This window comes from Eschscholzia californica, unplaced genomic scaffold (genome assembly GCF_041429995.1).
Source record: "Eschscholzia californica isolate CP2 unplaced genomic scaffold, dmEscCali1.0.p SCAF_5, whole genome shotgun sequence".
NCBI classification, from domain to species: Eukaryota; Viridiplantae; Streptophyta; class Magnoliopsida; order Ranunculales; family Papaveraceae; genus Eschscholzia; species Eschscholzia californica.
The window spans coordinates 18,095,992-18,168,080 of record NW_028238472.1 but is presented as its reverse complement, the minus strand read 5'-3'; the positions used below and the strand labels follow the sequence as shown (position 1 = coordinate 18,168,080).

Below are 72,089 nucleotides of genomic sequence, written 5' to 3'. Positions count from 1 at the left end.
TGACATATCATTTGATAGTTCGTACTTAATTTGATAACCGATTCTTAGTGACTTTTGATCGGTTATACTTAGTTTGACGTACTATGCTTAGGATTGTCATACTTTGATCATTGTCAGCTCATTTGATATTATGTTATTAGTTTGATAGTCGATGCTTAGTAACTTTTGATCGACTATGCTTGGTTTGACATATTATGTTTATGATTGTCAATGTGGGTGAAGTTAACTAACGTGTATGTCAATATATAATTAGTACTAGTCACTATCAATTTTGTGGATCGAAGTACCCTTCTCACTCGATTCCTACTCGATCTTCTTCCGATTCACTCTCACCTCTCACTTTTAGGTTAGTTCGTTTTATTTGTTTATTTATTATAAACCAATCAAAAACTCAATTATCATCTTTCCATTTTTAGTCTTAGTTAGTCAGTGACACCTAGACCGGTGGGCTAGACTCTTTCGGTATTCGAATTACCTCCCTATCCTTGAGGATCGATCCCGGTCTTACCGGGTTATTACTTGACGCCCGTATACTTGCGGGTGGAGACCTTTTAGGGTAACCTTTTAGGCTCATCATGAACCTGATCCGGTTCACCGGATCTAGAGAGAGGAGGGATTTTGGGAAAAAAAAATTTAGAGAGAGAAAGAGGAGAGAGGGGAAAAAATAAAATAAAAAATTTATGTTTGAAGGTCGCCAGTCGGCGACTTTCACCGGTGTAGACGATGAGGTGGCGAGAAGGTTAGGTGGCAGAGAGAGGTGATGAGATGGAGGTGAGAGAAATGATGACTAGTTGACGGTGTTATAACGGAATCTGAAAAGGAGCCATCTGGGTATTTTTAATAAAGTAGGGGGCTAGGCAGGAAACTGGTCACAAAGTTGGGAGCTATTTGGGAAATAACCCTTTTTTTAGAGAGAGTGACTTTATTTTTTCATGTTTCAAATGTCGTCGGCCGGAAAATTGGTCGGTCGACGACCTTCGACGATGAAGACGATGTGGTGGCGAGAAGATGAGGTGGTAGAGAGAGGTGATGAGATGGAGGAGAGAGAGGTGATGACTAGCTTACGGAGTTATAACGGTAACTCAAAAAGGGGGTCATCTGGGTATTTTTGATAAAGTAAGGGGCTAGGCAGGAAGCTGGTCACAAAGTTGGTGGTTGGAAAATAACTCTAAAAAATATCATAGTGCAAATGACAGTCTGCAGTATGAAAATAAATTTTGTGGATATATAAGATAGAATCAGTCATTGAATTACCATGATAGCTATATATAGACACACATTGATTTGCAGGTGTTGTACCCATTTCTAATCAAATCCTCGACATTACTTCATTACCCATTTCTCTTTTCCAGTTACACTGACTGGGTGATTAATCAGATTCATATTGAGGCTATGGTATCTCAATGTGAAAATCGCGTGAATTCCGTCAATTCAATGGAATTGCAGAATCAAATCACTTCTTTGGATAGACTCCATCATGTTCAAGAGGTAACTGAAAACATCTGAAACAACAATTCTCTTAAAGTTAACGTTATAACATCATGAGTATTCATCATTATGGAGATTTCATCATTGTGGAGATAATTGTTTTGATTTTGTAGAAGACTTATAGGGTTTTGGAGCTTCCTGGAGTAGTAATGGAAGAGTTGTCAAACTCCTCTGGTCCTAGAGTTGAGATTATTAACAGTCACTACCATGTGCTTATGCAGTCAATCAAGGTTTATTTCTTGAGTAACTTATTTGTACCGATTTGTTATTCCGTAAAACTTAGTTTAATTTTGAAGTCTAAATCATTATCTTCTGACGAGGTTACATGGAAATTATGATGCCGGACAATGGAGATAAGAGAAGGGAACACAAGGTAGAACAAAAAGGCTCACCACTCTAAGGGAAACCGAATAGATACAGGGCCGAATAAGCTCACCACTCTAAGGAAAACTCCGAAGAGATACAGGGCTAGAAATAAGTCGTAGACTTCAAATAAACTTTTTCTTAATTAGAATCTGATGATCCTAGACAGACTTCAACTTACAATTTATAGAGTTGGGACATATCTTCCAACCTCCATTCTAGAATAGACTATGTAGAAAACAACAAGATGCATGAATTAGCATTTATGCTCCTTAAGGACTGTGCTGACTCTTCGTATGGAATTTTGAATAACTTCTTCTAGAAAATTCGGATTCACGAACCGTTTGACACATCAGAAAATAGAGATTCTCCTGAATCTGACGCTTTTGCTGCGCTCAAACTCGTCTCTGAGTTTTGTTCGTCATGGTAAGGAGAGAGATCAGTGACATTAAAGGTAGGCGACACTCCATAGTTTTCTGGTAGTTCTATCTTATATGCATTCTCGCCAATACGTTGTAATACTTTGAATTGTCCATCAGCTCTAGGCTTTAGTTTTCCATGTTTTCCTCGAAGAAATCTCTCTTTCCGAAGATGAATCCAGACCAGATCTCCTTCTTTGAACTGAACAGGTTTGCGAAATTTGTTGGCACGAGCTTGATATTTCTCATTTTTCTTCATTATTTGATCTCTAATCTGCTCATGCAACTTTTTAATACTCTTAGCTCGCTCATCGGCATCGCTACTGAATTGTTGAGTAGATGGACGGGGAGCTAGATCTACGGGACTAAGCGGATTTTGCCCATAAACTATCTCAAATGGACTACTTCCAGTAGTTTGACTAGTGGATCGATTGTAAGCAAACTCTGCTTGAGGCAATGTGAGATCCCATTGTCGGATGTTGCTGCCAATGAAACTTTTTAATAAATTTCCCAAGCTTCGATTAATAACTTCTACTTGCCCATTTGTTTGAGGATGGTACGAAGTGCTGAATTCGAGGATGGTCCCCATTTTACGCCATAGCGTTCGCCAAAAATGACTTACAAACTTAACATCTCGATCGGAAGTGATAGTCCTTGGAATCCCATGGAGTTTCACAATCTCTTGAAAGTAAAGATCAGCTACATGAGAGGCGTCCAACGTCTTATTACATGGTACAAAATGCGCCATTTTAGAAAACCGATCAACAACCACCATCACAGAATCTTTATTCCTTTGAGTTCTAGGCAGCCCTAAAACAAAGTCAATACTCACATGTTCCCATGGTGTTGTTGGGACAGGTAAAGGAGTATACATTCCAGTATTTTGTGAGCGAGTCTTGGCAATGTGACAAGTTTTACACCTTTCAATATGTCGGCTTACATCTCTTTCCATCCTTGGCCAATAAAATTTCTCTTGGATAATAGCATAAGTCTTGTCTCTCCCAAAATGACCAGCTAAACCCCCACCATGAGATTCAGAAATGATGGTCTCCCTCAGGGAACCTTGAGGAATACACAACTGATTGTTTTTGAAAAGATAGCCTTCTTGGAGTACAAAATGGTGATAAGGACCCTTCAAGCATTCTTCCCAAATTGAGCCAAAGTAAGGATCATCTTTGTATGATTCTTTAAGAACTTCAAATCCAAGTGTCTTGACTTGCATAACAGAAATCAAGGCATGCCTTCGACTTAACGCATCTGCCACTTGATTTTGCTTCCCTGATTTGTGGCGTATATGAAAAGTGAATGACTGCAGAAATTCAACCCACTTGGCATGTCTAGTATGAAGTTTTTGCTGCCCATTAATGTACTTTAAAGCTTCATGATTCGAATACAGAAGAAACTCCTTATATAAAAGATAATGACTCCAATGTTCTAAGGCTCTAACAATGGCATAAAATTCTTTATCATAAGTGGAATACTTCCTTCGGGTAAGATTCAATTTTTCGCTAAAAAAGGCAATGGGTTTACCTCCTTGGCTAAGAACAGCTCCAATTCCCACATTTGAAGCATCACAATCTACTTCAAACACCCTTTCAAAATCTGGTAAGGCCAGAATAGGAGCCTCCGTGATCTTCTTCTTGATAAGATCAAGACTCTTTTGCGCCTCCACGGTCCATTGGAATAACCCCTTTTTTTGTACATTCAGTGATATGAGCAATGATGGTGCTGAAACCTTTAATGAAGCGCCGATAAAATGATGCCAGACCGTGAAAACTTCGTGCATCATGGACTGATTTTGGTACTGGCCAGGTTGTGATTGCATCGATCTTGTTTGGATCCATCTTTAAGCCTTCTCCTGACACAACAAAACCTAAAAACACAAGACTGTTCGTAAAGAAGTGACACTTCTTTAAATTGGCATATAATTTCTGTTGTCGAAGGGTTGTGAAAACTTCACGAAGATGCTCTAAATGCTGGTTCTCATCTCTGTTGTACACCAAGATGTCGTCAAAAATAGACAACAACGAATTGCCCAATATAAGGTTTAAAAATATAATTCATGAGGCGCATAAATGTAGAAGGAGCATTAGAAAGTCCGAAAGGCATAACCATCCATTCGTAAAGTCCATCTCTTGTTTTAAAAGCCGTCTTCCATTCGTCTCCTTCCCTCATACGAATTTGATGATATCCGCTTCGAAGGTCAATTTTAGAAAAGATATTAGCACCATGGAGCTGGTCAAGAAGATCATCTATACGCGGGATTGGAAACCTGTATTTGATTGTGATCTTGTTGACTGCCCGACTATCGATACACATACGCCAAGAGCCATCTTTTTTTGGAACAAGGAGTGCAGGAACTACACAAGGACTCATGCTTTCCCTTATCAACCCTTTTGTCATCAGCTCCTCCACTTGTCGTTGCAACTCTTCATGCTCTTTTGGGTTCATCCTATAGGCTGCTTTGTTTGGAATCATAGCTCCGGGAACGAAATCGATACAATGTTGAATATTTCTCATAGGTGGTAGACCTGCTGGGATTTCTTCAGGAATAATATCATCAAATTCTTTAAGTAATGGCTGCAACATAACAGGCATCTTGAGTACCCGCTCTTCATTTTTTTCCAACACAACTAAGGCATAGGTTTCATTTGCTTCTTCTATTGTTTTCTCCATTCCATACCTTGTAAGTAAATTACTTCCTTCCCCTTGTAAAGGTTTAGGCAGAGTAACATCTTTCGTCGGACCCAAAACAATTTTCTTCCCGTCCTTCACAAATGTGTAAGTATTTTTGAAGCCATCATGCATAACTTTTCTGTCATATTGCCAAGGTCTTCCAAGAAGTAAATGACAAGCATCCATAGGAATAACATCGCACCAGATTTCATCTTTATAATTGGAACCAACAGAAAATTGCACGAGACATTTCTTTGTTACCTTAACCAGATTACCTTTTTGCAGCCATGAAAGTTTATAAGGTTGAGGGTGCTCAAGTGTCTCAAGCTTCAACTTTTCTACCATCTTCAAAGCTACCATGTTTTCACAACTTCCTCCATCGATAATTACACTGCAAACCTTACCATGAGAAGTGCATCGCGTATGAAAAATATTACTCCGAAGCCACGCATCGTCATCAGTGTGGATTGTACTAAGGATGCGAAGGACAATTAGAGATTCTCCTTGATCGGCATACGTTATCTCAGTCTCGTCTTCTTGAGTCTCCTCTAACAGACCCTCTGATTCTCCTTCATAATTTTCTTCAAAGAGAGAAACGATCCTTCGATTCGAACAGTCGGAAGCAATGTGACCAAACCCTTGACATTTAAAACACTTGCGAGAAGTTGAAATAGTAGACGTGCTTCGAGTGGGATGGGTATTAGTTTCCGGTTTTGAGTCCTCCTTTGCGGAAATTGTTTTTGTGGTTGGCAGCTTAGCATTGACGTTGTTACCCTTGTTAGAACTTTCCTTCGACCACGACTTAAAACTACTTCCACTTCCTCGTGCCTCTTTTAATTGTTTTTCCACCTTTATCGAGAGCTTGAAAACATCATTGTAAGTCCAATACGGCTGCAGCTGAACCATATTGCGAATTTCAGTTCGGAGACCACCAAGGTAACGTGCAATGGTTTGTTCCTCTAGTTCAACAATGTCACAAAGCATTAAAAGATGATCAAATTCAGCAGTATACTCTTCTACGGATAACCCTTTTTGTTGTAAGCTGTGAAATTTCATGAAGGTATCTTGGCGATAATTTTCTGGTAGGAATTTCTTCTTGAGCTCTTTCTTCATCTTTTCCCAGGTAACAATACGACTCTTTCCTTCACGAATACGCTGATTCTTTAAGTGTTCCCACCATATAGAAGCATGTTTTTTGAGCTTTATTGCAACAAGCTTCACCTTCCGATCATCGGGTACCTCCTTGTAGTCGAAAATCCTTTCTACCGTGTGTAACCAGTCTGAAAATTCTTCAGCGTTAATCTTCCCTTCAAATTCTGGAATATCCACCTTGACATCATATTCACGCGGAAGATAATGCCTTGGAGCACGCCGTTGGGGACTTCTTGAATCACTAGAAGCACGACCATGATTACCAGCAAATGGATTTGTTTCCTCTTCTTGACTAGAACTATCGCTTTCCGAATTACGATCAGCATCACGTTCTTCACGTTCTCGAGTCTCATATTGCAACAATTGTTGCTGAACTTGTCTTCTCAAGTCGTCCATCTCAACATCACGAATGTTTCTTTCACGAACCGGGGTGGTACGACCAGTTGGTCTTCTTTGATTACCACGACCAGCCATGATTAAAACCTTGGCTCTGATACCAAATCTGATGCCGGGCAATGGAGATAAGAGAAGGGAACACAAGCTAGAACAAAAAGGCTCACCACTCTAAGGGAAACCGAAGAGATACAGGGCCGAATAAGCTCACCACTCTAAGGAAAACTCCGAAGAGATACAGGGCTAGAAATAAGTCGTAGACTTCAAATAAACTTTTTCTTAATTAGAATCTGATGATCCTAGACAGACTTCAACTTACAATTTATAGAGTTGGGACATATCTTCCAACCTCCATTCTAGAATAGACTATGTAGAAAACAACAAGATGCACATGAATTAGCATTTATGCTCCTTAAGGACTGTGCTGATTCTTCGTATGGAATTTTGAATAACTTCTTCTAGAAAATTCGGATCCACGAATCGTTTGACACATCAGAAAATAGAGATTCTCCTGGATCAAATTATATAAAGCCCAAATGTTATATAAGTGTTTGTGTCGAATGACGTGGCAACATACTGAATGCAAACGTCTTAGGCTTAGGATTTTGAGTACATTTAGCTCAGACAATTCAGATTTTGAGTACATTTAGCTAAGACAATTCAGATTTTGGATCATTTCTTACGTTGTCCCATTTCCTTTGTTAAACCATAACATAAGTCTCATAAGAATTTCTCTTAATCTCTCTAAACTCTCAAGTTTGAAGCCATGCTGTGACATTGCACCTATCTTAGGAATACGGCTAAGCACAAAGTTGTTGCATATAAGTAAATATTGTACAGCGTAAACATTTGTAAGTATTGCTTCCATGGAAGATGGGTACTCATGCATCAATCTAATGTATGATTTGTACAACTATAGGATCATTTAGTGTGGAAATTGAAATGTTTAATCAATTTATAGTTGAGTCCCTTTTCTATCAAATTCCTAAGCAAGAAAAAGAAAAGGAGCACCCATTGCCTAGGGTCGCTCGGGTTGCTAACCAACTAAACGACTAATTGAAAAATATATGTGGTTGCCTAGGCGATCATCTAGCTCGCGTCGATGACATAGCTTATAAGTAGCGCGAACCGTGTTTTGGATGGAGAATTGTGATGCAGGGGCACCCGGCGTGGAGACTATTTCCATGACCGGACCCGGTCATGGACCAACCGGCCAGAGAGAGTAGATTTAGGAAGTCCTTATTTTAGTATGATTAGTAGATAATTTAGGTTTAGGAAATTATGCTATTTTAATATTTCCAATAATTGGAAAGGTCCAGATTTGAGTCTAGTTATTTAGGCAGTTGCAGTATTTTAATTATTTAGGAAGTCTAATTCAAGTCTATCTAGGAAAGTCCAGAATCCTATAAAAGGATATCTAGTGTGTCTATTATTCTCAGATTGAGAGAAAAACCCCATTGAAGTTTTAATAAAGTTGAGTATTTAGAGTTATTTGATCTTTATTTTCATTGTTTTTATTTAGTTATTCATCTCTTTTAATTCCGCTGCGTTTCTACATCAAGTGGTATCTAGAGCCATAAATTTTTTTTTTCTCTTTCTTCATCACTTTTATCATCATGGTTAATACTACTATCTCTACTACACCAACTAAGGAGAAAACACCAACCTTTTCCTCTGAATGGGACAACATTAAAGAAGGTCTATCTGCAGGTAAAAAGTTGGAAGAAGGTTTCAATGAGTACAAGAAGGAAACAACAGAAAAATTCGATAAAATCGATCAACGATTCGATCAACTCAATGACTCCATCAACATCATCTCCAAACAACTCGAATGTATGTGTAAAAACCAAACCCCACCTCCCACCACTATCACACCTCAACAACCCTCACAACTACCGACTACCACCACACCACCCGATTTCCACCTCTCGGTTTTCCTCCCGAGCCCACGACACCACTATTCGGTCACACCATTAGCAACCCCCCTCCGGTTATCACACCACCCTTCATCACCTCCTATTCACAAAACACACCTTTTCAAACACCTACGTACCCCTCCTATACCCACACGTCAACACCACCATCGTTCTCCTTCCCCGAGCCAACTACAACACCACATTGACCACCACACGAAAGCCACTTCTCGACCGACCACCACCTCCTCACCAACCCCCAAACCAACAACCGAAACATCACCAACCAAGCCCAACCAATCGCCCCTTTAGGAACCATTACAACCTACCAAGACCCCCGTCGTCTTTACCCGTATACCCGATATCCTTCAATCCCTACCAACCAAACCGAAACCCACTCACCATACCAACTCCATCACACCCACCACAACCTCGATATCGAAACACGATACACCCCCACGGTTCATGATCCAGTTACACCACCTCTACAACACCGCCGTCCACATGAAACCGAGACGACCATCAACCTCCCTCTCCAACCCGACAACACCACAAACCCACGTCACCGAGACCAACTCCACCCATTAAACCGAAACCGAGAACACAACTTCACCCATTACCATACCCGAGACCCTACCACTCCTATCAACCGTCCAATCAACCTACCACAACGACCCCCCTTGGTTGTCCAAACCACTCAAACCGAACGTGAACACCACACTCCACCAACCGACACCGAATGTCCAAACCCAAGTTCATCGTACCGTATTCGAATGGAAGTACCATCATATGATGGTTCGATAAATATTGAAGATTTCTTGGATTACGTCTCTAGACTCGAGATTTTTTTTGATGTTATGCAAGTTGAAGGTCCTGAACAGGTACGTTGCGTAACTGGTTATTAATCTAAAACTGCTCTTACTTGGTGGAAACAGGAATCTGAAAATCGTCGTTTAATACACCTACCTCCTATTTCTTCTTGGTTAGAATTGAAACCATTAATGTTCTCCCGTTTCCTCCCTCCGGATTATGAGAACCAATTATGTGTTGATTATTTACGTTGCCGCCAAGGAAGACGTTCTGTTGAGGAATATGCTTCGGAATTTCAAAGACTAATTACAAGACTTAATCTCCCAGATTCAGAGTCAATGAAGGTAGAAAAATTCAAGGACGGACTTCGGAATGATATTAAAGACTTGGTTAATTTAAGAGCTTTTAATTCGGTTTCTGAATGTATTAGTGTAGCTCGGTCTTTTGAATCAGATTCACGTTCCATTTTCCGAGGACACAGTACGAGAAGTCAAGCAGTTCGAACTCTACCGGATGAATTAGATCAATCCAAACAGGCGGAGGACGGTACTAAATCACTAGCAGATAATCCTTATAAAAAACCTCCACCAGTTAAGTGTTATCGTTGTTTTGAAACAGGCCACTATTCTAATGCTTGCCCCTCTCGCGGTAAAGCAAATATTGTAGAAAAGAAATCAGATTCAGATTCAGATGAAGATCAATTGGAACGAATTAACACTATTCCAGACAACGGTGATCGGGTTATGTTACTCACTCGGAGAGTTCTTTTCACACCTTTCAAGAGGAATTTATCTCAACGAAAGAATTTGTTCGTTACACGGGGAACAGTACTGAATAAAGTGTGTACTATTGTGATTGACAATGGTTGTGTAGAGAATTTAATTTCTACAAAGCTGGTCAATTTCTTGGGTATTCCTACAATGATTAAATCAAACCCATATAAAACCGCTTGTATTCAGTCGGGTACTACTACACGGGTTGATCACATGTGTCCTATTAATCTTTCTATTGGTTCTTCTTATTTGTCTACAGTTAATTGTGATGTCACCGATATGGATTTATGCCACATCATATTAGGACGACCATGGCAATCTGCAGTTGATGCCACTTACCGTTGTCGTTTGAATGTTTATGAATTTCCATGGAAGAAGAAGATCGTGACGTTATTGCCAATTGAAGATGGATCGGAGGAACTACATTCTCTTCACAAACGGTTCGGGACGAACCTCTTGAGGGAAGGGGATGCTGATGCAGGGGCACCCGGCGTGGAGACTATTTCCATGACCGGACATATGAAATATTTAAATTTCGTAATGAAGTAAGTTGTTTAGGCATTTTATGGTATATCATTCTCGTAGTAATAATACTCCTACATATTGACATATGAAATATACAATACTAGTTAATAAACTATTGGGCCCAACATAAACAAATTGCGTCCTCTTACTCCCCCCATCTTGATGGGCCTTGGTCGTGGTGGGTCAACTCAGACTGGGGTGGTATCCCCACCATAACCAGTCTTCACTTGAGGACCCATGGGTGCTACCATCCTACTGGTGGTTCACGACCCACAGTCCAACTGATTGACCATACTTTCACCACTTGGTGTGCTCATTGGATCTAATCCTCCTATTTTACCACTAACAATAAGTTGTCCCTATGACCATGCCAGTATCTCCCACAAGTCCAACCTAACTTGGTTGGCTTAGGGTAACCATCAATTCCCATGTTGGTCCCCCCTAATGGATCTAGCTACTGATGGACCATTACAGACTGATATTCTATAGGAATCATAAAAATTTAGAATCAAAATTTTAATAATGGTGTGTTTGAACGAAAAAATCATTACAAAATGGTATTCCCTAAGAATCATAAATGATTCAGAATCAAAATTCTAAGGAATCCCCGAATCCTTCTTCAACATCTCTTTCTAAACTAATAAACCTTGAGGTTATTTATCGTATGAGATTTACCCCCAAATCGAAACATCAACCTGAAGTTAGCACTCTAATCAATGAATAGGAGAAGCTTCGACAACCTCTTACTACTGTAGTAGAAAAAGATCCTAACCTCATTAATCAACCTCAGACTCCATCCACTATTCTTCAAATTAGTGTTAAAGGAGAAGAAATTGTGCAAGTTGATTTTATGAAAATTGAATATGTAATTGATAATTTTCCAAATCGGTTTTACTTTGATAGTTTGTTAGTTTGTTTAATGTTAAACCTCAAAGTGATTTTACTTCAATAATGCCCACTAAGGCTCGTGAGAGCTATTATTGTGTAACTCTTGATCTCACAAATTAAATTTGAATCCTTCTCTAGAGCCGCCACCAATACTTCCTTCGCCACAATTATTTTCTCTAGAGTTCAAGAGGAGATGAATCCAAAAGATTTTTGCCGAATGCCTGGTTTCCTAAACCCATGAAGTCTGACAAACTTGCATTTGATACATCGAAAACCTTGATAAAACGTTTTACAAAGTCGGTTAAAACTAAAAAAACTAGCGATCGAAAACTCTCGAGCATATAAAACTGCTAAATTTTATTGAGCGAGTTTGAAGGTGGCCAAAATATAGACAATCAAATATAAATTAAAATATCAATATAAAATAAACATAATATATTTATTTATATTGAAATAATACACACACACACACACATATATATATATATATATTATTTAAACATGCAATGGTTAAACTCTTTATATTTTTATTTTCTAACTTTCATTCTTTAATTTTCTTGTTTTTTAGGTAGTCATAAATTTTTTTTAGTTTCATCAACTTAAGTAGTATTTTGAGACTTAGCTGTAAATTTTAGTTCCCAAATACTACCTCTGTCTATCATTAATACAAATATGAATATAATTATAAATTTTTATATCAAATTTCGTCAAAATTTATATCTGATTTAGCTTAAAATAAGTTTAAGAATGTGTTGCTTTTGTTTTAGATTACTAAATCGAACGTTAAAATAAAAATTTATTTAGGCCATAAATAAAGAAATAATTAATTAAATAATAAAAAATACTGAAATGAGTAAATTGTTAAAAATAATACATTTATGTAAAAGTTATTTTTATAAATTTTATAAATATATATTGTTTGCCTTAATATATATGTTATATGTTATATTTATTTATGTTATTCTTTTTTGTTTTTCTTTTCTATATACTTTAACTATATTTTGGATATACGGAGTATATTTTATTTTAGTATGCAATGATTAGATTCATTTATATATTAATTCTCTTAATTTTTATTTTTTTAACTTTCTTGTTTTTAAGTAACAGTAAAATATTTATAAATATTTTCAATATTATCAACTTTAAATAATATTTTTAGTGCCGTGAATAATAAATTTAGGTGTTTACACTTGTATAAAAAGTTTAAGTTGTGAAATATCCTAATGGTAGTTCTTTCACTTCCAGTATACAATGTGGATGACGATAATTTTAGAATCTAATACTGGAGCATATACTGTTCTCGTCCTCTTAGGCATGCGGTGGACTCCTATTTTCCCGGCATAATCTCTTTTTCTTATCTACGCTTAACTATTCATTTCATATTTTTTTTTTCTCGATTTAGAAGACTTATAAATTCTTTTTTCTTATTTTTATTTATAGATGGTTGTGTGTCTTATAACTTTAGCTATTTACTTATACCGGGCTAATTGAATTCTTAAAAAGATTGACCCGTAATGATTTCAGTGTAGGTAGTTTTTATTAAAATAATATTTTTGACGAAAATATTGTCTGAAGTCATATTTTATTTATAACATTATCTTTATAAAATAGATAAAAATAACTCATATATATTGTTTGAAGTCATATTCTATTAGTAGCAATTATTTTTTTACGAAAATCTTGCTTTTAACATCATGAAGCGGTATATTCATTCTTATCTCTCTTGTTTTTAAGTTATTTTTTAAGCAATTAGTTCCTATCGACTTAAATAGTATTTTGAGAGAGTATCCTTTAGTTTGTTAATTACTAGCACATCTATCAATTTTTATAAATATAAATATAAATATATATACATAAGTATTAAACATATTAATATTTATATAAGTAATTTTTATAAATATAAATATTTATAATCTAAATATTCATATAAATTATTGTTATATAAATATATATAAGAAGTAACATTAATATAACTTTTTGTCAAAATTTATATTTTAATTAGTTTAATAAGTTTAAAACTGTGTTTGCTTTTGTTTTGGATGAGTGACTCGAATGTTGAACACAAATTTATTTAATACAGAAATAAGGAAAATGTTAAATGAAATTATTGTCATATACTGTTAATTTTTTATATTGTAAATAAATTAATCTAATCCCTTTGATATAACCTTCAGTCTACCTCTCTAATGCCTAAAAACCACTGAATATATTGTTGTGGCAACCCAACAAAAATAGTTGGAATGTTTAAATAATTTCAACTACCGAACAAAATACTAAAATGAATAAATTGATAAAAATAATATAAAAGATTTAAAGAGAAAATCGGAATTCGCTATACATCGGGACGAATAGGGCCCCGTACCCTATGTTATTTGTCAGGGATAAGGGGTTACAAAGAAAATTGGTCATTTATAGGAGGAGCATTTTAATGAGTTGGTAATCTTTAGGAGGCCATAATGACATTGACAATATGATACCACGAGGGCACTGTAACGAGGCCATAATGTAGTTTCGAAAAATTGAAAAAAAACCAAACCTAGAGTTATGAAGAAGATGAAAGAGGAAGAGGTGAAGATGAAAAGAGGGACAAAGAAAGAGAGAACTAGAGAGAAATCGAGAGAAAATTAGGGAGAGATGAAGATGAAAATTACGGTAGTGATAGAAGTGATAGATTTTACAGAGAGAGAAGATAAACTGAAGAAGAAGATGAAACAATGGTTATGAGGAAGATGAAAGAAGAGTGAGGCTTTTGATCGATCAAGGGAATTTTTCTTGATTTGACCAATTTTGGTCAAACTAGAGAAGGAAGAGTGTCTTTTTATGGAAGGACCATTCTAACCAAAATGAGAAATTTTGAGGGCGCTTTTAGAAGAGCGGTCTTTTAACAAAAATGGGACTCCTATAAAATCTCCCTTTTGACAACCTAGTGTGCTCACCCTTAAGATGATAACCACCAATTCTCAATGTTGGCCCACCTAGTAGATGTAGATTTCCTTGGAAAGACTGATATTCCATAGAAATCATGAATAGTTTAGAATCAAAATTTTAAAGAGAGAAATTCATGAATTCTTATATTTTTGTTTAGGGGAAGTTGGAGGAGAAAACATGGTTTGTCCATAAAAAGCGCACTTGAACTGGTCGACCAAATTAGTTGTTGAATCCACCTAATAAAAAGCTATTTGTTTTCTTCTTCACCACTACCGAACCACAACCACAACCACCACCGTCACCACGATACAAGGCACTAATAATCTTTGCTATCACCTTTCTCCATCCTCTTTCTTTGTTTCTTCCCTTTGTTGAGACCCTCAATAAGGTTCCAGGTAACCCCCCTTGTCGATATGTTTTCTCGAACACGGAGAGAGTAGCAGACGGTGAAGGTGGTGCCGGTGAAGATCAGAGATGTGATGCCTGTCATCTTCTTCTTTTTTCTATATACTAGGGTATATCCCGCGCCCTAGGACACTGACACTTGTATCAATCAAATGTTACGAAATTTATTGTTATATTTTATTGAGAGAATGATTTTTATTAATTATTATTTTTTGTATTATTTTTTTGTTTCTTTTATCTTAAATTAGTCATTATTTTATTGAGAGAGAAAGATTTTAATTTCTATTTTTAACCCTTAAAATTTATTTTGTTTCTTTTTTTCTTAAATTAGTTATTTTATATCTAAGAAGGAAACGATTATTGTTTTTTAAATAGGTAACTTTATTTTATTCCTAGGGTATATCCCGTGCCCTAGGGCACGAAGAGAGATTTTAATTAGTTATTATTTTATTGAGAGAGATAGATTTTTATTAGTTATTATGTTTTTGTATTATTTTTTTGTTTATTTTCTCTTAAATTAGTTATTATTTTATTGAGAGAGAGAGAGAGATTTTTATTTCTTTTTTTAACCCTTGAAATTTATTTTGTTTCTTTTTTCTTACATTAGAATTTTTATTTCTAAGAAGGATAAGATTATTGTTTTTTAAATAGGTAACTTTATTTCTACGAAGGACTATATTTTAAATTTTGAGAAGGGCTTCCAGACAATATCCCTTATTAAAAAATGATGTTTGTCCCAGTCATCGTTTTCCCTTCTGTTTTATATAATAGATGATGAAATTCATGGGACGCCATGTAAATTTAGAAAGAAATTAATTAATGTTTTAAATAATTAATTAAATCGATTGGACCGTGGCGACTGCCCAACGTTCGGAAGAGTGTCGAGGGATTGATCACTGATGTATAGAGAGACATGATATAGATAGGAAGAGCCGAAGAGGGAGGGAGAGATCATTTATGTGGCCTCAACATTAGGGCCCATTTGTTTAGATTGTGGAAATCATTGTTTGGACCCACTGATTTAGATTGCGAGATTTAACATGGGGGCGTCACGGTTGTAAGCTTTATAGCGGAGAGAGATTTTGTTTCTTTGTGGGTTGGGCTCATTCACTTAGGAAACGAGAGTAATTTTTTTTTTTTTCTGATGGTGACCCCTTATATGTGATGGCCTAAAGTGAGGCTTTGGTCGTTTTGAGCCAGGACTGGCCCTGTTTGGTCACTTTATTTTTCTTACTCTCTTAGGTATCAACACTACCAACAAAATATCATCTTTTTTGTGGATTTGGGTATGAACAACTTCGACTCCATTGTTGATATAAATCATCACTCCAACAAACCAATCAAAAGCAATAAAGTCAATAAGAAACGCAAGTTCTTGCTTCTGCCATGAGAGTTATTTATGTCAAAGTTACTAGTTTTTCCGGAGAGAAAAAGTGGAAATATTCAGAGTTTTGGTGTTCATCGTTATGATATTATTAGTGACCATAAAAACTAGGGTTTGATGTTCTTCATTGCGGATATTTAAGGTTGATGCTCTCCGTTGGTTCTTTTTTTGGGTTTTTGGGTTGGATCTGGTCACATTTGTAAACCGCATTCGCGAATTTCGCGAACTCCAGCTTGCGAGCTTTTACAAACCCAAGTTGCAAGATTTGTGAACCAATTTGCATCTCATAACCTAGTTTGCGAGATTCGCAAACGTAGTTTGCAAAATAAACCTGCAAAATTTGCAATCCAGCTTGTAAATTTATAAACCAGTTGGATTAGAAAGATAATAAAAAGTCCTTTCTAAATATATAAGGTTTTAACAAAATTCGACATCAACTGGAAAAGTTATATATACTTAAAATGGTTGAACATCTTTGATTTAGAGTTTAACCAATTATATTTTTCAAATTTTTCTTGGTGCATCCAACTTTTTTTGGCTGAAACCGGGACAACTAAATTTCAATTTTTACTTGTGCCTTGTTATTGGGTTCATTCCCACAGCCCATAAATACAAACACACTTTTGATATCATATACCCTTTTTTCTTTGGGGGTTTTCAAGTTATGAGTGACATCTGACCAAATCCACTTAAAAATTGTTTACCATCCATTTTCATTTGTAATGTAGTTTTTATTGTCTGCTTTACTAATAAAAACGTGGAATCCTTCTCTCATTTTAGTATAATGTTGTTTTTGTTATTTTACATTTTCATTTTTGTCTTTTAGATTGTCATAGAATATTAATTTATTTTCATTTATATATTTGTGTTATTTTGATTTCATATATGATCTTGTGATGTTTTTGACAGAATTGTGGATGCTCTATAATATGGGTGCTCCTTATTCCTAGCATCTAGACATTGCACAAATAATAACTAATATATAGCCAATAGGCTTGCGTAAATGATCTGATCGCAAACTACGCCGACCCAACCAGGCCATAATATATAAAGCCAAATAGACACATTGAGAAAAGTATATTGCCTTATTGCGTCTCGTAAACGACCGGAACACACACTGGTCCAGCCCAACCAGGCCTGTGGACTTGGAATATAACACATCCGAACCACAGGCTGAGCCGAGGCCGAGCTCAGGTTGTCCGACCCAATTACACCACTAACTATCCCTCATCACTTGCCCTTTCTTACCACATCCTCTCGTGTTTGCACTTTTTAATGTAACATTCCCAAAATCATGTAAAAAATTTCATTGGAAACTCTGTATACCAACATCCTCTCCATTATTACTTTCTTCAACCGGATATTCAGGCCAAGCATTCTTTAGTGGGCAGTAACTTTTTCAATCTTTTTTAACATTATTATCCAAAAGGAGTAATAGAGGATGAGGAGTAGGAAACCCCATGTTGTCTGTCTCTATTGTGTCTGATTTAGTGTACCAATAAGTTGGAAACCCCATGATCCCCACCATGTACTTTTGCCCTTATTGTTCCCTCCTTGTTTTCTTTGGTTCTTTTCTTTTTCATGAATTGGACTCTGTCAGAGTTAGTAATTCTTTCATCTTGTGACCTAATTTACCAATTCTAGTATTATCCCATTGTAATGCTTTTTGCTTTTTCTGTTATCTTGTAAACCTAGTTGTCACTACCAAACTTATGTAAAGAATCATATGAAGCTATCTAGGATATTTAGACCAATAGATTTGAAATTTTTGTGAATAATGTGACACATAAATCCAACAGACGAAGTCGAAATATGGTAGGAAGTTAACTTAACATCATACTCTTTTCTAGAAAAATATGATTAATCTAAAACAATTCATTTAAATAACGCAAGTGCAACAAACACATCACAAATTCGACGTCAAGCTTGAGTTTTTGTTTGATCATTGAAGTTTTGTTCAGTGGTTAGCACTAGGGCTCTCAATAAATTAAGACGAAACATCACCCGGAAAAGAAAAATTAAGTCAATCGTGTGCATATGGGCTAGTATGTTCCTAGAGGAGGAGGATATCCAGACTCTATCAACTTATAAAGGTCCGGCTTCGAATGACCAAGGTCGACCCTGAAGTGGCATGCGAAATTGGGGCCTCGTGCGTAAAACATAAAGTATATTTATTTGAATATAGTATAATTCTTTTGTTAAATTTATAAATAGATTATTTCCCAAATGGCCCCCAACTTTGTGACCCGCTTCCTGCCTAGCCCCCTACTTTGTCAAAAATACCCAGATGGCTCCCTTTTTGAGATTCATTTATAACACCGTTAACCAGTCATCATTTCTCTCTCCTCCATCTCATAACCTCTCTCTGCCACCTCATCTTCTCGCCACTTCATCATCTTTTCCGGCTAAGGTCGCCGACCGGCCAATTTACCGGTCGGCGATCTTCAAGGTCTGTCTGACCTCCGGCGAAGGGAAACCCCCTTCCCCGGAGTTTAGAGAGAGAGGGGAGAGATGAAATAAAAAAAAATTAGAGAGAGAGAAAGGAGAGATAATATTTTTTTTTAATCTTTGATAGTCGCCAGTCGGAAAATTGGCCGGTCGGCGACCTTCGCCGGAGAAGATGAGGTGGAGAGAGGTTTTGAGATGGAGGAGAGAGAAATGATGACTGGTTAACGGTGCTTTAACGGAATCTCAAAAAGGGGGTCATCTGGTTATTTTTGACAAAACAGGGGGCTAGGCAGGAAGCTGGTCACAAAGTTGGGGGCCATTTGAAAAATAACCTTATAAATAGAGGGCTCTAATCGAGAGGGAAAGACAACCCCCGTTTTCATCTAAGTTTTAGGATTAGAAAATTTTCCACTTTAGGAGTTAGCTATGCTCAAACATTATAATGTCTAGATCTTTCTTTAGTTTAACAAAATAAAAGAATCATAATTTACTTATAAACTAAGTAAAAGATTTGCAACTGTGCACTATTAGTTCATGTTAATTAAATATATATCATTTGCAAATTAAATACAAAAAATATCACAAAGTTTAAAATGGTAGTTAACGCTCCTTGATATAAGTTCACTAAATGAAATAGGCCCGCGCTTAAAGGGAAAGCTAAATAGTTTCCGGGGTGTGAAATTTTAAAAGGAATGTGCGAAATTTTGAAAAGTTTCCGGGGAAACATATTTTATGGGGAATATAGTTCAAAATAAAAAACCCTCCACCTCACCTCCCTCCACCTCACCTCTCTCTCTCCACCTCACCTCTCTCTCTCCACCTCACCTCTCTCTCTCCACCTCACCTCTCTCTCTCTTCTCCGACTAGGTCGCCGGCTGGAAGATTTTTCGGCCAGCGACCATGAAAAAGAAAAAAAAAAATTCCACTCTCTCTCTCTAGAAATTCTGGCGAAGGGAAACGGGTTTCCCTTCGCCGGAGTTCCGGTTTGTTGAAGAACAGACCGGAACTGGTCTGTTCTTCAACAGACCAGATCTGGCATGTTAAAGAACAGACCGGAAATCCGACGAAGGGAAACCCCTTCGCCGGAGTTTCTAGAGAGAGAGAGTGAGTGAAAATTTTTTTTTTTCATGGTCGCCGGCCGAAAAATTTTCCGACTGTTTACCTAGTCGGAGAAGAGAGAGAGAAGATGAGGTGGAGAGAGAGAGAGAGAGTGAGGTGAGGTAGAGGGTTTTTTATTTTTATTTCTCTCTAACAACTTCCAAATTAAAATTGTCAAACAAAATTGACTAATTTTTTACTCAGTCTTCACACCTCGAAAACTATTTTGCTTTTTCCAAAGCGCTGGCCAATGAAATATGTTTAAAATAAATAAATTTATATGATATAAATAAAATTTCGGAGAAGAACTAGCAAAAATGTTATCTTCATAAAAAGCTAATAAAATGATGTGAACTTGGACATGTTGGCAACAAAAGAAAAGGTACAGACGGGGTACTTGAGCAAGGTTAGTTTGGGCATATGCCGACCATCAAATCACTTCGTTGTTCTCATTACCTAAGATTTGTGGATCTAAAAACTATATTAATTGCACTTTTGGGCCCTGGAACAACTTTGGGCGGCAAGAGGCTACTTTAGTCGTTTTTTACCAGGGGCAGACTTGCAAATGGCAATAGTTATTTATTCATTAAGTAGATGGCGTAACCAAACAACTTGATTTGCATTTGATATGCAATTATATATTCACCTTCTGCAACTAAGAGTGCTACTATCTATGATAACTAATATTGGTCATTAGTTGACCAAGTTAATAACACAAGAAAAGGTCAAGAATCCAACAGATCAGACCATGTCAAGCCACTAAGGAGGTGAATCCGAAAGAACTTTGCAAGTCAAGTCCAAAACTAGGTGGTCAACACGATTGTCCTAGACGCCTAAGTGTTGTTTTGACTTTAAATATATTCAGGTTTGACCTAGATTTTGGAGAAATGAAGGAGGTATGCGGAAGTAGAGATGATACCTTAATCCCGAAACATTGGAGGTACAAGCGTGCCAAACACTTTCCCAACCTAGACCCGCATCGAACCCAAGATACGAGACAGAAAATATCTCAAGAATCTAAGTGACTTGGCACACAAGAGTTCCTCGAGAGGAAACTTTTCCTACGAAGTCTACAAGATTGCAGTACGATCTATTGAAAAAGGAATATCCGCAAACAAGGAAACTAATCTCACCACAACTATCAAATAGTAGTTTCGTTATAAGCCAGTGGATCTTCTCCTCCTCATCTGAGCCACTCATCACAGTCGGCTAAACGAGCCTATATAAACCAACATCTCTCTAAACTAGGCAAATAATCAATCGAAGGTTCAAACTCTAACTTCGGGATTTTAATTCAATTCTTTAACTGCAAGAACCCTATACTGACTTAAGCGCCAGTGAGGTTTTCGAACCCCTTTAAGGGTTTGCCCCACAAATACAAAAGGTAGTTCGAAGTTCAGAGGCATTTCTTTTTCCTGAATGATATCCTAAAGCCATTTTTAGACATCATCAGTTACCATCCCAACATTGCCTTAATTTAGTTGGAGTTTAAAAGTGTGTTACAACTTTGTCAACAAAAAAAAAGTTCGTTACAACTATTCATTTCAAAATGTTTTAGGATATCAGCAACATATTTTTTATATGATACAAAAATTTCTTCCCTTATTTGCAAAACTTCAAAACCTAAATTGTAAGACATAACCCAAAATATTTCATTTCAAATTTGTTAGTCATTGTCTCCTTGAGTTCTACAAATATTTGCATCTCCCTGTGAAATCAATAAGTCTAGGGAGGCCGTCAATTGGGACTCCCTAGGAACCGTCCAACCATATTGGACAAAAAGACAAAGATGAATTCAGTTTCTCTCTCTAGAACTTTTTTTTGTCTTTTTGTCCAATATGGTTGGACAGATCCGTAGGGAGTCCCATTTGACGGGCTCCCTAGACTTATTGCTGTGAAATTATCAGCATACTAACATACAATAAAAATATTTTCATGAGAATTAAATATTTGATATATACAGTAGGTTCGTAGGGACATTTTTCAAAGCTAAAAGAAGTATCAATACGAGTGTACCATATCCTTGGCTTTTGTTTTAATCCATAAAGAGTCTTTTCATTAATACCTTGCTTCCGAACCTCTTTTCACATAACAAGTAGGTTGATCAATGTAGACTTTTTCCTCAAGTATACAAATCAGAACTTTTTACATCCATTAAATGTAAAAGTTTCAATCTGTCCACCTAACAATCGGATGATGTAAGAAAGTGCCTTTTTCAAAAATCGTCCTTCAACCTTCGAGTTACTATTCCTCTGCCTTGCCAATGAGGAGATAAGGGGGTGTACCTTCAAAGATACTTCGATGCTCGAGTTAATTCAGTGTTGTAGGTTCAAAGTCAAAATAATCGAAGCGTAAGGACCCTATCTCTTTTCAGGACAAACATGTGTCATTTATATAGGCTTGAATGGAGGTGGTAAACCACTGGCTTAGAAGAGGTCATGTGGCATGCTCGTTAATAGAATCTTTTGATCATAAAGGATGCGATCGTATCATGATAAGGCAAGTTGATCTTTGACATTTTCACCTTTCCCTTCGCATTTAATTTTCAGATACTGAGTTGTAGTTTGATTAGTTACCTCTACTTGCTCATTGGCTTGGGGATGACCTATGCTAGAAAATATTGCTTTTACCTGGAACTCTCCCGTAAAGTTTTGTACCTCGTGGTTATCGAATTAGGTTCTGGTCCATCACCAGAATTCCCGAAACTCTGAATCTGCAGAAGATGTTCTACCAAATGAAAGATAGGAGCAAGGAATGAAATTTTGCTAAGTTTCACCAAAATTCGCGAAATATTTCCTAAATTTAGATTATTTTAGCAAAATCAAACTTACAGTTATTTCCTGCACCATTAGGGAAATTTTGATCGAAACTATTGGAAATTTCGACCGACATAATGGAAGTATAGCAAAAAAATCTGGATAAATTAAAACTAAAAACACATCTCTTCCTTCTTCTTTCTCATCTTTGTTTTCTTCTTCATTTCTCACATATATCTCTTGATTTCTATGTTATGCTTATAATATTTTAATCTATTTGTATGATTTACCCCTGACTTAACTGCCTATATTAATATTATCCTAGTAGCACCCCTGATATAACTATGTAATTAACAATGCCTTCTCGAGCTAATAGAGTTTGTTAACTATTAACTATGAGTAGTAAGAATTTTATCTTTTGGATGTTATTGTCAAAAAGTTATTTAACTTACCGACGAACATAACGGTGTAATTGTTAATAATCCCTCAAACTAATAGATAATGCTAATATGTTATATACATCAGTTTTATGCTTCATTGTGGTTTAATATTCTGGTTTTATACAGTTCCATTACATTTATATAATTTCCATTGATTTGTAAATTTTCATGGATTTGTAAATTTCCATGGATTTGTAAATTTCCACACTAACCCAAATATTTATACGTACGAAATATTTGAATTCCGTGACTTACCTAAATTTTCAACGAAACCAAAATTTTATTCTAGGGATAGGATGTATTTTGCCTATGTGTTCTGCAGAGCTATTACTTCCACCCTTTTGGTTAAGTAGTCTCCCAACTAGCAAAGATAATTCCTCTCCTAGGGTCTTCATTAAAGGTCCCACAAGATCTATCCCCCACTAGGCGAAAGGGCATATGCTCAAATCGATGTCAGTGCATTGACATGTCATTTAGGCATGTTCAAATGTACCAAACAAAGTGCGTAGTACTTCACAAATTCGTTAGATTATCTTGGACCATTAATATCCTGCCATATCTAGTTTTTTGCCTAACACTCTGACCCAACGTGGTTTCCACAGGAACCTTCATGTATTTCTTTCATAATGTAATCATACTTGTTCTCAGCCTGACATCTTTGTAGATGCATAGGATCTTCGATAGAGTACGTCATCAATCAGGGTACAAAAGTCAATCTTCCTCAGTAGTTTGCGAGTTCCGTGGGCGTCACTTGGCTCACGAATTTTCAGGTATTTAATGAAGGGAGTTAACCATCCATTCTTTATCTTTAAGTGTGTATAGAGCACCTCATCTGCTTTCTCGATGTTTCTTTGAGACAATGATCTAAATGACACTCTCGTTAGGGTTGCTTGGTTTTCCACCATTTTTGGACAAACCATCTGCTACCACATTTTATGTTTGAGGTATTCAGCTGATCGTTAATTTATTAAATGTGGGATAAGAGCTCTTACTATTCTAAGTATTTTATGAAGTTGACTAGTTTGGCATTGTGGTGCTCCAAATTTTGATTCACTACAAGTTAGGAATCACTGAAGACTTGGACCTCTGTCATTTCCATTCGTAGGGCCAACTGGTGCCCTGCTATGAGATCTTAGTACTTGGGTTCATTGTTTGTAATGATGAACACAAATTGCAGAGTCTAGTATAAATGGTATTCTTTAGGGGATAACATCAAGGCTCCAACTTCCTAGGAAGTTAGCTCGAAGCACTGTCTACGTACAAATTCATTCAATCCCGAGGCCTTCTGTCGTGTTGACCGCATACTCTGAGATGAAGTATGTTAAGGCTTTTTATTTGATGCCTCCTCTCTGTACGAACTCAATATCCAACTATCAAAATCAACTAACCGTTTGAGTAGTCTTCCCGCTATGTGTAGCTTTCGTAGCACATTTTTCGAGGGTTAATCTGTATGTGCATGATTGGAATACGGTCTCAGCTTTCTTATCAAAATTAGTGCATAGATAAGATTTTCGAGCATGGCTTGAGCTCTATCCCAGAAAGCACTTCGCTCACGAAGTAAACGGGGTACATTAATCCCTCAAGCCACTTGATCAAGACCGAGGAGACGACATCCATGGAGGCAGATAGGTATAGTATCAGAATATCTGTTTAAGATGGACTCAACAGTAGTGGCAGAGCCATTAAGTTTGTTTTCAAATTTTATAAGGCATATTTCGCTTCTTCTATCCATTCGAATATCTGAATCTTTCTCAGGATCTTAAAGAATGGAACTACTTTATTTCCCATTTTACTCAAGAATCAGGACAAAGAGGCGAGTCTGCAGGTAAGTCTCTATACTTTTCTCTTTGTTGTGGGGCACATCTATTGGGGTTTAGCTTCATGTTATATGTTTGGAGTCTATCGAACGCCATTTGTCCGGTTCGGGATAGGGTATGCCAAAATCATGTTTTTGACAATCTTCTCGCCCATGTAGCGTTCCACCATTTTCTAATCTTTTCTTGCAAAATCTCATTTAACTAGCCTCTGATTGGTTGGTTCGGCATTCTTCAAGTCAAACGGCATCTGCTGCAATATTGTCCCCTGTTCATTCTGAAAGTTGTGTGCCCATGTCTGCGATGTCTATGAAGCTCAGTAGAGCACGTCTAGACGTCAAACCTACTAGTTGATCTATCGAAGGTAGAGGAAACTATCTTTAGAGAAAGCTCTTTTGAGGTCGGTGTAGCCCACCCACACATTCTCCAGGTATCATTCTTCTTTGGAACCAACACTATATTGGCCAACCAATCGAGGTAGAAGGTCTCTTTAGTCACTCTTGTGGCCATAAGCTTCCCTACATGTTCAGCGATCTCTACATGTTTTTTTGGGGCAAAATTTTACTTCTTCTGTTTGACTGCTAATGCTTTGGCTTCAGATTTAATCTATAGGAATCACAAAAGAGTTTATGTCTGGTACCTCCTCATGAACTCTGTCATCTCTTACTTCTCTATTTTTGTCAGTATTTCCAACATAAGTGACCTTTGCTTTTGAGCTCGCGATCTTTACTGACAGCGTCATGTCTTCTGAGACGGCTCCCTCTATTGCCTGTTATGCTTTGACTTCCACTAGCTCTGCATTAGGTTTACCTATTTCTTCATCTATAACAAGGAAACCTGTTTCATCCACTGTCATCATCTTCTTGCGTTTACAGGGAGTGAGGCTTCAATATCAAGCTCTACTATTACCTTTGTCGACCACTTTGCGCTTGTGAATCTTTTTGTAACCTCCGATACTTAAGTCGGCATATTGACATCCCACCCATTTTTTCGTAGACAAGTTATTTCTTGATCTTCAAAAATAGTGATAGTGAGTTTGAATATTGTGAATGTTTGAAGATTCTTGGATTCGTGTACACATGTGTGGGGGTTGCTTCAGTGATTCCTCTTCCTCCAGCACCAAAGTGATTATCACCGAAAGTGGTTTCCCGGAAATCGTTCTTGAAAATTCGAGTTACTATTCATTTGTGTTGCCTATAAGGAGATGAGGTGGGGTTAGCTGAAAAGACACTCGGACGTTTAATTAAGTTCAATTTTGCAGGTTGAAAGTCAGAATAATCAAACTGCAGGGATTTGATCCCTTTCAAAGCAAACATGTGTCGTTTAGATAAGTTCGCTTGGCAGCAGTAAATCACCAGCTTAAAGGAGACCATGTGGCAAGGCCCTTAATAAAAGCTTTCTAATTGAAGTGGATACGTCTGTATATCGTGATGAAGCAAGTGGATATTCTGCATTATCTAGCTTCCCGTGTAACCGACATTTCCCTTGGATAGACCAGACCTCGAGTTGCCGAGCATATTTTCGCAGACCTCCCATGTTAGAGTCTAGGTTACAGAGCTTGACTCAAATCCATCATTACATTGATTATTTATATCTTTATAAAGCTCAAGAGGTCTAGGAACCTCGTGTCGACCTCCCATGTTTAGTCCAGGTCACACTCATGCATATTTAAGGATCCATAATATGTTAGTCCAGGTCAATTAGTTGAGTTATGTGATTGGTCAAGGCTAACTAATATTTGGCTTAACACCATCTCGTTTGTATTTAGTTTTAGTAACTGTTATGACAAAAAAGGTTTGCTATGACCGAAAACAAGTAATCTAAGAAAAGCAATAGGAAATAAAGAACAATCACACAAAATACAACAGATTTACATAGTTCAGTTGGTGAGACCTACTCCATGGCGACAACGACGCGATGATTTCCATTATGATAAGCAAACAAGTTACACAAGAGATTCGTGAGAATTAGACACAGATATCTCCTAGGGTTTAGTTTATATAGGCACTAAAACCCTAATCCCACCGCCTCTCTTTCTAAATCTGAAATACGCATGGGTACGCTAACACTAATAACCGACATAAGCCTAGCTCCGCATTCCAGCTCTGTCTCGAAGTCCAGCTCTGCCTCAAAGCCCTGCTTCGCGTACCAGCCCTGTCTTAGTAATCAAATCCGCTAACGGGTCCAAATTTCCGCACTGAGACCTTTGGTCTCGGCAGGCAATCACCATTGCCTAGTAAGGGGTTGGCGGGTTGAAACCAGATTAGATATCAAACCCATATTCAATACGCTTTCAACAGTAGTTCATTTCACCTGTATGGATTTCTTTATTGTAGAAAAAGAAATTTACTTCCCGTGTATGATGTTCATATTAAATGAACTTATCATCCATAGCTGAAATTCGTCCCTCAGTGTATTGCTTCTTCAAAAGTAATAGAGTCACAATCTACAAAATAAAAGAAACACTTGCAAGATCTTTATCTGAATCATCATTGATCGATGATGTCAAAATTTGTCCATCAGGTATCGTTCAAGATCTTGATGTTGCTACGTAGAATTTCGATCTGCTTCTCATGAACTGGGGGGCAAAACTTGTAAGGAGCTCGGAACCCCCTCTGGCGCTCGAGAAAGGTCAGATTGTCCTTACATTTAAAATATTGGATATTGAGGGATCCGAGTTTAGGAACTGGACCTTTGATTGATCGTTGAGCCTGAGACTTAGCTTGTGATCGTGGTGTGAGCATCATACCTTCTTCGAGGCCAGTTCATTATCTTTTATAGTCTTCAGTTTATAGACAGTCTTGCTGAGGTGGTTGAGATCCACCGTGTTGGATTGAAACTATTCTTTTGTAGTTGTGTGATATTAAGATTTCTCTTTGGGTTTATTCCGTATTTTTATATAAGCAAGTTCCCTTATTCAAGGATACTTAGTATTTAGGAGTGTTTCTCAATCTTATTTATCTTATCATGGAAATTTCCTCCCAACGGGACTCTTGTATCTCAAGTTTAATAAATATTTAAGATCCTCGCCGACTGAAATCTTATGTAGAATTCGAGATTAAGTCGGTAAAGCAACAGGCACACTACTACCACCTATGGGCCCCACTTATGCGGACCTCCTTTGTCTTCTTTGAAATCTTAAGGCGGATGTATTTGAGTCAGAGCAGGGCTTAGGCGCCTCGGATATTCGTACTGACTCCCCACTTTTGTGCTTGAGCACCAGATCTCTTTCGAACTGAACCTCCCTGTTGACTTTATACGGGTTGGCTCGTTGAATTTTTGGTCTTTTTGACTTATAGGTCGTAGTCAAGTGATGATCATTTTTTGGATCATCAATCATTATTTGTAGTTACAATATAGTCACTAGAAATACACGAGTTTTGGTCATTTTAACGTAGTAATTAGTCCCTTATTCTTGTTCTCAGGTTTGCAAACACCTCTATTAATCATGTAATTTTAAATTGGGAGATTTTATAGGGCCCCCTCATTTTTGTTAAAGGGCCTCCCCTCAGTGATAATTTAGCAAGTAAAATGGTTCATGGGGAGGTCTTTTAACAAAATTGGGGCGGCCTTATAAAACTTCCCTTTTAAATTTTCCCTCGGAAAGTTATCCCACCAATAAAATTCCAACGCAAACTAGGCCAATAAGACAACAAATGTATAATCTAATGAGCCATCGGTTTTGACCCCAAATTTGTGACTTACAGGTCGTTTTTGCCCCCAATTGTGTTTGGGCTTCTGATTTGGCCACAATTTTATTGGATTTTCCAATTCTACCTGTATGGCATCTGTGTGACTACAATACTTTTTTATTAATACACATCATTTTTGTTTTTCTCCTCCACCTCATCTTCTCCTTCTCCAATCAAGGACGTCGATAGAAGGTCATCAGCGGACCGACCCACTACTGATGACCTTGAAATATTTTTTATTTCTTATTATTCTACCCATTCTTTCTCCTTATTTGGGGAACAACACCTTCACTCCCAACACTTTTTCTCCCTCTCTCTCCCGGTCTCTCTATATTTCAATAGGGCTCTCTCTGGTTGTTGATTCCCCTTAGCAAGGGGAGATTCTTCTTCTTTTCCAATTAACCATTTCCACATGGAAAAACCAATAAATGTTTGTGTTTATAAGTACATAAACTATCAAGGCTTCCAATAACACGACTAAACAAATTACGCTAAGATAATCTAGTCAACAAAAGCGTACTTGATCTGGGAATCATTTTTGCCCATAACTAACCCCCAAATCTTTTAAATAATTATGTTACAATAAGATCCACTCTCAAAATTGAAGCGACAAGGGAACAAAGACAAGAAACCAAGTACAACAATGGCAAATAAAAAAAAAAAATCAGGTACTATTTTCAAACTCGTGGTAACCAAAAAATGGTTGAAGTTAATAGTGTCCCAATTTTCATTAATGAAGTTCAGCGCAGTTGTGCTGAAATCTCGGTATCTATTTGAAAGGGTTCCATTGCGATACCAAGTCACTGTTGTTTCTTCTTCATTTTTTGCATTTATGCGCAGGTTTTGACGTTTGACCCTCGTAAAGTAGACATAAGTAAGGTAAGTAGAAAGTTGCGTAAGGACAAAAGCAAATACAAATTGATAAAAGAAAACTAAAGAAACTCATCTTCTTCCAAAATGTCCAGTAATTAATTCTTCTTCTTGGATCTTTAGTATACATCCAGGCACAAAAGAAATTAACTTGCTTTACTACAAAAGTAGAGTAATCTAGGTAATTGGATGACGTGTTGAACACAAAAGAAAGGCTCTTCAAATTGACCGATATATAATTGCACATGTATGGTTTTAGAGTTTGTATTTGATTTATAAGATATCTTGCATGTGAGTAACAAATCCGTCCGGACTGATTTAGATATCACTCTAGATATCTAAATCATAATTGGATGGCTAGCGTACTAATAGGCTCCAAGTTAACACTCTAGATATCACAATCATAATTGAGATTCAAAAGTGCATCTTTCCCATGTATGGGACAAGACGAGATGGATTGGATTGATAGGTGATAGAAAAAAAGGACTTAAATTTTTAGTCTATGATCTAAAATATGGGTCTTAATAGCACTATAAGTGCATCTACTTCGCAATGTGGAGGTCTCAGATTTGTTTCCACGGAAGTTTTAATCCAAAAATATTGAACTTGGGTATAAATAAAATAATTTATGTGGTCTTTAGGCTATTTAATTCGTCAGCTTTTAGGCCATTTAATTTCGTCAGACTTTATGCCTGTAGTAATTCGGCAGTTATCGTGCTTATCACATTGTATCGATGTATCAATGCCTTTGTATGACCGTTATAGTCAATATTAAAAAAAAAACACTATAAGTTCAATGTTAACACAAAATCCTTAAAAAATTAAAATTGTGGGATTCACCAATTGCACTGTGCCGTTATCTTGTTGGGTAAAGCAAAACGTAAATAACCTTATGTCTTGTCATATTTTATTTCATGCAATTTAGTTTATGTTGTGCAAAAAAAAAAACTTGCTCCTACACATATGTGCATCTTCTAGACAAGCTAAGTGAAACGTTAGAAAAAAAAAAAACTAGGATTCAAACAACAAACTTATTACCTATTTTTCATAAAGTTTGGATTTAATTTAAACTTATTGTACTTTTTAGTTTGCACTTATTGCGCACCGACCCTTTTCTATAGGAGCTCATTTGAATTAAATTCAAAAGAATTCATTTTTTTATCTTTTAAATTCAGACAACAGTAGGGAAAAAAACGAAAGTATTTGTTAAGAAAAAAAGTATTTGTTAAGAAAAAAACGAAAGTATTTGTTAAGAAAAAAGAGAAGTCAACACGGGAGGACTTGACTTTTATACCTCGTCATTAGAAGAGCTTATTTGATTTTTTTTTTTTTTTTTGTTGAAAGATTATTTGAATTATTTCATAAAGATTAGATTTAATATTGAAGTGAAGTTTGGTGCATGTGGAGTGGAACTATAAAGTTTGGATGACATATGCAATATTAGTACTTTTTTCTTTGGAACAATAACTAAATACGTCTAGTTATCAATTTACAGTCTTTCTCTTACAATCTCGTAACACCTCTATCTTGACTCATAAATACCCATTAATATCAGTCTTGCATGTGGATTTTATTTCCTCTTTTGGTGATTAGCATTGCATCATTAGAGCACGAGCTTAGAGCTCATCAAATGGTGGTTTTTTTCATCCCTATCATGGTAACGGATGAACTTACCGTAGGTTCACACATCTCTTCGATACCAACTGAATATAACTTCAACCTTCGATCTCATCCTACCACCTTCTATTACTGCACCCAAAAATCTTTCAACTCCTGGAATCAAATTAGGTTTAGTTGGATCCATCGATTAACCTTGTGGCTCATGAGTTCATACCGATTATCCTATAAGAGATTTAGTATAAGTATTAACTTACCTTTCGACCCCGGTCGGCACTCTACTTTGTATATTAATCTCCATCTTCGTCGTGCAGTTTATGCTACCTATGTTCCAACTCACTTTTTGTTGAGTACATGTGTATTTGGTGGTCTTATAGATTTAACTCTGAATCCAAGTTCTGTAACATGTTCACTTCCACCCCTTTACGCAATTTTATTGCGATCTTTTGCCGGATTAGCAGGATATTCATAGTCGGGCTATGACGGCGATCCCATTTTCCAGGTATCTGAATTGTTTCTACATTGTAGAATTCGATCGGATATGGTCTCTGTATATGGAGAATACTGGCGGGATAACCCGGAATCATCCTATGATTCCATCTTGCAGACACCCTCGTTTCATCTGGAAATTTTGGGTGTGTGTTTAATCCATCTTAAGTGTTACAAGAAGTTAGATACGAGCTTCATCTTTGTAGATACCAGACCGACTCTCAAGATTAAATATAGTATCTTACTTAAGAAGAGTTGCCTGCCTTGCAAGCTACAGAATGAAGACTGTTCTACAAACCGAAGTTATACTATGCACCTCTTCAGTTCTGATATTTTGTTGTATTACTTTAATTATTGTATTTGTGTTTTTCTTCTTAGTATATTGTAATAGACTCTTTAATGTTAATGTAATCCTTTCAACAAAAAAAAAAAACTAAATACGTCAAAATACATGGGAAGGAAAAGATGAAGATCAATCCTTTCCACAATAACTAAACCCTAACCTTCTCCCTAAAAACTTTCTTCTTCAACCGTCTTCAGATCTATAAATTTTCTTCGGCGAAGGGTCCTCCCTTCGCCGGAACCATTATCAGTTTTTGTATAGCCTCCTTTTCCTCTCTCTCTATCTCTCTCTCTTTTAGTTTAAACTGTTCATGGTGGTGCGATGAGATCACGACTAGATCTGGAAGTGGGGGAGTGGATCAGATCTATTGTTTATCTCTGATTTTAGTCGTGGTGTTGGGTTTAGGTTGTATGGCGTGATCTGGTGGTATTTCGTGATGGTGGTGGGGGTTCAGTGGTGGTGTTTTGGTTGATGATGGTATGATGGTGGCAATGGAGAAGTGGTGGCGGCTGATTTTCTGTGGTGATGGTATGGTTGTGTTTTGTTATGGTTGTGTGGTGGTGGAGTGGTTCCTGTGGTGGTGGAGTGGTTCCTGTGGTGGTGGTTTGGGGGTGTTTAAGGGCGGTGGTTTTAGTGGTGGTGTGGAGGTTGTGTGGTGGTGGTAAAAAAAGGGTTGTGGTTATGGGTGGTGATGGTGTTGGTGGTGGTGGTGGTGGTGGTTTGGTGTGTTTTGTATGGTGGGTGTGGTGGCTGAATGACTTATCGCAGTGTCGACGGTTTTCTATGGTGGCGGCGGTTTTCTTGGTAATGGTGGCAGTTTTCCGGCGTAGGTGAAAGATTTTTCGATGACGAAGGCGGTTATCCGGTGACGGCGACAATTTTCCGGTGACAGCGGCGGTGGTTCTTTTCGTTTTTTTCTGTTATTTTGTCGACCTTTAGGGTCATTTCATCCATGATCTTTAGGGTCATTTCATCCGTGATCTTTAGGGTCATTTCATCCGTGATCTTTAGGATCCTTTCATTCTCGGCCTTTAGGGTCTTGTATTGTGTCGGTGTCTAGTCCCATTTCTTTTTCTTCATGAGGCACTTTGCATTTAAATGTATGTAAGTCTCATGAAGTTTTCAGAGGAGAGAAATAAGAATGTATTATCATCCATGTAAATTTTGTGATATTATCACTTATGAATCGAATTGGTTCCCTTGGTAAAAAAAAAAAAATACGTCAAAATAATATTAAAAATGAGTAGAAAAGCACAAAATATTTGATAATTATTATTCAGGTAAAAAAAACGTACAAAGTCTAAAATACATTTTTGTCATTTTGTGTAACTAATTTTTAATTTTTTTTTTGTTTAAACTTTAAATGTACATAGCTTTTTCTTGAGATGTCGGATTTCTATGACATTCATATATTTAGAAAAGGATTTATTTTATTACCTTTCTAACAAGATCCACATTGAATACCTTTTTTTATAAAAAAAAAATACAAACAAAACGATGTTTTTTTCGCAAACTGGGTTTGAAATAATTTTTGTGCAAACTAAGTTTGAATTTCTTCTGCAAACTGAATTTGCAATATTTCTTCTGCAAACTCAGTGGCAGTGTTAATTCCGCAAACTCAGTTTGCAATGTTACTTCCGCAAACTCAGCTGCAATGTTACTTCTGCAAACCCAGTTTGCAATATTTCTTCTGCAAACTGACTTTGCATTTGCAGAAATTTATATTTGCAAGTTGGAGCGCAGATTGCTTCAATTGTTAAGCTTTGTCTTTTCATCCCCTCTCTCTCTCTCTCTCTCTCCAGCCTTCTCTCTATGTTTCGGCAAACGGAACGAGGCCCTTCTCCAAAACTCGCGAAGGTCGTCTGGCATTGAGTCAAACAATTGATGAAAAGAACTATAATCCTCGGATTTCATATACCTATTGATCATTGCATGCCAAGAGGCTAGGTTCCATATGGCATCTCATCAAAAAGTTTACTAGTAATTTGGAGCATCCCACATTTTGAGTATCCAGAACAACAAGAACTAGTCAAATGACCTAATCAAACAATTTATTAAAAACAAAACCACATAACACTTGCATATTTTCTCAATGTATAGTACAAGACCAAAGATGAAGATAAAATCATCACAATCTAAGGGTTTTTGCTTTCAATTCTTAAACTTATAGAACCTCCATTCCTTTACACATAATCTAGTCATGGAAACAGATAAGATTAGCTCAGTCTTGCTAATTTCGGTTGTAATGGCTCTTGTGGTTGTAACACTAATGAGTCATTTTGCCAATGTTAGCACTCTCACTTCTTGGAGTGGACCACAAAGCGGTTTACAACATTGTGGATGTTTCAACAGTAACTACGATGGAAGAGTATATATATTTATTGAGTGTTAAGTTGGTTGATTCAATTTAATCATTGAACCAAATCGTCCATTTGTACATAGTAAGCACACCAAGAAAGAGAATCCTTATCAGACAATTCATCAAACAGTTTCTGGGCATGTTCAATTTTCCCACATTTCACATACTCGTTAATCAAAGAATTCCAAGAAACTAAACCCTTAATTCGAATTCGTTCCATGGATTTTTTTCCCTTTTTCAAGTGCAAATAATCTACCAAAACCTTTGATAACAAATTACACTTCCAATCTCAAAAAAAGAAAAAGCAAATTACACCTATCAAAAATGAATCAATAGATGTAGTTTTATAGAGAGAGAATGAGAACCTTTGGGATTGAACATAAACACCTGAATTCAAAACAAATTACACTTTCAATCTCCAAAAAAGAAAAACAAATTACACTTATCAAAAATGAATCTCAGTAGATGTAATTTTAGAGAGGGGGAATGGGAACTTTTGAGATTGACGATGAAGACGAGATCACCTTTACTACGATTAAAGTCAGTTGTATAAGTGATACGATCTGAGTAGAAAGCCATGAAATAGTCTGCTCGTGTAAACTAGGGTTTGGCTAGTTCACAATGAATTCTGATACACCATTATTACTACTAGTATTTATTATGAACTAGTAGTACTACTACGTACCCTCACCGTTTTTTAGGAGAAGATTTCAAAGAGGAGGAATCAAAAAAGAAATATCGAAGAAGAAGAAGAATGCAAACCCTTGAAAAATAAGAAAAAATCTGGATTTTTAAGAGAGAAAGAGGATTTTGATGTGTAAGGGTATTTTGGGAACCAAGAAAATATAAAATGACCTGATTGTTAATTTCTCATATTATTTTAATATTTTTGTATCACTTCTCATGATATTTTGGACAACTTTTAGTCAATTGAAAAAGGTAGTTGTTTTTTTTAGTTGTTATGAATAATTTATTGACTCAAACAACCATTTCCTATTTTTCTTTTGTTGCAAGGCAATTTTAGTACATGCCAACTAGGTTGAGTATGTAGAACAGGTCAAAAAGGGAAGGTTCATTTTATGCATATTGTACCTAGAGGGGGGGGGAGGGATTAGGTCAAATTCCCTCTCCAATTTTTTTTTTTAGGGTCTGTATGATACATGAGAAAACTATGTAAGAAAATCAGTTTTCTACCGTTTGGTTAAGCCTAAATAGTGGAAAATTGGATTTCTTGTGGGAAAACAAAGTCAGGAAAAGGTCTGATTTATTTTACCACAAAAAAGTGAGAAAGTGGTTTTCCCACCCTCTATCTCTTCCTTCCGTTGCTTCATCCGTCTCTCTCTTTCTCACTATTCATCTTCATCTTAACTAAAATTTCTTTTCTTTAAGTTCAACTCATCAACAAAAAAATAAAATAAAAAATAAAGAGTTTATTTTGTTCATCTCCAAGAAGATTTCTTGCTCTTAATGCTTTATTTCTTCATCACTATCTCTTCCTGTCTCTTTATAGTTTCGTGAGAGAGGACAATAAGGACTTAATTGCATCCCCAATTGGAGTTTATAGCATTAACAACAACTTGTTTCATGAAGCCAATTGTGTAAAGCATCAACAACAAGTTTAAAGCATCGACAACAATATAAAAACTCCCCATTGATTCTTGTAAATTGATTTGGTTGAAACGAAAATCGATTTTATGCATGCACACCTAATTGCAGGAAGGACTACGGAGAGAAGTTGATGGTGGTCGGATTTAGTTAGGTTGAAGCCAAAACCTATGTGATACATGAAGGATTAGGGGTGGGAATTCTGCATGTGGACCCGAACCCGTCCACGAGCACCCGAGCCCATTACCGAACATGGGCACCCGAGGCCCGTCTCGGGTGAAACCCACTCGGCTCGTTAGTTTTTAGAGGGCGAGATCGGATTCCAACCTCTGCCCGACCTCCCGCCCGTACCCGAACCCAATAGTATTACCCGAGTAGCCTGATATATTTAGGTGGGAGTTGGGTTTGCTGACCACCATCCTAATTCGCAAATCTGACCCACATTACTTTCATTATAATCTATGTGGGCCCACGTATGCAGGATTTGTGGCTCAAGTTGAAAGTTAGGCAAGTGTTTTTTATATAACTAAACCCCTAGATACTTTTGCCATGATCTGGCAATGTGGGACTAAAGCATTTCAAGTGAAAAAATTTCAAATGCTCCTAAGAATAGTCCCACACTGCTCCTTCGTAGTTGAGAAGTTAGTTTCCCCTGCCCATTACATTGTGTGCTGCTTGATGTACACAATGCACAACGAACTTCAGACTTTTTGCTACCTTACAAATTAGGGTTGCCCGAAGCTCGACAACCTGAAACCCGATTTGCCCGGCTAATTAAACGGGCATGGGTAGGGTGGGAATCAGGCGGGTTCAGTCGTGCTTGGACTCTTTCTTTCGCGGGCACGACGGATTGGGCTCGAGGGTTAAATGTCCGATCGGGCTATCGGGCCGGACAAATATGAGTATCTTTGTGCCGCGACCCGATTCTACCCGAGAGCCCGATCGGGCTTTAACGGGCTCAAGCAGACGAGTCGTGGACTTTTTGAAAAAAATAATAATAAAAAACCTAATTAAAAATATCAATAAATTAATCTGAATTTCATCCATCATTTACACTATCAATATAAAAAAAATTACATGGAATTTGATTTATATGATTCATCATCATCCATCATTTACACAATAAAGTATCAACATCAAAAAAGAAAAAACAAATTACATCATTTAACATAAAAAAAATAAAAAACAATATAAAAATTAGATCCTAAAGATTAGATATAGAGATATAAAGCTTCGGTTAAGAGCTATAAAGCTTCGGTTAGAAAATCACTAACCATTTTGATTATCAGAGAAGTCGAGAAGGGGCATTCTTTACAAATATTAGGGTCGAAAGAATGGAAGATGGCGAGTGGTCTGGTTTAGGAGTTTGGTAACTCTAATCCTCACTGTCTTAGGGTTTATAGAGGTCTAAAGAAAGGAAGATGGTGAGTGGTCTGGTTACTAAAGAACAGAAGATGGGTTTTGGAGTGGAGGACGATGGACGGTGGAGGCTGGAGGCAGTAGGGTTCTAAATAATGGAAGATGGGTTTTGGGGTTAATTTATAGAGAAGATATTTTGATCCAAGGCTGGTGATGCTCAGCCATTGGATCATATAATCTGGCTAATGGGTTTAGAGTTAATTAGACGGGCGGACGAGTTACGATCTTATCGGGCAGGCGGATCGGGTAGGTAATCGGGCGGGCGGTAGTGGTCGTATAATGGGCAGGCGTAGCGGGACTCGGGCGCCGGGTCGTCTCAGATCGGTTAGTTAGGGTTGGGATTTGGATTTCTGGACCGTTTTCCCGGCTTTAGTCATGGGTAGGCTCTATGCATTGGAATTTTGAAACTTACCCGCCCTATTCACCCGGCTACCATATTAGCTATCGAGGACGTATGCCCGACCCGCCCGAGCCCGAAGGAAGATTACCCGTGGCCGCCCATACCCGCCCGACTCCCACCCTAGGGAGGAGTATAGAGAGAAGTTAATGTTGGTAAAGCTAAAATCAATTTGAATCACGATTTCCTTCTACCATGACACTCGGTGAAATTGAGTGGTTAAAGTCCTTTCGGACACCGACCTTAAATCTATAATCTTCTAAAGGCGTGTGGTATTATTGCAACTGTCGCCCCTTTATAGGTAGAAAAAGGGTGCCTAAGAAATGTAGTCTGGTGTCTTCAGACCCTTATGTTTTCTCATGTCATTACAAACACCAAAAAATAAAGACAAACTAATGTGAAAATTTTAGTTTTCTTTCCCATAAAAAAAAGAATTTCCCACAAAAAAAAAGAAATAAAAAACTTCATCTATTTTTCTATAGTCAAAACTTCTTATGACGTTTTGGTAAATATCGTCGAAGAGTTATTTTCTGTTTTCAACCATCTCCCGTTAGGTTATTCTTGTTCTCCATTTTGTTTCTTTAGAATGAATCTTTGTAACCTTTTTTGCTCTAACTGATTTCTTTCTCTTTAATTGATCCCTTTATATCAAACTGGTCCATTTCTCTCTATGAAATTAAACTAACATCTCTTACAACTTTATTTACAGAAATTAAAATAGAATTCCGTAATCAAGTAAGTAACAGGATTTTACATTAAAAGATGCAACTGTGACCTCAGAATCCTAAGATACCAAAAAGAGGGATAAAGGAAAATCAAACACCAAGTTTAATCAGCAAGATGATTAAAATTTTTTTATCCAAGAGGAATTTTTCTAGGTTGTTTCAAACTTTAATTGATGAAATTGAAAGCGAGAGAGATAAAATTTCTAGCGAGAGAAAGTGCTAATGTTTAGGGTGAAATGATCTAATAGATTAATAGTTTTTTACTTTCTTATTCCAAATCTAGTACAGATAGACTGTAATGCCATAAGTCCAGTTTCCCCATCGACTGCCATGAAAACCAAGACATAGAGCCCTACGCTACAGAATCACAAAACTATAAATATGAAAGTCAATAAGAAATATGAAATAAAACTAACGATGAATAAAAATCATAATCTTTGGAGTATCCGGTTACATCAATTGATAAACAAAACTGAATCATAATACTAGTTTTTAGGGGGAAAAAACTCTAAATAACAACCTATCTAAAAAACAAAGCCTACGAACGAAATTCCGAGCTAACGCACTACGATCAAGCAGGTGACCGTTTCTAGTCTCTGTCACCTGAAAAATAGTACTCCCTCAGTCCCAAATTGATATGACCTAATTTCTATTTTGGGTTGTCCCATTTTAGTGTCATATTTCTAAAAATAAAGAAAGTAACTTTTCGCTCTTTCCAATAATACCCATTACTATATATTTAATGACAACTTTATTTAAAAGTAAGTTCAACTTTTTCATTGTAAATTAAAAAAGTTAATGAGGGTACAATTGGAAAAACCATTATATTTTTGAAAGTCAAACTCTAATTAATGGTGTTCTCTTAAAAAGTTGGGTTTTCAAAATAGGTCATTCATTTTGGGACTGAGGGAGTAGGTCGGGTCGAAACCCAGCTAGTAGGTTTCCAATCGCCTAAGGTCCCAATAGACCCAACCAATAACAAAACAAAGAATCGACTCGAAGATGACATAACTTAGTCAAATCATATCAACACATTTTCACCCAAAACACCAAATTCAACTTGTGATGCGGTTAAAGTGATTCATGCAATTCGATTTCTGTTTTTATGGGTTATACCTAATTTTAAGATCTACTCGATAGCCCCACCTGGCATCTGTGTTTTCATCGATTTGATCCTCACCAATAAACCATGTGACCCCTTGATCATCGGACATCATATATGAACAGGAAACGAGCAAACTCTAGTTGGTAAATTACTTCTCAAACTAGAAGTATGTGGTCCACAAGAATGAACTTGTTTTTTGCATCGATCACCTTGTCGAACCAACCACCGATTAGTAATGCATTACATCTGTCATTCCATATGAAAACTAAAGTCCATGGTCCAATGGGTTGTCCATTCTCACATCAACAAACCCGTGTCTTAGTTCAGTCCATTATCGGAGCTCAAGATCATGGTACATTAGGTTGTTTAGTATCTCATCAACAACTCATATTTGCATCGATCCACTCTCGAGCCAACCATTCTTTGTTCAGACTCAACTTTTCTTTCTTGGGTTAATGACCCAAAGCAACATAATACATGGCATACATTCAAGACATTGTTTCTATAATTGATAAACATGTCATCTCATACATTCAAACGATTCCGAGTAAATACATATAAGTCAGAATAACATTATATATTGCTATGGAGAATTTACATTCATATGTATTAGTGTATCAGTACCCATTCTACATAAATCATAGGGTTACTATATTGTTGTTTCAAATCGTTCATAATTAATCATATCATATGTTTATCATAACATAAACTGAGTCTAAATTGATGATAACCTAGACAACATTGGAAATGGGAAGCTATTTGTTGTTTCAACTATTCATAACTAGGTCTTAAATTTAATGAGACTATAAAAATCCGAGGGAAGAAGAAACTCTCTTGATTTGTAGCACAAAGAAGAAGAAATAAAGCCCTTAGCAAATCTCTTTGATGCTTCTTTTTATTCCCCACTTTCTCTCTAGATTTCTCAGACTCAAACTCTACGATGCAACAAGGGAAAGAGAAAAAAGAAAACAATAAGGTAGGGTTTGATTATTAAAATGTTTTATTTTTGCACCCCAAAGTGGGGGCATTACATAGATTAGGCGGGTTTCATCTTTAGTTACAATTTTAAGATGAACATAGGGTGTTTAAAAAACGACTCACTCAAAAAACAAGTCCTTTATTGCTTCTTAGGTTTGCAATTGGTTGCAGTGGGTTTCCATTTATGTGTAATGAGAATGTAACTCTGATTAACAATTTGGGTTTCCAACTGGTTGCAGTGGCTTTGCATTTATTAGTAATGAGAAGATAACTCTGATTAACGGTTTGTTGGGTTTGCAATTGGTTGCAGTGGGATGTATGCAATGAGATGCAATTGGTTTGCAGTAGGTATGCAATTGGTTTTTGGTGGGTTCCCAACGGTTTGCAATTGGTTTCAGTAGTTTGCATTACATCGGAGGCATAGTAGGCAGTTTTGTAAAATGTGTATGTTGCATTTTTGTCGTGGGTTTGTAATGGCTTGTAGTAGGTTCACAATTGGTGTAGTGGGTTGCATTGCATCAAGGGTATAATCGTGAATTTTGAAAAATATGTATGTGACTTTGGGTTTGCAACGGTTTGCAGTAAGTTTGCAATTGGTTCCATTGGGTGTGCAATGGTTTGGTTTTGCGTTGGGCTTGAAAAACATTTTAGAGTTAAATTTTTATAAGTATTTGGATTTTTGACAAACTTGAATTTTTAAAATTTAATGTTTAAAAGTATTTAGGTTTTCAACCAGAGAAAACTTTAGTTGTCAAAATTTCTTAATGTGCTTATTCTTATGTAGTTCAAAAGTTGTCTATTTTGTAAGAAATTATACAATTTTGGATTTTTGGCTTACACTATCCTTATAAGGTATGAAATAAATTAAAGTAAAACACGATTTTGTGATTTTTGACTCCCATAGTGATGATATACTATCAATGTCTTGTACCAAGTATTTATGAGTGAATATGAGTTTCATCAAACATGAACAATTTTTTGTGTCAATTTGTGGTAAAAGCAAAAAATTGACCAAAAAACACCTTCTCTACCTCTTCAGGGTTATTTTGTATATCGGTTACATATATGTTTAGGTGATACGAACGCGTCACACTCTTTAACATTTTTTGTAGTATAAGTGATAAATTAACTAAAATTTTAATTTAACTCAGTTATCTTTGACATAGTTAAAATCAAAATAACTCCGTTAAAATTAACTTGACTCCGTTATAACTAACTGAATATTGTTCCCTATATTAACGTCACTAGTTGAATATTTCATATTTTTGGATGCCCTCTTCAATCAAATTGTCATAAATTTATTCTCAACATTCGCAAATGCTTTCTTCAATATTTTATTCTCAATTTTTCAAAATTAATTTCTTCAACTTAGAGCATCTCTAGTGCAAAGCTCAAAAAAATCTCAATTAGTCCTATTTGTCAAGTTCCAATTCAAATTCTCATTCCTAGGTGGCAAAATAGAGATCTTGAATTTTTGTTTGTCTCCAATGCAAAACTCTGAACTTGTTTTCTTACTTATGTGGGATGTGGCATTGTTATTTTTGTAAAGTAATAATTAGTTATTATGGAAATATGTGAAGACTTGATTTCTATTGATCTAAATTCAAATATTGATGAGTTAGACAATTAGAGATATCTCAAGAGCACCCTCTAGAAATATAGTGTCTTCTTGAGATATCTCTATTCCACCCTCGACACATCATCTTTGATATCTTAGTTGAGTTTTACATTTGAGAAGATTTTTAAAGAAATGTTTCAAAAAAAAAAGATTTTTAAAGAAATATTCCAAAAATCCTACGTGACACTCCGAATTTCTAAGATTGAGTTTTGCATTCGAGATGCTTTTAGTAATTTTGATTATAAGGTGAGATCTTCATCGTTATATGCAATACACTTTTATCGTTTCTTAAGCAAGTCATCATCAAGATAAATCTGTTAATAGTCCATTTAGCCCTGTCAAGTGAGTAAAAATATTAAAAGTTGTATTCACATTGTAATCTTAAGAATTAACAACTTATGAAAATAAAAATGATGGAAACGACGAATTGCATATCAAAATTTGAGCAAATCAAAATCAACGATTTTCATGATCTCTCTTTCCTTCTTTTGATTGACTTTTCTCCGATAAATGAATGTGCTCATGAATGATTTGGCAAATTTTGGTCATTTTTCTCGCCTTACTTATCAACATCATTATAAAAATAAGCCTTATATTGATTTATTCATCCACGTCAACTATTTTAAATAAAGTTAACTAACCTGTAATATACTGTTAATTTACCTTGTAAATTTTAAAAAACTAAGTAGTAAAAGTATGTATTAAGTGTAATTATTTGTTTGTCATTATCGTGTAAGAATCATGTTCCATATGCACAATTAGAGCAAAAGTACTAAGAGTAGTTACTTCTCCCTAAATATTTGTTAGTGACGAAAATGTCATGTCGGTCTTACACGGTAAAACTTTAAGAAAAGAAGTATTTATGCAAAATCTCTATTATTTAGTAGTAAAGAATAATCAAAACAATAGTAAATTAGTCAAAAGTAGAAAATAAATTATTGAAGATAGAACTTGTGAATAATGATTTCTTAACAAATTGATCAAAGAGGACATCCAAAAATATAATAGATGTGCATTAACGACGTTAAAATGGATAACAATGTTAAGTTAACTTTAGTGGTGTTAAATTTTAACGAGGTAGAGTAATTCTAGCATGTCAAAGATAACTAAGTCAAATTAAGATTTTAGTTAGTTGTGATTAAAATTACAAAAATTATTAAAGTGTGATTCATTCGCATCACATGCAACATATCTGTGACACATGTAAGTAACTAGGTATGGCCCGTGCCTCCAGCACGACGAAATCCATTAAACATGTAATCCAGATGAATTTGCGTGACGGTAGAATATATTTTGATGGTCTATTTTCATGAATTTTAGTTGGCAACTAAACTTTAATTAACTTAGAACGTACATAAACTTCTTTTTAGAAAGTAAAAGTATGGTCTTAACAAATTTTTCAAATTTGTCTGATTAAATTTGTCAAAATTGAAGAACTTATGGAGCGATATGGCGAGAGGTAAATTAAAGTAAGAGAGATTAAAATGATGATTAAGTTCAAAGACAACAGTCGAATCATTACAAATTAGATAGATATAGAAATGCATCTAGTTCGATTAAACAAAAAATAAAAGAAAATTTATCTGAAATACAAAAGTCTAAGGGAGAAAAGACTATAAAATTATTCATGTAAATATAACATCACACAATAAACAAGAATTAACTTCAAAAATTCTTGTTACCACTTTATAAATTATTTGTTATTGGAGGAGTAGAGGAGATTTTAAAAACCATTAGAATTTTGTGAGAACACTTATGGGGGTTTATGGAGGAGAAGTTGTTAGTTGGAGTTCCATTATATTGAATAGGTTAAGGAATGCCATTAGTTGGGAGAGTTATGGAATGCCATTACATCTAAGCAATTATGGGGGGTTAAATACAAAGTGATGTTTGAGTGTTAAATACAAAGTATCATCTTCCAATCTAGTTGGCAATTTTTCTTTTTGTTTTTGTCCTAGTCACAACTAATGTTTTGTAATATAGATAACCATATAAACTTCTAAGAACATTGATATCTCCATATATCTATTATACAAAACAGATACTTGTGACTAGGACACAATAATTACATAAAATATGACTAGGACACAATTATAATTACATAAAATATGACTAGGACAAATCTTGACCATCTAAATAGCCAACTCTAGCGAAATCTAACGCATTCAATCCACTATACAGACACAATCTGACTGGGACAAATCTTGACCGATCGAATATCCAAATCTTGACCATTCGTTACCCTCTCTCTATCTCTCTGCCTGAAACGGACCCATTCAATGATTCATTCCCCCTTCGTCTTCCCACTCTTCCTTTGCTGAACATTTGCCTCTTCTGGATCTCAAAGGTTAGTTATACTTCTCTCTAGCTCTCTCAATATCCATTTCTATTCTCTCTATTTCTCTCTAAAGCTTTCTATATCTCAAAGGTTAGTTTTATCTCTCACCATCTCTCTCAATATCGATTTCTATTTTCTGTCTCTCTAATCACTCTCGGACTACAGTCGCACCAAGGTTTGTACACTTCATTGTCCCTTTAATTACCTCTTCATTGGAAGGTTTCTAAGTACAACGCTACTCATCTTCAATCAAATTTCATAACAATTTGTAGAGATCTCTGATTTTTCATTTGTCCAGCGAATTAATCGATCAATTCATCATCACTAAAAGGAAGATTTTAACAGGAGGAGAAGATCATAATGATGTTAAGAGTGGATGATGTTATCGTACTCTTCAACACCCTACTCTGTAAGTTCATTTATTAGTTCAAATTTCCCACTTCATTTCTTAATAAATAAATGAGTATATATTGTGAGTTTGGATCATTAGGGTTTATGAGTTCTGCTTATTTCGTGATATTTATTGGGGGTGAATTCTTTGCTTTCAGAATCTTGCTTTTACTTAATAAGATTTGTTGTTATCTTGTGTATTTATTTGGATAGACTATTCGAAAACGAAAAGTGATTCTTTTGTACATTTCTGTGTAGCAGCAACAGGAAATCTGAATATTCGACTTTATGAAGTTAATTCGAGTGGCCCTCAACCAATGTGTTTTAATTACTTGGGATTTATCCATCTTTTATCAAAGTTTTCTTTTTGGCATGAACTTCATAATTTTTTCTTGCTTTCTTCTAGGTTATAAGCTATGATTTTTCTTGGGATTCCAATGTGATGGAAACTGGATATATTCAAGTTTTGAAGATGGCACAGTTAAGATTTGGGATTTAAGGGCTCTTGGCTGTCAAATGGAATATGAAAGTCTTGCAGCTGTAAATGTTGTTGTTTTGCATCCAAATCAGACAGAGCTTATAACCCATCGATAACTCCTTGTGTTTCTACTGTAGTTAATATAAGTCTTGATTTGCAGTTGAATGCTTGTTGATGATTAGTTGATCATTTGAGCTGAAATACGCTAAAAGATGGCGTGTGGAAGCAAAATGAAGGGGAAACTCCGGTTTAGCAAACTCTACACGTTGTCTTGTATTAGGCCTGATGTTATAGAAACTTATGGTCTTAATTCCTTCCAAGGCTCAGGTTTCTCACGACTGGTTTATTGTAATCAACCGCGCCTCCACCAGAAAAAGCCTTTGACGTACCCGCGAAATGGGATATCTACAACAAAATATGATGCTATTACATTTCTACCCAAAGCAATTTTTGAGCAGTTCCGTCGTGTTGCTAACATATACTTCCTTATGGCTACAATTTTGTCATTAACACTTGTTAGTTCGTTCACTGCTGGGAGTATGATTGCACCTCTAGCCTTTCTTGTGGGATTGAGTATGGCTAAAGAAGCTTTGGAAGATTGGCGTAGATTTATGCAGGATGTGAAGGTTAATGGACGTAAAATTAGTACCCATAAAGGAAATGGTGAGTTTAGTTACAAACCATGGCAAAGAACTCGGGTGGGTGATGTGGTGAAAGTGGAAAAAGATCAATTTTTTCCTGCAGATTTACTTTTACTATCTTCAAGCTATGATGACAGAATTTGCTATGTGGAGACAATGAATTTGGATGGTGAAACAAACTTGAAGGTAAACAGATCTTTGGAGGTAACCGATGGAGCTAATTTAAATATAATTTTTTGTAAATCAGATCAATCAGGTTTATTTTTCCATGGTATATACTTCCGTTCCGGTTTGTTTTGTTGATGATTCCTGTTCCCGGTTCACTAGGGTCGAATAAGCGCCGGTGGATGGAAAAATATTCTTACCAGGCTTTATATGTCTCTACTGTATGTATTTCCTTCAAATAATGAATCAATTTAATTATTTCTTCACTTGTGGTTTGAGAATTACTTTTACTATATTCGTCCTGTCATTAACGTATTAGTTTTGATCAATGGATTGTAAGTTTGTGACAGCTTTTCGTATCCGCTTTCTTAAAAATCGTCACCATTTCCTCGCTCCGTCTTCACCTTTTATTATAAGTTTAGTCTTCACCTTTGTCACGACCACTCTCATGAAGACCTCCTTGCTATTGCATTTGAACATAAACTCGTGGAGGTTAGCATGTGATAACCTAGACATGGTTCTTGCTCTAAGTGATGCTAGAGATTATGTTTTATGTCTTTATTTTCTAAGTAATTCATTTCATTTTCTCTGCAGTTATAACATGAGAATAAACTATATAAGTCTCCATTCATGGTTACTGCCGATGCAAATTAGGTGGTGTAGCTTGAGAAACTCTCATTTGCTAAAGGTAAAACAAGCAACTATAGGTATGATCTTCTATTATTTCCGAGAGAAAATTTATTACTAAAATATACGTTTGTTAGGAAAGTTTTATGTAAAATATAAGACACTTGCTTTCATAGTGTGATTCTCCTTAATTTTGCAGACGAAGCAAGATCCCTTCCGGTTCAGATTTCCTATTGAAATGCGTTTTGTCAGTCCTAATATTGATCACCTTATGTAGGCATCTCAGTTCTTCTTTAACTTCTCAGTTTTGTTAATATTTTGCTCTTCATTTTTTTGTTCCACTCTTAGTTCTACGCACACTTCCATATATGCAGTTTCGACATGTTTGAGTTTCTGTCGATATTTCATTGCGATGAAGATAAAAATCCAGATGAATTACCTCTATGTTTCTTTCTTTTAGTTAATATTTACATTTCTATTTTAATGTTGCCCTCAGACCTAACGAAGTGGAAAGAGGTTCTCGGTGGCCAGAAGAATGGCCTATTAGAATTCATAAGCCTGCGTATTAGTTGAACAACTCCCACAAAGGAATCTATGGACAAACCAACACCTGATGATTTTGCAGCAGGTCATGAGCACTGGAACAGAGTAGTAACCAAGTCTTATATGATATGGAGGGTAAGTCAATCTGTTTCGGTCTTCTTCGCCTGCATGACCACACATATAAGATGATTATATGCACGAAAAGTCTGTGGTAATATATATATATATACATATATACATATATATTATGTTCACAGGTTTGCTGCAGCTCTGGAGGATCTTAACGTGTGAATTATGGATGTAGCAAATGTAGACTCACCTGATACACTTCCTATTATAAACAAGCGAGGCCTTGTCGTAGTGTATCACGATTGGTGTGAATCCTTGAGTACGTATCCTCGAACATATGATCTACTGCATGCTGACCATCTCTTCTCGAGGTTGAAGAAAATGTACAGTTCTAACTTCAACACTATTTTATCATTTTCACTTTTCTATTTCAGAAATTCACACACAAAGTATGGTTTTCGGACATTTCAGATGCAAACATGTGCCTGTGATTGTTGGGGTAGATAGGAATCATAGGATCGTTAGACCAGGTGGTAAACTTATCGTTCGTGACGAATAAAACGAGCTAGAAGAAATTGAGAACATATTGAAGTCTTTGCACTGGGAGATCCATTTGGCATTTTCTAAGTTCGAGAAGGGATACTCAGTGCACAAAAGTCTGATTAAAGACGAGATACATATGCAGTTTCTTCCTGATTAAAGATCCATGAGGTATTGGTAAGTTTAATTCGTCGAATCAAGTGAGATAACTCTCTTGATCTCTTCTCGTTGTCATGTTTCAGCAAGACACAAAATTGATGGTCTTCTCTGGGCTTCTGTCACCCTCTTTTCACTTTCCTTCTCACTTCTCAGTTTTCAGGAATTAGGGCTCACCATTATTGTTATAGAGAGAAGCTGGGAGAGATTTACCAAGGAATTGAGGAACATGGATCGAGAACAGTTGGTGAGAGGTTCGACATGCCAACAAATTATATGGCAAATCTCATACATTGGGAACCAGTGCTCTATGTATTTCAGCAGACATGTCAACACACCTCCGAATGAACAATCAAGAAGAATTCTTATTTTTCTGCACAACCTGAAATTCAAGTATAATGAATTTGTGATTGTTTTTTATACGGTTGTTCAAGTTTCATCACTTAGAACTATTTCATTCTTTATCTGTTTTAGGGGTTAATGATATGTTACTTGTTTTTTTGGCAATCTATTATAAAATTTCAGTCTTGCAAAATAAACAAAGATGTTCATTCCCATATAATTTCTTATGTTTGGCCACCATGATTGAGACATGTCTACCTGCTATTCCGTTACCATCTCCTTAAGCTTCTAATGTGATCATCAGTTTATACTTTATGTGCACTAAATGGTGTAACGAATAAAAGCACACTGATTGTTTATGTAGTTTCCGGAGGGCGACAAAAGATTGGCCTCTTAGACGGTAAGAAGCAAGAGAACAAAATCACAGGTTTGATGAACTAAATTCGCATATTAAAGATACAAATGGTTAGTTTTAGCTGCTATTGTGATATGCGTTTTGAAAATTATGGCCCTTGGTTTACTACTTAACCACATTCACACTGTTTGAGTCTCGATGTCATTCTCGAAGTAGAACCATCTACTGCCCACCTTTTTTTTTTGATGAAGAGATCTACTATCCACTTGAGTTGTAACTATTTCATATAACTTAGTTACCACTGTTTATCTTGTGACCTGATTTTGCCGGTGGAGAATAAGCCAAGCCTTATGACCTTCCAAGAGGTAAGTTTCACATTAACATAACCATTTTTTTCTATTTGGTACTAAATTAATATCGTGGTATAGATAAGGGACTTGTAAACCAGATCAGTATATAAAAGATCTTATACCTCTAGAATACCACACTTATCTTTAGAGAGTATCAATCTGAAAAATTAAAACTACAATAACAAAGTACCAAACGTAAAATAAAAAACTAAATAATCTAATAACACGTCCACTTTTCCATGTAACATAAAGGGCATTTCCCCGCCCGTAGGGCGGGGATTATGCCTAGTTCTTTATACAAAATCGAGAGCAACAACCATCTGTTTAACCTTTACCTTTGTAACATAAACTTGAATGACATTTATTTACCTAATTGATTCTTTTGATTCTTTTGACAACTTGGAAATGAAATTCAAATAGGTAACACTAATTCAAATATTATTTTGTCATAGATTCCAAAAACACAATATCTCAAACTTATCGGTTAATGCAGCTCAACTATCATTATAAACGATTGAATATCTACGGACACTTCTGAATTCTATTACACGCGTATCTTATCTGTCTATTATTGACTATGCGAGATTTTATAAATCCTAGACAAAAACGAGTAAATTTCTGGATCTACCATAATCTACCAAAATTGTTGGGGACAAAATCTTTCAAATTCTTCTAGGATCATTAGTTGCCAATAAAATCTTTTCATTTTTTACAAATAAAGATTAAGGGAGTATTAGGCAAAAATGACAGTGAGCAAAAATCAGTGGGCCAATTTACCCAAATCCAAGGCACATAATGAGTTTCTTAGTTGGGAAATATCTCATCGTCCACCTATGATTTCTAGGGCTTACCATCCGGCTTTATAGGAAAATCCATACCATATTAATGGTCCCGAATCATGTCACCAAAATCCATATCTCATTTATTGATGATGATGATAAGGGTCAATATAGTACTAGCAACAAAACTTAAATACCCCGGCCGACTAGGTATTCGAGTACCCAATGATTCCCGGTCCCCGCTTTATTTTCCCCGGTTAAACCGGTCATCATCGTTTCTACTAACACCAACTCGCCACGTCACCTCCGTAAAAACCAATATAAACCGTAATTATACCGATGAAATTTACCCGCGAAAAATTCTTACTTATATCACTGGTAAACTGTAAAAGTAGGTCCCACTCCTGAAAAGTAATTTTCTTTACTGCTATTACTTGGGGAACGTTTTGTCTACCAGCATACATCAACATCTCTCTGTTTCTCTCTCTAGAAAGCTTTCTCTCTCTAAAAAGCTTTCCTCTCACACTCTCTCTCTTTCTTTCATTCTCTGAGATTTTATTTTGTTTCGACTTCTCCGTCGGTAGTAAATGAGAAAAGATTTGTTTGGGTTCTTAAAATTAATGCTCTGGGAGAGAAAGAAATCCGTTTCAGATCCGAGATTCTAATCCCAGACATTTGGTTTTATCTTTCTCTTTTCGGTTCTTCTCCTTGTCATTAAGTGGGGTGAGGTAAAAAAAAATTCTGTGTGTTTTTTCTTGATTTTGGAGTCGATCTAAGTGATTTTTCATGGGTTCTGGATGAAATGTAGGTTAATTTCTTGTTTCATTACTAATTGTTGTTTTTTTGTTTTTGTAGTAATTTTTTATAACTTGTGTTGATGCTTTTGTTTGATTTCTTTCAGCTTAAAATATCATCATATCTGGATTTGAGCATTTCAAAATGTCTGGACCCCTTGATCTATTTGCTTTACCTTGTGAGTATTTCTGATTTTATGGGGTTTGATCTTTGTGGGTTTCTTTTGAATGAATGAGGGGTGATTTGTTTGATTTTTGATTCTAGGTTTTATTTCACCTCTTTCTGTGTTAGTTTACTTTCTTGTTTGGGAATGGTAAAAGGTAGTGCATTTTCAAGACTTTCATGGGTAGCATTTTAGGTTTCATTTTTGGGTGTCTGGGGATTTAGATTTTAGGAAGTTAGGGTTTATTAAAAGCATGAACTTGTGTTCTTCAGTTTTGGGGTTTTAGATGGAACATTTGTTTATTTTTGGGGATCAGTTTTATTTTTGGGGAGTGAGGGGAGAAATTTCAGGCTTGTTCTTCAGTAGATGTGTATGATAACTTCTACCTTGTCTGGTTCTTAACGAGCTATTTTGAGACATGTAGTTTAGTCATTCAAAATTTATTTAGTTCATGGGATAAGTGCACAAATGTTATGTTAACAATATTTTTCAGACCTTGATACATCAAACTTTGTTCTCTTTTTACAGGTTTTGAGGGTTCATCAGGTAATGATGAAAAAAGAGAAAGGAAATCTGATTTCGAATATTCAGAAGATGAAAGGAGGACAAGGATCGGTTCGTTTAAGAAAAAAGCGCTAAATGCATCGACTAAATTCAAGCATTCTCTAAAGAAAAAGGGCACTAGGAGGAAAAGTGACAATCGGGTTATCTCAATCGAGGATGTTCGTGATGTTGAGGAGCTACGGGCTGTTGATGCTTTTCGCCAAGCTCTGATTTTGGATGAACTATTACCTGCTAGACATGATGACTATCATATGATGTTAAGGTCATACTTGGCTTCCTCTTCATTTCTTTATTCGTCAGTGTAGTGTTTTTCATGGATCTGTTGTTACATCTACCTTAGCTTCATCACTCTACGTGCGTGATGAGAATATGAGGGGAAGTTCAGTTTTTGAATTAATCTTATTCCGTAAATTTGTGTCACGGTTTAGAATCATTTTTGATATCCAAGCTAGAACTTAACTGGCAGTGTCTGTGCATTTTGATATCAGACATGGCACCGTTACCTGTTACTCACTCTCCAATCATGTCCTCTAAAGGTATGATGTATTCAAGTTGCAAAATGTGGTTATATTTCCTGGAAGAAGGGGAACTTGCAACTCCACGCTCCAGTAAACAATTGAAATCATACTAGACACACCTATTTACCTATGATTGGTTTCATTCATATCTTTATGTAGTTATCTGCTTATCTTAACTTTGGACCATGTATTCTGTAGAAGTTGAACTTTATATCCATGTTTGCTCAAAGCATCTACCTCATGCATTACTCTTATTGCAGATTCTTGAAAGCAAGGAAGTTTGAGATCGATAAAGCAAAGCACATGTGGGCTGAAATGATTCAATGGAGGAAGGATTTTGGAGCTGACACCATAATGGAGGTAATGTCTTTTGCTGAAATGCTCACATTCTTCATATTCTGAGAAACAACCGAGATTGAAGGTCCCTCCATCTTGGGTCTTCCAAAGCTCCAATCAAGGGTTCTTTTACTTATTAACCTGTCTTGGATTTGTTGTGACTCTTAGTCCCTGATTGGTTGTAGTGCTGTGCTGTTTTCTTCTTCAGGATTTTGAATTCAAAGAGTTCAGCGAAGTCTTGAAGTACTATCCCCATGGTTATCACGGTGTAGATAAGGAGGGAAGACCTATTTACATTGAACGTTTGGGAAAAGTTGATCCCAACAAACTCATGCAAGTTACAACTATGGACAGGTATGTTAGATACCATGTGCAAGGTTTTGAGAAGAGCTTTGCTGTGAAGTTCCCTGCTTGTTCCATTGCAGCAAAAAAGCACATTGATTCGAGTACAACAATTCTAGATGTTCAAGGCGTGGTATGTTGTCTGTCTTAATTTCCTAATGCCCAATCTGTTCGGACCTAATACCTAAAATGATATTGTTGACATTTCTCTCATGATGGTCCGAAGGATTTACCCTTGCCTCTTGGGTTTACAAAATATACATAACCTTAATTACGTTCGCTTTTCGTATTTTGCTTGCCAGGGTTTAAAGAACTTTAACAAGGCTGCACGTGATCTCATGTTGCGGTTGCAGAAGATTGACGGTGACAACTACCCTGAGGTATGTTTAATAACCTTTCTGTACGTACATGAATAAATAGGCTCAAGTTCTTCAGTTGCGTGGCATAAAAGTCTAAATTTTTAGATTGTATTGTTTCTTATGGCATGGAAACCACGTTTTTGTACAGACACTTTGCCGAATGTTTATCATCAACGCCGGTCCTGGTTTTAGACTGCTGTGGAGCACTGTGAAGAGTTTTCTCGATCCTAAAACAACTTCGAAGATTCATGTAACAGCTTTCTTCTATTTGTTAGGAAATTTTTCTTGGATGGACATTGAAAAAGTATATATTGATGAATTGCTTATGGGTTTTTCAATTTAGGTTCTTGGAAACAAGTATCAAAGCAAGTTGCTTGAGATAATTGATGCCAGGTAATTTGTTTTAGTTATGAAATTGAAATAATATTAGTTAGTTGCTGACATGTCTTCATTTGCTTAGGGTCTTTTGATACAATTTTGCGTTTACTGAAGAATATTTCTGGTTTTCTCCAGCGAGTTGCCAGAATTTCTAGGAGGTAACTGTACTTGTGCAGATGAGGGAGGATGCCTTACATCCGACAAAGGTCCATGGAAGGACCCAAATATATTGAAGGTTCTTCACTGGTTTCAACAACTTTATAGTTTATGATATTCTAAACAGTTTAATCTAGTTTTCGTTGTTTAAGACTTCGTCATCATCAGCGGTATATACTTACGAAATTTACTTTTCCTCCTGTACACTTGAATCCAGATGGTTCTTAATGGTGATGCACGATATTCAAGACAAATAGTAACAGTTTCCAGCACTAAGGGGAGGATAATTGCTTATGCCAAGCCAGAAAATTCAATGGTACATCATTTTGCTTCATTTTATTTGGTTGTTACTGATACTATTTGATACAACATACTTTTCCGATGTTGATTAGTGTTTTAACCTTGTTGAATCAGGGAAAAGGTGGTGGTACCTCTACTGCTGAGTCAGGATCTGAAGCTGAATATCTTGCTTCCCCCAAACAACTTAGGAGTCATGCACGTCTCCAGTTGACCCCTGTTCGTGAAGAAGTAGGTTAACTTTCACTTTAACTTGTTATTTGGATAGTGTTCATTAGGTAATATGAAAAGCTGGTGAAGAAATAGTTAGAATGCTTTCTTCAGTCCTTGAGTACAAATTACTCGAAACTAGATGGAGATAAATAAAGCCTTCTATTTTTGCTATAAATTTTGAATTAATTTAGATTACTTAACCGTTCATTTATTACAATCTAATTCCCCCTTTGGAGAAATGTACAGGCCAAATTTGCTGGAAAGGCCAATTACACTATAGGACTATCAGAATATAATGAATTCATACCCATGGTTGACAAACCCATGGATTCTGGATCAGAGAAAGAGCTAGCCCGCGAAATGTCTATTACTTCTAAAGGTTAGCTGTTTGCTGATCATCTTTTATGGTTTAGTCGATCGGTGATGTTTTTTTTTTACCGTTTTTGTCAATTATTTTGAGATTTCTAGCTATATATCTGTTTCACTTCAGATGAGGATAATGCATGCTAGAGTGATTTGATAAGAATTGAAGTTATCGAGTTTTTCTTCGTTATGTTCAAGACCTGAATCTAGTTATGAACTGCAGGAAAACTACCTTTCCCTACTACAGAAAATACTCCAGGAGGATTTTGGTCTACAACATATGCCGTGCTTGTATCTTTCCTATTGTTTCTTTTCTCTCTCTACCAGTCCATGATTTGTTTCGCTAGCAAGAAGCTTCTAAACACATCTCCCGAAATACAACCCGACTCATTGTCCAACGAGGATTCACTTCCCCCCTCAGTAGCTCAAGAATCTACCGGGGCAGATCTCCTTTCTTCAGTAATGAAGAAGTTGAACGAGTTGGAGGAGAAGGTCTCAACACTGGAAGCTAAACCATCTGAGATGCCTTCTGAGAAAGAAGAGCTCTTGAATGCTGCTGTATGCCGCGTGGATGCATTAGAAGCCGAACTTATTGCTACTAAGAAGGTAGAATTCTTCATCATCTTTTTTCTTGATCAACATAGACTTATGGTCTTTGTATCACAAAATTGCTATCAACGCTGTTAGTATGACCGAAATGATTCGGTTTATATAACATAAGTTTATCAGAAACATCTGAGCTTCTTAAGATTAGCAACGGATAGGTTGGTTAGCATATATTTGCGCGATTCTTATTCTATTTAATTCAAACCCAAAGCTATATCTGCAGTAACCCCAAGCTAGTCCTAATTTATCGTGCTAATAGCCTGTAACAGTAATTGCTCAGCTAGAATTCTTCAAACACAAACAGTATAATTTGAGGCCCATTAAGAGTTCTAGATTATGCAAGCTTGTGAGCCTCTGAACATTTGAGCTTTTCCTTGAGCTCTCGTTCAAATCTTCGATTCTGTCTATTTAACACGATCTTGTTTCTCTTTGAGCAGGCTCTTCATGAAGCACTAATTAGGCAAGAAGATTTGCTTGCATATATCGACAGTCAAGAAGCAGCAAAATTACGGGTAAGTTTTGATGAAAATCCCTGTTGCTCTCTACCTAACACTAGTCATGCTTCAAAATAACTATTACTAATCTATTCTTTTTTTTTTTGCGAAGCAGAAAAAGAAGTTTTGCTGGTGAAGAGGAAATCATTCGGCTAATTTTCTTTTCTCTAGGAGTTCGATATACGATGTTTTAAAAAGAACAAACTAGTGTTTTAACTAGGGGTTGCCGAATTATATCATGTAAGTTTCTAATCCACTCAGGAATGAAGAATCTTTACTGAAGAAAATCACAGAAACTAAACTGAGTTCTGATTTCGAATGTTTAATGGTTCTATTTCTATACGTTTTTTTTTTTACTTGGAAGGGTAATTTAAGAAATTATATGAATATAAAAACAGTGGTTGATATTTTTTTTCCTCATTTCAGAACTCTGTTTACAAAAGTGACATCTCTAGCATGAACTATTTTATACACAAAGGCAAAAGATTTATAACTTCACATAATAAAACACAAAAATATGTTTGTGAACATATGGAGCTTATATTGGATGAGTCTCACTTGTTTCTAGCTTCGGATCGTATTAGGTCTTCCCCTATGTTTCTTTTTCAAGGAAAAACATTAACGATTAAATCGAGTTAATGTGAATGGTGTTCACTAATGACAACTATTTACCGATGTCTTTATCCTTTGCTCTTCATCTCCTCACCAAAAGCAGCATACCCGATTCTGCAATTGCAAAAAACAAGAAAATTTTAAGAAAATAAATATTTATGTTGATAGAGTGAAAGACAAATCCTGTGCTTGTGTGCTGAACTTGATAACTTACCCGCTTCTTTTCATTTTTCTTATCGATGTAAGCTAGAAGTTCTTCCTGTCGAGCACGGGTATCCTCTAGCGCCTGTATAACAAAGAGTAGCACTATAGTAACTTAACTAATACAACAAATTTACAACAATCATACAACATATTCCATTTGTCTAGTTGGGGTTAGTTATTGTAAGTTCTAAACTTTGACGTGACACTCTTCTAAGGTACGTATTCAACAGTGTTCACTTTTCCATATCGGATCTCAATATTTTGGATCTATGGTTCACAAAATGCCATCTCAGTGTCTAACTCCTAGAGAATGAAAGAAGCATTTTCCTAGTTTGTTTGGTATTATTAACTTCCTAATCGAAAAAACTTGCTCTGAGAGCAATTCTATTTTACCTTCTTAGTTGCCGAAAGTTCTACCCCCAGCGCATCGACGCGGTTAACAGCATCATCTAGCTTTTCCTCCTGAGGAACTTCTTCCACAGGATTAGCACTTAGAACAGTTACCTTCTCCTCTAGTTCAGCCATGCGTTTCATTGCACTAACGTAATCGGTTGGGGAGACAGGACCCTCGTTCGACTGCTTCGATACCTGAACTCAATTTCATCTCGTCAGAAAAGTAACCAGGGATGGATGCCCCATAACAAGAAATGATGAAAGAGAAAAAAAGTAGGAACGGTGATTACTTCTTCATGGACAGGAGAGAGTTGTAGTTTCTGAGGTTCTGTTGGCTCAGGTTCTGCTTCGAAAACTGTTTGCACGTCGGAAAAGTCGCATTCCTTTATGTAGTAGTTAGGCAATGTATAAGTAATAGAGATAACAAATACTACTTCAAATTCATCATGCTAAGAGGTGAATGGGAAGATGAAGAAGGACAGAGAAGAAAAGAAAGTCGAGAGCGGAGTTTAAGAACTAGGGAAAACCTTAGTAACCTCATCCTCATAAATTGATTTCTCATCGATCTCTTCGTCCTGATCAACTTTCTTTGTGCAATTAGCATCACCATTATGAACTCGCTACATGATTATTCATGTTGATAAATTCATTAAACTAGATAGCTATGAAGATATTCATAAAGAACTATAAAGATATTCATAAAGAACATTAGAAAGAGCAGGAACCTTGATTATTTCGGCATCATTCCATGGGCCCTTATCTGAACGCATACATCCACCTTTGTCGGCACAGGTACAAGTACCACCCAAGAACTCTGGCAACTCACTGGTACAAACACAAGAAATACAAGCATTTTAAGAACCTAAAAACAGCTTATATAGAACATACATATAACTCGACACAGTTTACCTGGCATCAATGATTTCAAGCAACTTGCTCTGGTACTTGTTTCCAAGAACCTAATAGAGAAAATATGTAACTAGTTAATGATTTTCTTTTTGTGAAGAACAAGTACTATTAAAGGTAGTACAGCGGACTAACGTACATGAATTTTAGCGGTAGTTTTGGGGTCAAGGAAACCTTTTACGGTGTTCCATAACATTCTAAAACCAGATCCTGCATTGATGATGAACATCCGGCACAATGTCTAGAATCGAATAAGCAATATTATAACGATTAGTGAAAACAGAAAAAAAAAAATTAGATTGTCAATTCATTAGGTTTAGCATGGAAATAACTAAGTACCTCCGGGTAGTTATCACCATCGATCTTCTGGAGATTCTGAAGAAGCTCTCTTGCCGCTTTATTGAAACTTGTAAGTCCCTGACTCACAATCCAAATATTGAATGTCAGAAATGAAGTAATACTTTTTTGAACATAAGAGATTGAAACTTGTTCAGTAGACCTAATTCAACTAAAAAGCTAGCTTAGGAGTGGAGGGTTATCTAGCAGAATCTGTATTCTAAACGGCAAGATCGTTCTCAGCCGATGTGGTTATTCCTCGAAATAAACCACAAGCATAAATCATAAATTTGCAAGTTTAAAAGATTCTTAGTTTTAATTGATATGATACTTGACAACTATCACATACCACTCCTTGCACATCTAGAATAGTTGTGCTCTGATCGATGTGTTTTTTGGCGGCAATTGAACAAGCTGGAAGCTTGATAGCGAAGGTCCTCTCAAACTCTCGTACATGGTATCTCAAGTATCGCTCTAGACTTGTAACTTGTAACATCTTGTTAGCATCAATTTGACCTAGTTTCTCAATGTAAACAGGCCTCCCATCCTTGTCGACTCCATGATGTCCTTGAGGATAATATTCGAGAACCTCCTTGAGTTCGGTAAAATCGAAGTCCTTCAAAACAACCACATTTTGACAAGAGAAATATGAGCAGATCCATCCTATACAAGTATTCAGAACCTAAAATCGTAATGTCCTTATAGTCAGTTACCTCCATTATCGTGTCAGCACCGAACTCCTTCCTCCATTGAATCATATCAGACCACATTTGCTTTGTTTTGTCAATATCAAATTTCCTAGCTTTCAAAAATCTGATACCATAAAACAAAATATTGACGATAAATATAAGAATAAATTCTACTAAGAAACTAAAGATAGTAGTAGTACATGTGTCTGACATCTCATCAAATATAAGAGAGATAAGAATAAGAAAACAGTCACGCTAAGGAACAAGAAAAACCAGGCAGAAGCTCGACAAAAAATCTTATGTGGCTTGCTGTGATTCGTGCTTCCGGTGATTTTTTTGTGAGAATAGTCGCACATGGGAGAAGGGCTATCTAGCAACCGAGAATATAATGTACACTCATCGGCAATTGGTTTTGAGTTGGATGGCCACAAACTTAACATGGTATCAGAGCTAGGGCCACACATGATAGGCTTAAAAGCCACACGTGCTCCACGTCACCCGAAAAAAGAAACACGTGTTAGGCTAACCAAGCCACACGTGAGGGGGCCTGTGAGAATAGTCCAACATCCTCTCCACTCATCATCGACAATTGGTTTTGAGTTGGATGACCAAAAACTTAACAATTTTGATCTACTGAATAGCCAATGTAAGAAAAATGACCTGAGCAACATATGATAATCATCATGTCTAGACGGAAGCAATTCCTCCAAGATAAGTGCTTGACGTAATGCATCGACCGCTTGTAATTCTTCTGCGTCGCGTTCATCTTCGATACAAATGGACATAACCCTACTGGTTCTCCTACCCTTTTTTGTTAAAGAATTTCTCAACTTTGTTGAGGCATTTATAGCTTTCTGTTTCAAAGCTCCAACTTTGGTCTTCCCTGAATCATCTTCATTTTCAAGACCTACAACAAACAATGAACACTCAAAAATATGAAGTTTCTTTAAGAATTTGGGTTAAACCTAACCATTTGAGATTTGAATTAGAATCTAACCATTTTTTGCAGATAGCTCGAGGTCAGTCATGGTTGCTTGCGAGCTTGCTCTGGTGAAGGGCAGAACAACCAAGAACTCACATCAAGATACCAGATAAGAAGCTGCCTCTATAAAAACCTGCAATTCCACCATTATTGAAGTTTCAAGAAGTGGATCAATGAAATAAAAAATTCAAGAAAACCCAGGAAAGAAATTGGATCTAGATAGAAGTTTTGGGTAAAGGAATTAGAAAATTCACCTTTGGAGAACCGAATGGGAAAGAAAATTTTGGGGTGGGGAAGAAAGTGAGATAGCATATTAATGTCCGAATAATCCTCTTAAGCCCTGATTGATCGGAAAATACAGGACATTGAGGAAGGCACGATGTGGGGCTGGAAATAGAAGACGAAAGAGAGAAGTTTTAGAGAGAGAAAGTTAGAGAGAGAGAGAGAGGAGTTTGTTGATTGACGGGGTCTTCTCGGAGGAGATAGATTATAGGGTTTTTCAGTACTTATCTTTTGTCAAAGGTAATTCAAATCTTCTAACGTCTTTGTGGATTTCTTAACTGTATTAACCACTGGTCAGCGCCAATCTTCTACTGGTCCTTTTCGCGGCAACATTACCTCGGGCTCACCCGTTATTTTATTTTGGCACTTCTACAAGTAGGGTGGGGAAAACTGTCCGGAAATCCGAAACCCGGCTCTAACCGCCCCATCCGAGGCGACCCAGAGACCGAAAAGGACCCGGCACGGGCGTAGCCGGCTCGATATTTCGGGTGGACGTGGGCGGTACTCGGGTAGGAGGTGTTCATTGGATAATGATTTCTCAAACCACCCGCCTGAAATACAACCGGGGCCTGCCCGCCCAAAATACAAGCGAGCCCTGCCCGCCCGAAATACAATCGAGACCCGCCCGCCCGTCTATACCCCTACCCGCGACACGTCTTCATTAATCATCTTATGATCCAACGACTGAGCACCACCAACCGTTGGATCAAAATATCTATTCTATATAAACCCTCAAACGACCAACAGTTTCATTCTTTCAAACCCTAAACCTGAACCGCCTCCACAGCTCCACTGCTCACCATCGTCCTCCACCTCCACGCTCCACAACACCACCACACCACCACTCCACAACACCACCACACCACCACACCACCACTCCACAACACCACCACACCACCTCAAAACTTAAATCTCTTCGACGATTTCTATCTCTTTGAGGACTTCTAACTCTTCGACGACCAACCATCACGGCTCCTAACTCTTCGACGACCACCGCACCTTCTCGGCTTCTCGGAATACATCAATATAGAGCAACTATAGCATCAAATCAAGGAAGCTTTATATCTCTAATCTTTTGATGTATAAGATGGTTACAGAAATAGGAAGCTTTATATTGTTTTTTGTTTCTGTTTTCTTTTTAATCTTAAATGATGTAATTTGTTTTTCTTTTTCCTTTTTGATGTTGATAGTGTATTGTGCAAATGATGGATGAAAATCAGTTCAATTTATTGTTATTTTTAATTAAGTTTTTTTTTTTATTCAAATAGTCCGCGACCCGTCCGCCTGAGCTCGTTAGAGCCCGATCGGGCTCTCGGGCAAAATTGGGTCGCTGCCACAAAGATACACATATTTCTCTAACTTATCGTGAGATAGACAATAAGTGAGTAATGAGAAACAGTAATCCTTCTTTATTCGGATTTACTGAGGTAGACGAAAAAGAGTTTAGTCGAAGGCAAGAATAAATTATATTTTCTTAAGACACTTTATACCTCTATAACATGATGTATGCCTCCACAATACAACGACTGCCCATTTCAGGGCTGTGATGGTACTTCACAATTGTGAAAGGGCACAAACCTTTGAAAGTAATATGAACTCGTTGAATTCTTCTAACTTGATCTTCTAGACACTGTAACGCTTCCAACTTCGAATTCTCTACACACTAGAAATCTTCTTACTTCAAATCCTAGACAAGCTAGAATGCGCTACTGAATTCAAACTTGTATTTTGCCACACTTGTAATATTTTCTGACCTCAGAAGAGAGGAAGAGAATAAATGAATTGGACTATTTTTTGGATTCGATTTGGGTCCAATTTAAAGGACTTGAATAAATACATGATTGAGGGACACATCTGTTAGTTTTTTGGGACATATTAGTTGGAAAAGTGTGACTTATCACTTACATATATATTTTAGGACAACTGCTATTTGGAGTCTCATATCTAGATTTGGATAGATACCATGATCTGCACGATGTGACTAGTAGATCTCACCCTTTGGGGTGGGTGGAATGCGAGTCGTCCGATTTGGATGTTCTCTCTTTATCCAAATAACGCCCTAACATAACAAACTTTTTTCCAAACTTCAAACTTGAATATCCCATTCGTTTAGAATTGGATTCGATTGATTCCTGGCTTTCAACTTAGGAGCTCGACGAAATGATAGCAGTAGCATGTTCTATTTTGCATGTTTGATGAGTCAAATCGATCCAAAATCAACTATGATTCTAATACTCCCCCACATTAGTGATCGAGGTTTCCTATAATTTCCTAGCACATTGACACTAACAAAGTTCATAATTGGAACTTCGTTGCACTAGAAGAAGATGGTCTTTTGACTTTGGACATTTCTTAGTGAGTAACTGCAATGTCTACCAAGATGACATTAAACTGTAAGTATAACTGAGTCATAGTAACTGTAAAAAATAACCATCACACAAATAATCTCCTACAAAGGTTCGCGGTTGCGGTTGTGCTCATTTCGACCATAATCAATTCCCTGTTTCATGTGTGCTCTAGAGAAGTCAACCTAAACGATCTTTCCATAAAACTACACCATCTCACACACATATAGGTTATCAGTAATATGGTATCCTGATGTACCTCACATTAGAATCAAGTTCTAAGTTTTCAGATTCATTAAATTCCTTATGTTTAATCCCTCCATGCAGACAACATTGATTCAACTTAAGATAAACAGGGCCGACCCTGACCCAAATCGAGCAAAGCCTCGCTTTGGGCCACTCAATTTTGTGGGCCACATTTGGTTTCCTACCTTTAAACTACGCAGTATCATTGAAGTGCCTATAAAGAAATTGAAGTAATCCAGGTCACTAGACATAAAGAGGATCACGTCCAAGCTAATTTAAATCCAAACTGTTCTCACGACCCACCATGTCATTTGTGCGTCACGAGCAAGCCGCTTTAACCTTATTTGAAATGTTTGATTCAAATGTGGCCTCTTGTGTTATAACCGTTTTTAGATTGGTCCTAATTGTGACGAACTATAAAATTTGGCCCTCATGTTTATGTTCTCGGTTATATTTGCCCCAAACTATTTACATTTTTTCCAAACTATTTATCCCGGCATTTCTCTATAGTCTAGTCATTTTCGTATCTAAAAGTTGTTTGTCAACGTGAAATGCCTCTTGGTCATCTACCAATGAGTCAGACACAAATACACTCTCTCACCGCCACACCTCTTCATACCTCTCTACTTCATCTCGCACTCTCTCTCTCACTCTCACAACCTCATTTCTCCACCTTTACCTTCTTGTCTCTATCCTTCTCTTTATCTCCCTCCATCCCACTCATTTTTGGAAACTCAATAAGATGCTTTCGTCGAAAATCTCAAAGAGAAGCCCTTCACAAAGGTTTCCAAGTTTGCGTCGATATGAAAGATCAAATCTCCGAAAAGGTTTCACACAAAACGATATTAACAATCTAGGTGAGAAGTCAGGTCAAACTTCTTGTTCGTCTCGGTTATAACTACATGTATATACTTTTCAGGTTTCAGCTCATTGTGCAAACTCATGCAACTATTTTTGAACTTGTGCAATTTAACATTGTTGAAATCTTGCATAACATGTGCGAAATTTCACAAACTGTATTATGTGCAAAATCCGTGCAACCTTACACATTGATATATTCTTTTTTGAAAATTTGATAAAAGAAAATTTTGGGAAAAAATAGCGTAGGGAGTATTCAAAAATTATACTTCTATATTAAAAAAAATTGTGGCCACATTTACTAAGTCCGCTTCGGGCCTAAAAAAAGTCAGGGTCGGCCATGAAGATAAGAGATAAATATCTTTTAGTGCTACTCTCGAGTCAGGATATAACTTCACTTGCCCTTTGAACCTAGATCATGGGATCTCCAATCATCTAGTTAGGTTTTCATCATGTCTTTACTCATTTACTTTGGGTAGTAATCCCATCCCCCTTAATGAAACAACTAATAACTCTGTAGATAACCCTCTTGTAAATGGATCTGCTAGGTTATCTTTTTATCTTAATAATTTATTATTTTGACCCCTCCATAAAGAAGTTATTTTATGGTATTATGTCTTGGACAAATGTTTTGAGATTTGGCATTATACATCTTGTTTGTGCATGTGCAATCGCTGCTTGGTTATCGTAATGAATATTAATAACAAGCACCAACTTCCGTCATAGTATAAGATTTCAAGAAAATGTTGCAACCATTGTGCTTCTTCCCTTGCTTTGTTTAAAGGAATAGATTATGAATTCATCGTTGATCGAGCAATATACGATCGCTTTGACGATTTCCATAATATAGTAGCCCCTCTCAGTGTAAATACATAAGAACTCGTTGACTTAGTGTCATCAATATTAGGATTCCAATTTGCATCTGCATAGCCCTCTAGTACTTGAGATATGTATTATAGTGGAGTTTGTACAATTGTACCCCTTAGTCTTCTTTAGACACCGTAACACTTCTGTTATGGCGTTCCAATATGTGTTATTTCGGTTACTCGTAAATCTACTAAGCTTAATGTAGGCGGTGGAAAATGTTTGTGGTCAAAGGGCCTATAGTCAACTAGACAATGGTCGAGGTTAATGGGTTGGATTGACAATCGGATCTGTCTAGACGGATCTTGTATTTGTGGGTACCGATGACGTCAGTGAAGAGACCTATAATTGAAGTGAAGGAAAATAGGTTGTGAAACCCTAACGCGCCAAGTTGGTGCCACTTAGCAAAATAACTAGAGTAAAGGAAGAGATCGCAGTCGTCGAAGTTCGGTCTAACTCGTAGAGTGTGGGGGACACGACTCAGAGGGACATTATACTTTAACGTAAATAGATAGGAATCTAACGACTCTAGGAGAGAGGTGTTGATGGTGATCAGTGAGCAATGGGGGACGATGACTATTTATGCTGAGAGAGAATTCGAATCACATTACGCTCGAGATAAGAAAAAATGCAAGCCTAGAGCGACTCCCCGCTACTCAGTGGAGTTGACTTCCTTATATAAGGGTGAGAAAGTTATTTGCTTTAATGAGAAAGGAGAGAAATTTTTTCCTGCCACGTCATCTCTCTCGCCACCTCTCTCTGCCACGTCAACTTAACTTTTTTTTCCTCTCTCTCTCTCTCCACCTCACCTCTCTCTTCTCCGGAGGAGGTAAACCCTTCGCCGGAGTGTTTAGAGAGAGGAGAGAGTTTTGTTTTTTTTATGTTTGAAGGTTGCCGGAGAAGAGAGAAGTGAGGTGGAGAGAGAGAGAGAAAAATAAATTAAGTTGACGTGGCAGAGAGAGATGATGTGACGGAGGAGAGAGAGTTAACGGACATTTAAAGGTAATTGAAAAAGAAGGCCATCTAGATATTTTTGATAAAGTAGGGGGCTACGCGAGAAGCTGGTCACAAAGTAGGGGGCCTTCCGGGAAACAACCCTTCCCACTGTTGATCAGCCAGCCGACATCCTCGCAAAGGGGCTCTCTACCTTGTAGTTTTTTAGTTAAAGATCCAAGCTTATGTCGCTGTCCCTTTCTCAAGTTTGTGGAGAGATGTTAGAGTATATTAAGAAGGAAGTGTCATCAAAGTGTAAGGCAATACATGATATTAGAAAGATGAGGGTGCCTATAGAACTAACAGACTTAACTAACAAACTTCTTAGAACTTTGTTGAGTTTCTCTTTCTGTTTCTCTCGAATTAAGAGCATTATAAATAGCTCAATCGTTGTAATAGATGTTTAAGTTTTGTTTATTGCAAATTTGATCTGCATTCTCATTTCTAATATAGTGATAACCCTACTTGAGTTATTTTTCATTTAATCTTAAAATTAAGTTATAAATATACAAGAGATAAATTAATAACACAAATTATGAATTCAATGTTAGGGAGCTAGTTTTAGTTTTAAGTGAATGAACACACGGTGGAAAACTAAAGTTGATGTTAATATGATTGAACATCCTTTATGTGATAATGTATTGATTTAGACGATATTGACACCCTCTGTCCAGTTGCTTATTATCGTAATAGTATGGCCAAGTTGTCGCTGTCTATAAAACAATGAAGCGTTGCAAAAGAAGCTGAACGGTTTTATTTTAAAATATAAAAGGAGACAAACACAAATCAACATACCCTACTGGTCCAAAATTCTATCTCTCTTTTATCCTTCACATTCATGGATTCATTATTTGTATAGCTTGTATACATAGTGGGATAGATCTTCCTCTAAGGTGATGATGACTTTCGCGAATATTGGTCGACTATATGATAGTTCGTTGTTAAATGGGAACCACAAGGAAATCGATATGTTGTGTTCGCTTTAGGGAAACCATAAAGCGACCGTTTACTAAACATAGTAGTCCTCAAACGCCTTTTCGTATCGCGAAAACAAACAAAATGATAGTTACCCGATTTAAATCATTTGAAAATGACAGAAATAATTTGGAAATTCTGTTTTTCTTTCACAATACCATGGTTATGTTTAGTTATATCATCCAAATTTGGTACTTTACTCATCTAATCCCCATTGCATAACTTGGGATAATTCTAGTTAAAATTTATAAAATCTTTACCCACTAATTGTGCATGAGCCAGCTTTGTAGTTACCATTGAATTCTAAACTATAGCAACTATGTGAAGTAGGTACCATATTTTACATTGAATTTAAAGCATGTTTTCATTATTTAACTCAGAGAGAGAGAGAGAGAGAGAGAGAGAGAGAGAGAGAGAGAGATCTAGTGAAATATAGAAATCTTGTGTAGTTGTTCACTTCCACATATTAGTTGAAGGCCCTATCATTGGCATAAGGTAGTTCTTGTAGTTATTGCACATCTAATATTGCCTCTCCAATACAACAATTGAAGTCATTGCATCTACTATCCTCCATTATCTTTTACCCACAAAAATAAACCTAAACCCCAACTACCCATGAATATTGATTTCATTAGAGAAAGAGAGAGAGATATAACAAAGAACATACAAATTTAGTTCAAAGATAATAAAATTATTCGAATAATAGAAATAATTTATTTTTTTTGGTGGAAAGTGTAATGTAACTAGTGCTAAGAAAGAACCACATAATACCATTTTACAAAAATTCTATTCATATTTCCATTTTTGGTCCCTCCCCCATCCCTCTGCTGATGTGGCGACATATCACTGGAGTATATTTTCTCACAATTCTCTCTCCGATTGCTCCACACTCAAGTGATATGTCGCCACATCAGCAGAGGGATGGGGGAGGAACCAAAATAGAGGGATGAATAGAATTTCTCAATTATTAATGTCGATCTTCGAAGAGATAAAATAGTTCATAGATATAATACCCTAATCATGAAAATTCAAAGAAACAATTACATAATAGAACAGTAACCATAATCTTCTGAAACAACATACCAAACATCACACTTTTGACATGTTTTTGGAACATAAGAATTTATATCCTTCTTCATGTCATCTTTTTTCTCTTCTGGTTTTTGAGGAGGTCCTATAGTAACAACTTGTGCAGTTTTTCTAAATTTTCTTACCTTTTTAATGATCTTAACAGGATCAGCATCACCAACAACTGTTACTGTATTCTTCGACGAATCGAGAACTATTGAATTTATTCCTTCTAATCCAGCAATTAAACTCATCACCTTCTTCTTGCACTTTGAACATAAAAGTTCTACTGACACTACACTTTTCTGCAACAAGAAGAAGATATAGTAAGTCAAGACATTTATTACTTCTACTATCTATTAAGTAATCATTTGCTTTGAACTTATCAAATTCTAGTCAGAGAAAGCATACATAATGCTAGATATAAGGAACATATGGGAATGTACTTCAGATTTCTGGTGTGTAAGAATTGTGTCAGTTTATTCAGAGAAGTGACAGAAGAGAATGAAAAGATAATTAAATAATAAATAAATAAATGGAAACAGTCTAACATAAGAAGAAATAATCTAAAGAAATGAGATAAATAAAACCTTTGACATGGTTCAGAATGAGAAACTATTTTAGATTGGAAAGATGGGTTCTCTTCTTCTATTTAAAAGGTTTAATGTGGGGTCGAATAATACTCGAACCAGTTTTTTTTTTCATTCTAGGGTTTTCTTGTTCTTAAATTTCTTTAATAGACGAGAACAGAAATAACAGAAACAATGAACACGACATATATTGTGTGACCACTTATAACCAAGTTTTTTTTCCTTCTGCAAGAATTCTATATAAACGTCTAATATTATTTATGACCTTTAGTGTGAGAATAGCCCCACATGGGAGAAGGGGTAACTAGCAACCAAGAATATAATGTATAGGTCCTCTACACTCATTGCCAATCGGTTTTGAGTTAGATGACTACAAACTTAACATTTAGTAAGTAAACATATAGAAATGATATCACGTATATAATAAACCAAAAAAATACATGTTAAACAATGTTTTTCTATATTTGCGAAAAACAAATAAATAAAATTTCTTCTTTTTATTTATCAAGTTAGATTTTGGTGGAAAATTAGTTGGAGAGTAATGCAAGAGTCAGAGCTAGTTGGACTGAACAAGTAAATGCTGATCAGGAGGTACATTATTGGACCACATATGTGTTCTTTGCATTTACTCTTCTGCAAGATGAACACTCTCTCCTCTCTCCAGATTATGCCCATTACCCAATAGTATGTATCATCTTTTTTGTTTACAATCTAGTAAATAGTTTTTTCTTTTCAGTTTTCTTCTGAGATCATTTTTACATTGTATAATATCGACAAACCATTAAGACGAGATAGGTATATAGTTGTATGTCACAAAATAACAAGAAATATTGTTGGCAATTGCGCTAATGAGAAAAACCCTAACCCCTCAGGCTCAGGCCCTGAATAGTCCATGAGAGATTGACTACCTATATATACTTAAACTCGTAAATCAGGTAAGATAACTCAATAAAAAGCTAAACTATAGTCTCAATTAACCAACCCACACCCTTATTTCTTTTATTCATAAATTCTTCAATGTCGTATGACATTGCATAGTTACATCAAATGATTGAAATAAGCACATAACTGCCAAAATTTTATCATGACAAAGTATGACATTGAACATAATGAGGATGAAATAAGATCACTTGATTTCAACCAAAAAAAATAACATCATTTTGAACTCTCAAAAACTAATATCAGAGCCTTAAAGGGTAATAGGATACGTGATATAAGACGGATCGAAATGAAGAGATCCGACGTTCAAGATGAGTCCAAGAATTAAGTATGGCATTAATTTCTTTATTAATAATCACCACGTTCAAGATGAAATATCAAAGCCTTAAAGGGTAATAGGATACGTGATATAAGATCGATTTAGACCCTAAACTCACGACTTCTAGGTATTTTAGATGGATACAAGATTCACTGCATGTGCAAGCAATTGTTTGCAATCTGCAACCTCTTGGATTTTACAGGATATTCACAAGCGTTGAACAAGAGGCAATTGTGTGATATTCTTATATTATCTCCTCCAACACATCACTTCGATGCCAAGATTCTTTTTCATCGAAAACAAATACTGTAATGAATTTGTAGAAGACAACGTAGTGGAAATAATAAAGAGTTCTTGATTCTAAAGTTAACTAAAACTCTTGTAGCAGTTATTGGAAATGAGAACTTTTGACTTGTTTGGGAAGCTTACACTATTGATCAAAATTCTTTAAGTTTTAAGGTCTCTTTTCCAAGTAATATATTAGGGTTTTCAGAGTAAGCTTTGAAATCTACCACAGTAATTAATAGTCTTAATTAAGTAATTCAGACTTTTAAATTGACTGTAATATAGACGTAGGTCAATTAAGAAAAATAACAATAACAAAACTAAAATAATGAAGAACAGGAAAACAAGAGAATTAGTTAAGAGATTTTAACCTAGTAAGTCAAAACAATATTGAAAATAAGTAAAAACAAGCAAACATTTCATTATTATTTTTCAAGTAAAAATAATAAATAAAAACTAAAAGGGAAATGCTAAGTTCACAAAAAAAAATTGATAAATTTTTTGCCGAAATGATGTGGCAAGTCCCTTTGGAAAGTTTGACTGAATCCTCCGAGTAAATGAAGAGCATTAGGCATCATATACCGAAATGGGTTAGTATTTATTAAATTAACATTAAATTAACAGTCATCATTTAAACCACCGTTCCGTTCTTCTCGTCCTCCGAGAACTTAGGGCAGTTTCTCTTCCAATGGTCTTTGTCATCGCAGTAGAAACACCTGGACTCAGAATAACCTTGACCATGGCTTCAGCAACTTGTTTGACCTTTTCCTTTGGACGTTATTTTCTTCTTCTTCCTGGTCTTTTCAACTGTTACGAGCATCTCATGAAGTTCCTCTAAGGATTTAATCCATCCATTCATTTCATAGTTTGCTTGAATAGACTGAAACCACTGTGAAGGGAATAAAGGATCATATCGGCAGCCAACTTTTGGCAGAATGGATCACCTAGCTTATTTTGTCTTGCAAAGAGTTTAATAATTTGCTCAACATGAGGCCCTACTGGTTTTCCTTTCTCTAGGCGCATGAAGGGGACATCCATATTGTTGAGCTGCTCTCGAAGAGCAGAATCTATGGGTGTCGCCATTATGCCACTACAAAAAATAGGTCCATTAGGGACGGCCAAAAACCGTCCCAAAAATGAGAAAACTGTCCCTAAAAGTGTATTGGGGACGGTTAAAATCTGTCCCAGAAAGTGGCGTCCCAAATAATATTGGGGACGGATATGGGGACAGATAGCATCTGTCCCAAATATATTTTTGGGACGGTTTGTAATTGTCCCTGTATCAACAATTATTAGGGACAACATATATTTGTCCCTGAAAAATTCGGCGTGATTTCTTCTTGTTAGCATTTGGGACAATTAATATCCGTCCCTAAAAATTTGGAGAGAATTCCCTCGTTAGCATTTGGGACGGATAATAGTCATCCCAATAAGGTCGATTGTGATTTTCTATTGCCTGTACCTGATACAGTTAATATTCGTCCCTACAAATTTGATTAGAAGTTTTCCAAACAATAATTAGTGCATACAAAAGAGAAAATTTTCCCTAAACAATTTAAAAAACAAATATTCACATTAACATGTTTTGAGAAGCCTCCCGAAGAAATTCACAAGCGTGGACGAAAAAAAAGGTCAAACCAAAATAAGAGAATAGACTAATAACTTTTCCACAAGAAGATAACATTGTATGAAAAATAAACTACCCTAACTTCATCCTCCCATCTTGTTTCTCATGTTGCAGGGGAAAAGTAGAAACACTATTAGCACATCATCTCAGCAGAGCTCCATCCTATCCCTGTGCCATGGACACGAAAAACAGAAGAGAACAAAAACCATTAGTTTATTAGCTTTTTCAAAATTAGGACACGGCAAATATACAAACATGTTAAAACTTCTATAAAATTATTAAAAGAGCAAACATTACACATAAAATCTTCTTAAAAGTCGTAGCTTCATAATAAGTTTGTGTTTACTATTCTAGTAATCTAACGAGCATACCCTCACAGGTCTTTGCGTTGCATTTAGAAGAGAATTCTTTTACAGTACATAATAATGTTTCATATTAAGTGTCCAGGTCACTGTAATACAGCATTAGTTCTAGAAACAATGCTATAATTCAGTAAAAAAATAACGTTTCATATTGAGTGTCCTAATTTGATCAACCAAAGTTCTCCTTTATCTCCAAACAATGGTATAATTTGAGTATAATTTATGTGAGAGATGCTCTATCCAAAAACAGAGGAATAGAGTAAGATAATAAAGGGTTTAAGTCCAACTAGCAGAAAAGGACAACCAGATTGGGAAGTCACTTGTTCTCTATAATACTAGAATAACCATCATCTTCCGTGACGTGCGAACAATTTGGCCTAGATCATGTGAGACCGTGAAAGTTGGGTTTTGATCCTAGACAAAGATTGCTAGGAAGAATGAATCAAATGAATAAGCCCTCATTGGAGAAGTCGACCCTACTCCAACTTCCAATGTCAAATTAAGGGAAACCACTTTATTAGCACTTCGTCATTTTGATTAGGCTCCAGATCCCGGCCAGAGGCCCAGAACAGCAGTCAATTTGATCATTTTTGTAATTCATAACTTAACTATTAACTCTAAAGCTTCTTTTGAAGAATGAGTTCAGTCATAGTAACCTTCAGTTGTTGAATCTGATGTTGCAGAGACTGCAAGTACTCCTTTTCCGCAACCTTATCAGGTAAAAGAGCTTGATGTTCCTCTTTCAAGGTCTTCATACCCATAGCATAGAGCTCTGCCTGTTAACACCAACCAAAGGATAGTAGAATGAAAAAGAAAGGAAGAGAAACGACAGAGCGTAAACCTCAGTCAGAGACTTTTATATAAGGTACAAATACAAAAAAAAAATACCAGACAGGTAAAGTACATGTACTGAATCAGGAAACCTAGAGTTGCAATGTGAATATTGATAACGTCGTTATCCAATGGA

The 72,089-nt window shown here is 36.3% G+C and overlaps 3 protein-coding genes and 2 long non-coding RNA genes across 9 annotated transcripts in view; 2 read left to right on the top strand and 3 right to left on the bottom strand.

Annotated features, from left to right (window-relative positions):
- Nucleotides 1–44,147: 44,147 nt before the first annotated feature.
- Nucleotides 44,148–48,380, top strand: LOC147537603 (uncharacterized). 4 transcript variants are annotated; one of them, XR_015224842.1, is made up of 7 exons: nucleotides 44,148–44,237; nucleotides 44,527–44,637; nucleotides 45,025–46,590; nucleotides 46,729–46,802; nucleotides 47,026–47,207; nucleotides 47,330–47,524; nucleotides 47,613–48,380. It is a non-coding gene; the product is annotated as an uncharacterized LOC147537603 (long non-coding RNA). The 4 variants fall into 4 exon arrangements; XR_015224843.1 differs by having other exon boundaries at nucleotides 45,025–46,609; XR_015224845.1 differs by having other exon boundaries at nucleotides 44,183–44,237; nucleotides 44,574–44,637.
- A 793-nt stretch (nucleotides 48,381–49,173) lies between these two features.
- LOC147537602 (phosphatidylinositol/phosphatidylcholine transfer protein SFH8-like) lies at nucleotides 49,174–55,667 on the top strand. 2 transcript variants are annotated; one of them, XM_086641476.1, is made up of 15 exons: nucleotides 49,174–50,467; nucleotides 50,565–50,636; nucleotides 51,150–51,447; nucleotides 51,964–52,063; nucleotides 52,248–52,514; nucleotides 52,684–52,761; nucleotides 52,889–52,990; nucleotides 53,084–53,133; nucleotides 53,254–53,353; nucleotides 53,492–53,590; nucleotides 53,689–53,802; nucleotides 54,031–54,163; nucleotides 54,371–54,753; nucleotides 55,191–55,265; nucleotides 55,363–55,667. In XM_086641476.1, the coding sequence occupies exons 2-15, from the start codon at nucleotides 50,603–50,605 to the stop codon at nucleotides 55,381–55,383; spliced, it is 1,854 nt and encodes a 617-aa protein (XP_086497602.1). In that variant the 5' UTR covers nucleotides 49,174–50,467; nucleotides 50,565–50,602; the 3' UTR covers nucleotides 55,384–55,667. The 2 variants fall into 2 exon arrangements, with proteins under 2 accessions (XP_086497602.1, XP_086497603.1); XM_086641477.1 differs by having other exon boundaries at nucleotides 50,012–50,391.
- LOC147537601 (phosphatidylinositol/phosphatidylcholine transfer protein SFH3-like) lies at nucleotides 55,631–59,970 on the bottom strand. The gene is made up of 14 exons (XM_086641478.1): nucleotides 59,624–59,970; nucleotides 59,385–59,502; nucleotides 59,048–59,294; nucleotides 58,412–58,511; nucleotides 58,048–58,314; nucleotides 57,702–57,779; nucleotides 57,502–57,603; nucleotides 57,366–57,415; nucleotides 57,182–57,281; nucleotides 56,984–57,076; nucleotides 56,747–56,839; nucleotides 56,457–56,651; nucleotides 56,074–56,145; nucleotides 55,631–55,973 (listed from the first exon to the last, which is right to left on the bottom strand). The coding sequence occupies exons 2-14, from the start codon at nucleotides 59,413–59,415 to the stop codon at nucleotides 55,950–55,952; spliced, it is 1,452 nt and encodes a 483-aa protein (XP_086497604.1). The 5' UTR covers nucleotides 59,416–59,502; nucleotides 59,624–59,970; the 3' UTR covers nucleotides 55,631–55,949.
- Nucleotides 59,971–66,903: 6,933 nt separating this feature from the next.
- LOC147537600 (heavy metal-associated isoprenylated plant protein 2-like) lies at nucleotides 66,904–67,734 on the bottom strand. The gene is made up of 2 exons (XM_086642417.1): nucleotides 67,591–67,734; nucleotides 66,904–67,305 (listed from the first exon to the last, which is right to left on the bottom strand). The coding sequence occupies exons 1-2, from the start codon at nucleotides 67,597–67,599 to the stop codon at nucleotides 66,973–66,975; spliced, it is 342 nt and encodes a 113-aa protein (XP_086498543.1). The 5' UTR covers nucleotides 67,600–67,734; the 3' UTR covers nucleotides 66,904–66,972.
- A 2,939-nt stretch (nucleotides 67,735–70,673) lies between these two features.
- Nucleotides 70,674–72,089, bottom strand: part of LOC147537599 (uncharacterized) — a 3,616-nt gene continuing 2,200 nt past the window's right edge. The window contains exons 6-7 of the long non-coding RNA XR_015225811.1: nucleotides 71,779–71,898; nucleotides 70,674–70,928 (exon numbers count right to left, since the gene is read on the bottom strand). This is a non-coding gene — a long non-coding RNA (uncharacterized LOC147537599). The remainder of the gene's footprint in view (nucleotides 70,929–71,778; nucleotides 71,899–72,089) is intronic.

Bases quoted from the DNA above. Each gene is read 5' to 3' on its own strand.
- LOC147537602 (XM_086641476.1), top strand. From the start codon at position 50,603: ATGTCTGGACCCCTTGATCTATTTGCTTTACCTT. The intron at 52,762-52,888 runs GTATGTTTAATA...GTTTTTGTACAG, and splicing joins ACGGTGACAACTACCCTGAG to ACACTTTGCCGAATGTTTAT. The intron at 55,266-55,362 runs GTAAGTTTTGAT...TTTGCGAAGCAG, and splicing joins AAGAAGCAGCAAAATTACGG to AAAAAGAAGTTTTGCTGGTG.
- LOC147537601 (XM_086641478.1), bottom strand. From the start codon at position 59,415: ATGACTGACCTCGAGCTATCTGCAAAAAATG. The intron at 59,295-59,384 runs GTTAGATTCTAA...TGTTTGTTGTAG, and splicing joins CGAGCTATCTGCAAAAAATG to GTCTTGAAAATGAAGATGAT. The intron at 58,512-59,047 runs GTCATTTTTCTT...TTATGGTATCAG, and splicing joins GATTATCATATGTTGCTCAG to ATTTTTGAAAGCTAGGAAAT.